The 61,983-nt window shown below is 36.1% G+C and overlaps 3 protein-coding genes across 3 annotated transcripts in view; 1 reads left to right on the forward strand and 2 right to left on the reverse strand.

Annotated features, from left to right (window-relative positions):
• The window catches only part of LOC113492027 (transmembrane protein 70 homolog, mitochondrial), a 3,317-nt gene extending 3,216 nt beyond the window's left edge, over positions 1-101 (reverse strand). Inside the window, exon 1 of the mRNA XM_026869302.1 lies at positions 1-101. This exon is cut by the window's left edge and continues 16 nt beyond it. The gene's annotated coding sequence lies outside the window, so the exon portion shown is untranslated.
• Positions 102-1,909: 1,808 nt separating this feature from the next.
• On the forward strand, positions 1,910-31,907 carry LOC113492029 (meteorin-like protein). Its single transcript, XM_026869305.1, has 5 exons — positions 1,910-2,192; positions 25,154-25,365; positions 25,588-25,875; positions 28,289-28,436; positions 30,150-31,907. Exons 1-5 carry the CDS (start codon positions 2,098-2,100, stop codon positions 30,403-30,405), a joined length of 999 nt encoding a protein of 332 aa, XP_026725106.1. The 5' UTR covers positions 1,910-2,097; the 3' UTR covers positions 30,406-31,907.
• Positions 31,908-32,688: 781 nt separating this feature from the next.
• LOC113492028 (testis-expressed protein 2-like) lies at positions 32,689-57,634 on the reverse strand. Its single transcript, XM_026869304.1, is given in 23 exon segments — positions 32,689-36,133; positions 36,495-36,634; positions 37,123-37,210; positions 37,875-37,999; positions 38,477-38,589; positions 39,072-39,261; positions 39,700-39,858; positions 40,768-40,860; positions 41,506-41,631; positions 42,157-42,328; positions 43,457-43,578; positions 44,460-44,686; positions 44,833-44,903; positions 44,978-45,022; positions 48,142-48,351; positions 52,655-52,808; positions 52,988-53,075; positions 53,169-53,686; positions 54,143-54,281; positions 55,279-55,385; positions 56,746-57,139; positions 57,141-57,202; positions 57,600-57,634. Coding segments are annotated over 23 exon segments (3,552 nt in total). The 5' UTR covers positions 57,619-57,634; the 3' UTR covers positions 32,689-35,943.
• Positions 57,635-61,983: the final 4,349 nt, after the last annotated feature.

Genomic DNA, 61,983 nt, shown 5'->3' on the forward strand with positions numbered 1-61,983 from the left:
CAAGCAAGTATGCTTCGTAGACCTCTCATAAGTTGATACTAAACTCAAGCCGAACATCAGAAACGTCCACTTGATCATAATGACTCGTTTTAACAGTTAATTGGATCTAACATTCTATTCTTTATATAAAGATGTAGATCATCCATCATTGTTTTCGCTGAAAATGTTTACAATCGCTTCATTTCGAACAATAATATTCTATTATTCTACAATGGGGCTTTGTCTAGCGACTATTTATCGTCTATAAACAAGTATTGAATTAGACGGGATGTTAATTATTTGTATGGATATTTAAAAATCTTTTATCAAAATAAATAAGAACGAGCTAAATCTATCAACGACTAAACTGCCTTTTGTTTTTTTATTGAAATAAGCGGAAAGTTATGTTGACTGTGCTTGATTGTTGGAGTTATATTTTTGCGTCAAAGCCAGATAAGGGACAATTCATCGGCCTAAACAAGCATGAGTGAATAGCCACAATGCGGCTATCTATCGGCCGAGCAAACATCGCCTATTGATTTAGTTTATCTGTTCGCAAACAACACACGCGCGCCCTCAAGCACGGACAACATGACGCGCACCAAATATTCCACCTTCAACAGGCCTATAGGCACATGACTTACGACCAAACCCCAAGATAAATCTTTAAATTTCTTGAAAGTCATATTTCGCGCTTATCTACGGCCAAACTCCCTCAAAAAGCGTGATTCCGGGTAACTGATAAGGATCTGCGTAATAACTTCATTTCAATTTTCTCCCAGTTTTAATACAAAAACTAACCATGTCAAAAAATTGCAAAGAATGCTCTTAATTGCTTACACTTTGTGTGCAGAATTTATCCCGAATGCTTAGAGACCCATAAAAAGTTTCGATGAAGATTAAAAGTTGCCAACTCATGGTCATAAAAAGGGCAGGTACCTACCTAATTATAACTTTCAAAATATTATTGAACCTTATACTTAGAACTATCAAATAATTGCTATATTTTTCTCAAACTACCTGTGATAATATACAAAAATGATAGTTTTATGATTTATTACACTTAATTACCGTAGCATACTGTGTGTCCACTTTTGTCGGTAAATCTACAATAGTTAAGAGATTTGATTTTGCAAATATATATTTTTTTATCTCCATATGACCAAACGGTCAGTTTTCACCGACCACGGCAGCATAGATTTGAACATTTAAAACCGGCAAATCCAATGAAACGATGACAAAAAAATATCTGGTGAGCTCACCTCGCACTGGAAAAGAATGCAAATCTTGGCAATTTCTTCCTCTATTTTATTAAACAATAGCTTTTCGCCCGCGGCTTCGCCCGAGTCGAGGTCGGTTATATCGCGTTTCCAAGAGAACTCTTCAAAAGTCCGGGATAAAAACTGTCCTAGGTTCTTTTTCAGAGTCAACACTATCTCTGTACCAAAATTCATTCAAATCAGATCAGTGGTTTAGACGTGAAAGCGTAACAGACAGACAGTTACCTTCGCATTTATAATATTAGTAGGGATTTCAATAATAATTATGTTGATCAATAGGATAAAGAAAAATATTGCGTTTGAAAAAGTTAGAAGAGATTATTGAGTCTTCGTATTTTATTCAATTCAACAAGATATATTAATTACAGCGATAATTGTAAACTGTTAATAGTTATTGCAATAACATAAAATTAAACTCGCAACTTAATAAACAAGCCTTTCCCGCCATTTCTAAGAGTGCTTAAAACTTTTTCCTTAATTCAGTTTCACTGACTTAAACTTTATAACCTTGTTTTTAGAGTTCATAATTGAATAATGTTTGAGATTGTAATCGACAAAGACGACAATATATTTCTGTTTCTACCAAATAAAGTGTTATTATAGCTGTCTCTTTTCCACACGCTACTTAATTAGCGTTGCCGAGATTCTATCTCTGTCGTCAGTTTAGTCAAGTTTCTGAGTTGGTAAAGGACTGTCGCTTGACGCGACCGCGGTAAAGTTTGTTTACTTCTGATAAAGTAGTGTAAAACTATGGAACTGACATGAAAGGATTGTTTTAAAGTGATGTGATAGTATTAGTGACATTATTGGCTATTATTAAAATACATTATTCGTAAATATGGAGCCGTGGCGATTATTTTGGACAATATTTTTGGGTGTTTTATGCAGAGCGGAGGCGGGGTTGATGGGCGATCAGTGCGACTGGACTGGCAGGTATGTTGATGTCGAAAGCTCTATGGTCTATTGTTTGGCATACTTTTTTCATCAATTTCAAATTTGAATGCAGAAAGTTTATCAGTAATTAGACATAATTGCACTGTTGTTCTCTAGCTTGACCTAATAGATGTTTTTATTGTTATTGTATTTTACGATGCTTAACTATTCACATGAATAAGTATTAATACAGTAATTATTTGTAATTTACTAGACGGTTGGCAATTATTGTTTTTTATTTTATTTCCAATAGGTATTTTAAGTAATTGCAAACATTAGTTATTGTTTGCGTGGAGTATTATAGCTTAGTCATTAAACCTGTAAACGGCCTTAAAACGTGCCTTAATTTAATCGCAATGATTTTTAATTTAATTTCCATATTATTTCTAAAAAACGCTTACAACACATACGTACGTATTGTTTCGACTAATTAGTATAGTTACCGTAAGAACTATTTCTATCTTCATTTCCATCCCAGTGACTCATCGATCCCTCAAAATTAAATCAACAACTCCTTAATGATCAGGCAAAAACGAATGTGTAAGATTCCAATAAGTATGGAGAATTCGCGCGGAATCTCATTTGGAAATAATCTGAATATAACAATCCTGTCCCGCGGCGATTCCCTCGAAGGGGTAATTTGGCTAATAAAGCCCAAATCTCCAAAACATTTGCCATCGCGTGTGCCACGTTATTAACAAGCTTTGATGTTAGTCAAATGATTAATTCACGAATACCTGATACGACATTTTTATCATATTTAATCTACCCTCATTTTTGTGTTCGAATTGATTAAAGAATTTAAATATTTATTATTTAAAAATACTTGTAATTATGTATGCCATTCACATTAGACTAAGCAGAACTATTTACATTACTCAAAATGCAATTTAAAGGACAGGTAAAATAAAAAGTTAATATCATAGCGTAAAAACATATACTTCCTACAACAAGACCACCGGCATTACTCAACGTGTATATTAAAAGGAGATAAAGATAAACTACGTCACAGTACTATGATTGATCGCAGCGCACTCGAGTCGAGCTCATTACTCTACCAACTCACCCCACTACATAGTTCATATGCCATTCGTAATCGATGTCCTGATGTCAACAGTGTCAACACGTACTAACATTAAAACAAAATAATTGTTATTGTTAATGGGGCCCGGAAATGTAGTCAAATGAGGGCTCGATTACGGAACAAAAATCAACAAGTGGGGTTTCCCTGTAGGGGCGGCGGCGTGGGAAACCGAAATGGAAACTGTTCTCGCCAACCGGGCAACCCTAGCTTATGTGACCCATCCGGCTAAAAGGGTGGCTCGCCCTCGACGTATCGATGTGCTATATTAATTTACAGAAATACAATAACACTAAAATATTTTAAACGTTATAGATTATTAAAATAGTTATAGTTGAAAAGTTTACTGTTTCAAACAATGTAGAAGTTAATGTATCTTCATTTTATTACAGACAACTTTTAAACATGTTAGTGTATAAAAACTATAGGTACTAAATGGCTTGAAAACTCGGTCTTATACTTATACCTACCATATGTATACCATCAGTTTTAGTAAACTACTAACTACCGGCCAGATCTTTACCAAACATTGCATAACCCGACATGTGATAGTAACACCTACTAACACTGTTACTTTAAATATAATGAGAAAGCTCACCCCATAACCAAGTAAAGTTCCCATCACAAAGTGTTTATTATTCTAATAAACAAACAGACCATCTTTACTATTTCCCAGATCAATGAATCACATGATCACGGCGTTTCAGAAATAACAAGTAATTATAAACATTTACATCACTATTAAACATACAAGCCTTTTTATGGTTCGTCTATTTCAATAAAGCTTTGACATAATTTGATCTCTTTATTGGCATGTAAAGGACACCGCACTGTATTTAGTACTGTGGAGGATAATAAAGTTTAGTTATCTCGGCTTAATTTCAAAGGCACGATAATATCTAAGTGCAAAAGGTACGCACAAATAACCGTGAAGATGATAATGTGCAGAGGCTGCAAAAAGCAAATTGAGTGTCAATGTACCAGCATCAGTGTGAACGTTGAGGAGCATTCAAGTTCATACATTAATATTTATTAGGGAGGGAAGAGTGAACCGAAGGGGACCGGGATCTGTTTATTATAATATCCTCCTATTATAACGCGTTCGCACGATATGCTCCAATCTGACTGATTGGTGTTCAGCGCCGATTGTATGAACCCTCCATATAATGTTTGTTGGGCATAAACATATTTTATTATACAAATGAATGATGGGGATAACATCCTTCTGATTTTCAACCTCAAGAGAATGTTAAACGATACTAACACTTTGAATAAATGGTAGCAAATCTCTAAGAGCAAAACATTAACTGGATGTAAATTGATTGACCCTCGTTCTGACGTCAAATATGCAGTGAATTATAATTGGCTAATTAAATTGCCCCACGCAAGTGCATCTTAGCGACGGATGTGCGTAATGACTGTGACAACTGAACGTCACGAAAAACAACTAACACGCGCAAAATGTACACTCAAAGAAACCAAAAGTATCATTTGTCAAAGTCACGGGTAATGGGAATTACAAGACTGACGCCGTCGGGCATGCAGCTCTTATCAAATTCCAGGGGTAAGAAACATATTATGAAGGTGTACTTTTTAAATATTTTTATCAAGCCCTTTGAGACAAAAAAGAACAATGTAATGCACGAAGATAAAAGTTAAACACCCATAAAATGCTTTTATCTAACTTTGAAACGTCTGGCGCCTTTGGACACAACGACTCCACAAGTGACTTGACTTCTAACAATGACCAAGTCACTAAGTAGATAAGTGGCCACTGCACAAAAAATTGGCATACAAATATGGCTTCGAAATTTCTATTATCTGTTTATGTCCTCGTAACCAGTCAACCGTTTATCCCCGACAGCATTTTGATGCGTCATTTTACACAAAATTTAATAACCATTAATACCGCGTATTTAAGCAATTATATAGCTATGGAAAGACATTAAATATAATTTAGCGATAAGTTAAAACTATTCTTAGACACATCTGAAATGCTAAGTCTATGAGATAACATGCGATCATGTGTGAGAACATTTATTAAGTAACGTCGAAAAAACAAACAGCAAAAAAGCAATTTAGTTTTGGGATACATCATTAGTTCGTTTGGTAATTATAAACTATTATAAGCTTATTTCAAATTATATGTCTAAACAGATCTAATACGGGGCTAGAATAAAATATACAAAAATAAAAACTGCAAACAAAACATTCTTCTATTGTGATTACATGTTACCTAGTTGTGGTATCAGTAACAAAACATACATTGTTATTTATGGGAAAATCATGTTTGCGGGTTTACTTCCTGAATTTGACCCATATATTGAACGTAACTAACCACGAAATGCGGATGTCACTATCTCAATATTTGTGTAATGGTTAGTCACGATAAAAACATCAGATGGTGTGGTGGACTGCGCAGCCGCGGGCTCTCACGCTCTCCATATGGTGAAGTTGCGAACGTCGCGTTACGCTGTTTTACGATTCCGCTTGTTCCTGGAAGAAGTTCCCGTTCCATATACCACAGAGGTTCATTGTCATTAGTGATTAACATTTGCGATTCCACTGCTCGGATCGACTAACCAGGACTTTTCACATGGGATGGTCATGGGAACTTGTGGGAATATGTTCGTTACGCTGAAAGAAAACAAGCATCACATGTTGCTGTATGAAATCACGGTTATTTTTAAGCGACGATTGTTTTTATTCGCTCGCCAATTGAGGGCAATCAGCGACACGTGTTCCGTTCGAGATGCTCGCCTTAGGCATCTATTGAGCTCGTTGATAGCACGTCTAGTCAAATAAATGATATAAAACTGACCGAGAGTGGTCCGCTCTTATTAAGAACAATTTATTTTTCGTTGTTGATGAACATGATATACGTCATGAAATGGTGAAAAGATTTTTCTGATTGGAATGATGAATTTATTAAAGTTCGTCTGTAGTCCGTATTGAAATCTTTTCCCAAGACACTTGAAATGGATACTAATTACCAGATACAATAATCTACAGTCCTCATATCTGTATGTAACTCTACTGACAGAGAATTTTTATTATGCTCTCAAGCTCAAATCACAGAGATAATGGGTGCACGTTAGTTGATCGCTGAAGCGTAATCCAATGCTTGTGCCATGTGTCCACTTATCTTTTTGTCGTGAAGTTTGAGAACATTCTTAACTGAATAATACCTACCCACCCAACATACACAAGTTTTTCGGCGTTGATTGTTGTAACGATTGTGACCTACTTCGATTGGTATTAGTCATACTCAGTACATATACTTGCTACTATTTTGAAAGTGTTTTAGAGTTGCTATTGCACAACTGCATTCTACAGTAGGGTTTCTTTCAAATAAGAATGTTTGGCGTGTTTAATAAGGTGGTAATTTCCCAAGTATAAAGCTAATTGTTTCGTTTACATTGAACACGGCGTTCTTTGAATGGAACAGAGCTAGGTAATTAACGACGGATTGTAGGACGGCATTGTGTTGTAGGTCAGATGAAGCCCCGCTTTGTGTCGCTACTGTTTATCTTTGAAATTTGTTCCCGGAGATTTTCTGTTTCTACACTAATTATACAGGTGATAACCGTAATGTACGCGGAGCAATCGCGGTACCATTTGATCAATATCTATTTTTATGACTTTCAACTAATAGACACCTACGTGTTGCTCTCACGGATACAATAGAGAATGTTGCGTTAACTCAATATATGATTTATGTAAGTAAACAGGTTTCCAGTTAATTACTATTCGAACAAACTAAACTCCGTTTGTAACACCAAATGGGCCGATTGTAAACAGTGTGATATTAAATTATATTTTTATTTCATGTCGAGTACCCACAAACCGGAGATCTCAACAGTTTAATACAACGTTAGCTTTGCTAAAAATATTGGAATTCGGGATCAACAGGACCTTTTGAATAATGCATTAGGCGCGTCTGGTCCATTATTAGTGACGGTGCGCAGGCGCAGCGCGGGCCTTGCCGCACGAGCTGCATATTAATGCGGCACAATTTCGTCGGCATGCTGTCAATATAATATTTCATTCGAATGTGTTTCCGAAAGATATTCATTTGATATATTCCTTGTCACATAAAAATCATGCTAAGAATAAATTATGCCTATTCACCTTTACCTCTTATCATCTTTTAAGATTACTTTCAAAACATAAAGCTGCTTACTGCCTACGCATGTTTAAAGAGACAACATTAAAATCGTATACTTTTAAGTTAATATATGCAGTGTATGTAATTATAATGCCTCGTTAACGACGGCACGGGCCGGTTTTGACGTAATTTGATGCTGATCATACGAGACGATGGGTCCAGGCGACCAAACTCCGGACGAGACTTGAAAGTCCTGTCATCTGTCAATCCATTGCACATGTGTTGCGCACGTACTTACACGATAGGACATACGGACATGCCACCCAGAGGAAGGAAGCTAACACCAATGGTTTCGGCGCGAAACATTTTCGGAAAACGAAATTATTTTTTCTTGAAACAACTAACCAGTGACTTCGGGATAATAGTATCATTTTTATTTGATTTTGCATTTACTGGTCCAGCATTTAGGACCATCATCGGTTTGCAGCAAAAAACAAGTGAGCGGAGACCAACCGATTATAATGTAAAAAGAGGTTCGCGGTCGTTCCATAACCGATTGCAAATGGCAACTGCCGCAGGCCCTGCTGCGCCATTTATAGCTCTTCGCAATCTCAACTGCTTAAAAAAACCATGCAACAATTTTCTTCGGTGGATCGCTCCCTATCTATCGTTCGTCCCAAGCTTATAATTAAATGAGATAAGTTGCCGAAAGACAATGAAAATTCGGTGTCACAAAAACACCCAAACGCCGCGGTCTGTCTTCAAAATGCCTGCGCGTAACATTCGATGGTGCCTCCTGTTTTTGTAATATAGATATCTTATATAGCAGAGACTCTTTTATATGGTTTCGTTGGGTATTCAAAATGTATGCAGAAACTCTACTATTAGTATTGTTTTATTATGGTTCGGAGGATATAACGAAAAGACTTTGAGGAGTTACGACCTAGCATACGTAGCCGCTTTTTAAATTAAGACTGGAATGCCATAAAGTGAGCTCAGCTCTCATATAATAACTCGTTTTGTTTACACAACGACCTGAGGCCCATAGCCGTGGCGACACAACAATGGCTGGCCACTGAGCTTATGCCGACGTCCGTTAAGATTTCGTCCGATAATGGACTAAATTGGCCTCAGTTTGCTTAATAAGGTGTATTAACTTTGTATCGGTGACAATCGTGTTTTACGTTTGCGGCGAGTTGAAGTTTTTTATCGTTATATTCTCTTACATTTAAGTATTGTATGGGCTATTGAAGCCGCTTTATGAATCCTTCTTGCATCCGCGGAGATACCTTCACTTCCTTTTATGATTTCATGTTAGCTTGCTTAATTCCGCCCGAATGCGCTTAGCTACGCTTGAAAAGTAGGTGTAACTTAATACATCGACACACGATACTACGAAAGGGACGACGCGATGCGACGGATTTTAACACGTTATTTTCTTTAAAAAATATTGAGTTCATGTACAGCAGCTACCTACGTAATGTTTTGTCAGCGCAATGAACATTGAAAGGCGCGTAGTCAGATATTACAAATGCAGCGACACTGGCACAGACTCTTATCAAATTGAGCACGACAGCGGCGGGTACACGAGTACCAATAATATTGTATAGCTATAAGGTATGGACAGCCGCTTGGATTTATGGGACTGGTCCGGTAAGCGGCTTAGCAGCTACCACAATAAGAACGCCACGATCACTGGGGCTTTTCACACCTCCTTGTTTGGGCCGCACGTTAGCGTTCACGCCTTGTGTGTATCTACCCTTAAAGTTCGCGCCTTACCTTTACATATCATGTATTCATTATGTAAAGGCTTTTTTATTTTTATTTGAGGTGGTCACCGCTGCCCTTTTACTCTTATGGAATCTCGGACGGCGGCATATATATTGTTGTGAGGTTTTGTAAAAAGTCTGTTAACTTCTTGGAAGTGAATTCTAAAATGAGGTATGTACGCAGGTTAAGTGACTACATTATAAATGTTGTTTTGTGACCAGTATTCGCAACGAAAGTCGACTCACATGACCTTAATGAGCAGTCAATTCACTTTTACCGAGCTTCTTTGCACTATTAGGGTAAATGCAATAAACCTAGTTGGTATGCCTGTTTACTTGCTATTCGTTACTGCCTTTTCTGTACACGTGATTAATTCATAAGCATTCGCAATCGACTATATTACTCACATTACATTTGTACACTCATTTACTTACACATAGGTACAAGTACCGCATAGCTGATAAGATGGAAAACTCAGCTATGCTAGTATTTGCTTGGCGTGGATCAAGTACTAAATAATAATGGCACAACGCAACTCTATGTATTACGTTAAATAGAGAGATCGATGTGTGAGAGTCTGAATGACCTTTCGACGAGTCATCAATCAGTTGGCAGTGGTCTGTATCACAATGAGAGTCGATGCTGCGTCCTGCGTGACTCAGGGTCGTGCTTGTTAATCGTGAGCCAGCCGCCATTGTTCAAGTGAAAGTTGACATTACGAGCGTTTTGCGTGTTACCAAAACATCATTATACGAGATGACAATAATTTGTACGTTTCCATTCGAATTAACGTCTAAAGAAACTGATACATTTGACTCCGAGATATAACATTGGTAGCTCTAAGTCTGTGTGTAATTGCACCGTTTTTTAATTTATTGGTACTACTTGGATAGCGAATAAAACAAGAATAATATAGAGCCCACTATCATTATATCTGCAAAATATTGCAGCAGAAAATAGATTTCGTTAATAAAATTAATTATTTTAATACCAAAATGAGAATGAAAATGGTTTCATCAATTAAATTTGTCTTAACATAGCTCGTTATCGACATTATAATTGTTAAGTCTTAATAATCTTAATAATACCCGGCTGATCATGTACCAAGTCTTCTTATGTCTGACAATGGTTATTATCGTAATGGACCTTCATAATATCAGAGATAAGTAATGTCTCCATTATAGTCGATGTAATTGCAAGAGGTTTTGTTGTCAGTTAATCAAAATTGCATTACGTATCATTTCGTCACGGGGACACGGGCCCACGCCGACAATCGCGAGCAAAAAAGTCGCATTCATTTGACATACCTGAGTATCGCTAGTGCGATTCTTTATGATTGATGGCACAATTTATTGAGACTGCAGTGATGATGAGGTGGATGCGTTTTTACCTCGCTTGTCACTGCTAATGTTAGGAAAGCTCTTATATTTCTTTACTTCTGTAATAGGTAATTATTGTTGATTTACGTCGTCTATTAGATGTGAAAGACGAAGCACCTTTAAAGCGTTTCATTTAAGAACATGCGATAGCTTGCAGTAGACTAGAAGCTGTGCTAGAAGTACAAGTATTGAGATGTTAGCTTCACTGTAATTATTACAGGTATGTTAGCGAGATAGTGCACCTGCGTGACATTACAATGGAGCATTATCGAGTGTTTACTGTTAATATTTAGATATAGCCAATGGCGAGGTTCGGACGTGGGCGGTGCGGGCTGGTGTCTAACGAGTTATGTAAACACGCCGCGAGAGGTGACCACTGCGCTATATGCGCACACGCCGACAGAATAACTCCAAGTAGCTAAGTTCTAGCGGTTAAGGGTGAGGTGTCATTTCTGAGATGTCTAGTCATTGTTTACTTATTTATACATGCGCCGACGTTATATACCGAAGTAATGTGTATGCATAATCTGGAGTATTTTATATTCAGTTCAATATCCCTACTTAATATTATAAATGCGAAATTAACTGTTTGTCTGTCTGTCTGTCTGTCTGTCTGTCTGTCACGCTTTCATGTCTAAACCACTGAACGGATTTTAATGAAATTAGGTACAGAGATAGAGTTGACCTTGAGAAAAAACATATGATAGTTTTTATCCCGGACTTTTGAAGAGTTCTCTTGGAAACGCGATATAACCGACCGACCGAAAGCTAGTAAGAAAATAAAAATAGTTGTGACACGCGGAAGGCAACGATAAAACATATCGAATTCACTAGACCAACATTCGATGTAAAATTTATTTGCGTTAGAATAACTGTAACTTAAAAACTTTGACAATAGATAAGGAAATAAAACAGGAATGTTTGCGTAGGATGTGGATTGTGGACGGTCGCGTTGGAGTTCGGTCTAAATATTTTATTTGCACGAGCTCCTCGGACAAAGGCCTGTTTGTGGTCCACCATTGTGTGGGGTTTAGTGGTTTCTAAACAACACCACGTACGTGCCAGCGCACAGAACGTTGAGCCGGACCATACAAGAAATATGCGATCGATACCACTTATATCTCTCTATTAATTGTTATTGGAACCTCATAAATAACACAAAATACTTTTTAAGCGCTATTAAATAAATGCTGCGCAAATGGATAGCAATTTAAATACAATCTTAGTAATATGCAATAAGATGAAATAAATATAATTATCAGGTCTTATTCTTAAATATCATTTGCATCGCAACTCAGTTGTTTTTCATCTAAAATTCCTGCTAAAATAAACGTTTTTCATCGAAGTTCATTTTACTCCGCTCGTGGTATTGTTGAATCAAGACTGTGAAATAAGATATTGTTTGCTGAACACTCGCAGAGACCACGCCACTACACTGGCTTTATGCCTAAATCATAATATTTTCCTTTCCGAGCCGATTCCAATAAAATAACTATTGGAATGGTACCATCTAAGGTGGACAGGGTACCGTATTTTACAACGAGTAAATCGAGAGCCGTATAAGCGTGCACTCGGATTCTGATACTCTTATAAAAATAAAGTCGATTGAATTTGAAAAGGGATCAAAATATCGTAAGCTCTTATTTGAATTCTGATGCTATGAATTCAAACGAGGAAGGTCAATAGGATCTTATTAGATTTAATAAAAATACTGCAGACAGATGGAATATAAATTTGTGAAATATTTAGCCTTCATAAATCACAAGTGGGATATAAATCACAATTAAAAACACATTGTGTAGCAAGAAAAGGATGCGAATATCTGTGTAGCCGTGCGGCTGCGGCGTCATCTTGCTTAATTTACGAAGGCGGCCTTTGGTATCACGCTAATTGGGTCCTAGTTCTGACTAAGCGGACACTCTGTTTCAATGTAACTCATTTGCATACCTCCAGCCATACGTACCGACCTAGAACAGTCCACGCAGAGCCGTACATAAATACATATTATACAAAGCTTTAAATCCAACAGACGAACACGTTTATCGACTAATCAACCTTTTATGATTTTATAACCGTTTAGTGTTACCTGCGCTTTGAGTTTATTGGACGTAAATTTTTAGGTTCGTCCAGTAAATGAAAATGTTCGGCTAGATATATTCGGATCGATGTCCAAATTATCTTCTTATTTATAGCTATCAATTAGTTTCGAGTGAGGCGGCGCGGCGGCGAGCGAGTCATTAGTGGTAATTAAGTACGTAGGCAAATAACAGAAATATGACAGTACACGTATATTATACCTCCATGTCTTATACAATATACTTACTTTTAAGATTGCGCCAGTAATTTATGTTCTCAGTTTCTGGACGTTGTAAAACTTTGTAGTGTAGCCGTTGCGACAATAACGTGAATTTAAATAAACGGCTCCAATCCGTTCGGGTTACGACATCGTTCCTTTCTATTCTCCTTGTTCCGACTAGCTGTCGATATTATCTTAGGTCTGATTTTATAGATATCCGATACCCCATTACGTGGGTGTAGTTAGAATTGTTGCAAACGTAGACATATTTTAATGAGGTCGGTAAATCAAATGGAATAATCCGAGTGGCTGTGCGGCGCGTGCCACAAGGCCGGTCAACTGAAGGAGTCAGATATCCTGGCGGTCTCGCTCGCGCGCTCCGCCGCTGTACGTCGCGCGCTCTATAAGGCCTGCCAACTATTATGATTACTCTTTAATGGTGATTTGACCTGTTTGGCAAGCGGTACGCGTTCGTCATTGCTGTCGTTACACCATATAGAAGCACGTGGCTGTGTACGGCAGTGCATACGACACCGGACACCGCTATGACTTTATTCAAATCGAGCTTCGTAAAAAATATCCTAGCCATATACAGATAAGTGGTTTCGCAATCTGAATGACGTATTTGGTAGGATGTCAGAGTTTGGTGTTCATTTACCTACATGTACACATCTCGATGTTATTTGGGCCAATTAAAATCAGCCAGTGTATGCAGTGTGCGAAGGATTTCGAGATTGCGTACACATGTCGATTTTAATTGGATATTTTGAGTGAAACATATATGCATACATAAACAAAATTCGCGGTTGTTGAACAAAAGTGTGCCGGCGCATTCGCATTCTTAGTCATAAAATAATACTTACAAGTTTAGCAGGATCGCATTGGCAATAGCCGGGGGCGTTCTGTCTTGGCTCGGGTCCACCGTTAAATAATAACAAGCATGTACGTAGTTCCACTGGGCTATAAATTGCCCGCTGCCGGCGGGCACGGGGCACGCAATACCAATGCGGAAAATATTATGGTGTTCTGTATAGGTAGAGCGGCTCTACGGGTTGCCAGCGGCCATGTAAAGCCTACTATTGTTGCTGCTCCGGAGTTGTCAAGCCAGTCGTTTGAACGGTTACGTAGTGAAATACTTAGAGCTGAGAGCTATTGTGCCTTTGTTCATGTACTTTATTTAACTATGTTCTTAGTATAAAGGCACTTAGTTGTTAGATTAGTGTTATAGCAGGGTATAACCCAATATTGATTTTTAAAGTATTAGAGGCATAGCTAAAGCTGTGATTAATATAATCTTATAAGTACAAGTTTTTTTTACTAAACTCAAGATAAGTAAAAAAGGCTTTCATCGTAAACGGAGCCAGAGTTGTGGCTTCCCTTCCAGGCGGTCGAGCATTTAGTCGCGGTACATTCCGCCCTATTGTGAGTGACCACGGAACGCGCCCGACCACACCGCATTACATAGCACTTATTAAACATCAGACACTTTGGACACGGGACAAAGTTTTTGTAGAGACACCACAGATTGGTGATCTATGAGCCTCGAAACAAGTTCTATCGTTAATCAACTAACTGGAAAGTGTCCACTTTTCTTTTTATTACTTAGAAGTTGGTCTTCCAACGGCGGCGGCTTTTTATACTACTGTATTTAGTTTCAAACTTTCTTCACGCACGCGATGGCATGTAATCTTTTCTCGTGTCAATTTAAGTAGCTATATTGTGGCTTCAAGGCTGTGGGCGTAGTATTTTTATTGAACAATATACTCATATAAAAGGTTCATGTATAAAAATGTAAGCACACAAATTAATAAAAAGAAATCTAAATTCATCCACATTTCACACTGAAGTGCGAGTCGTTGATGTCTTTTGTTCGGAGTGAAAGCTTTCATTAGAAATTATTATTAGCATCGCATAATTAAACAAACAAGTATGTACGCTAAATTAAATTAATTGCTTCTATACATAGAGGAAACAAACAATTAAAATAACCATTGAATTCGTTAATGATTGATGAGCTACAAAACAACTGAATGATGCGTGTGTTACACACACGTCATGACGTGTCGAAATAAAAAACAAATGAAAGTATTGTTGTTCTAAATCCTTGATTCAAAGTAGTTAAATGAGATGAATATTAAAACAATAGAAAGTGTAAAAATATTTAAATAGGGCATCGAAATAGTAAGTGAAGTTAGCAAACCGCACGATGGGTTCTCACGGCTGCTTGCGTATTCCGTTGTCGTGTGCGCGTGAGAATCCTGGCCTAAAACATGCGGGTTTGTGAACTCCCTAATATTTATGTATCGTACACTTCTCTTGTTTAATAGGGCAACTTATATAAGCGGCGTTAAGCTGTGCGGAGTAGTATTTATAGCAAACAATGTAGAAATAAAAAAATAAAAAAAATAAAATATTGCAATTTTAAACTTACTGTATAATACACATTCACAAAAATGATGTAAGTGGTAAACAGTAGTCAAATTCCGCTTTTTGTTCAAATTATTCAGGAGTTATTGCCGCGGTCTCATATTCTACTAACATAATTATATTTGTTTCTGTTACCCGACCCTAAATTACGCACGACTTATAATTGTAACAAATTTGATTGCATATAACCACAAATCGCACTATTTATTTGCTCTTTTCGCTATAATGACAATTTATTCTACTCTATCTGACTTATCCTAGAATATCGCTCTACTTTGATATTCACGAAGCCTTATACCAATGGACTAAGGTTCATTTTCGTAATTCATTATTTTTGATCGTACTATTCCTACCTTCTTATATAAGTATAACGCTTGCACGTAAACACGCTATTTTAGAAGACGTTTCCTAAGCCGGCCAGACAGCTATTATGGCTTAAACACATTTAGATAAAGCCACTTAGTTTATAGCTCCACAATCAAGACCGTTAGTATTTCTAGATTTGTTAAAGATATGCAATAACTAGACCAGTTTAAGTGTTCTCTATAAATATGGAGCTTTCCAACATTTACATAAGAACTACTTTTACAATCGATTCTATAATTACGTAATCGATTTTACTCGTTACACATGTTTTATTACTCGATAACGCTCGATATGTTAACACCAATATATCGAAAGTTGTGGAACTACAAGTTATCTCTACACCAATTATATGTTAGTAATTACGGGTAATATATTAATCTATTAGAAGTTTTATAATCATCGGCTTGTATGTCAATTGGTATTTAAAATAAGTGGTCAAGGGCGATAGGTACGTCCGTCGAACATTAACTAATAACCACTTTTTATACTTATTAATTCATCTACATAATTGTTATTAGACAACGTGATGTTTTGAGTTATTGTGTAATTTATACATTTTTTTTCAAACTATTTATGCGTTTATAACAGTTTCAGATTAAATTATTGTTCACTAACGTTTACCTTACAATGCAAAGAAAATTAATAATTTTTCTGTGTTTCAAGTGTCAAATTCTTTTGTCAAAAGTTACAGCATATTATACTCAAATGCTATTAAAACTATATGTGTATTTATAACAGCGAAAAACCCATAATCTTGAACATAACGTCACACATAAGAGTATAAATTATGACCGCTTAACTCAAAGTAATCGGATGAGACAAACATGTGGACAACACACCCAAACTCTTTGTTACACCCTCTTTGTACTCGCTATAAATCTCTGACGTAATTTAAAATTCTTATAATAAACAACAACTACGATTTATATGGACATTACTTAAACATATGTCGTCGAACAAGTAATCTTCAAACTGGTAGTCACTAGCGTATGTATCTGTTCGAGATAGCTATATTAATGATGCGTCTTTTAGAATTCCTTAAAATATTGGGTAAGGAAAATACAAGGTCGAGTTCTCCAATCTGTCATCGATTTGTAGTTGGAGCGACCGAACGTCGATAGGAATAAAAACACTATTTTGTTCGTGAGATGATTCAAAGATACTGATACAATAAGTACTTATCCTAAATGGGCCTAGCTAGGAAATATTTAGTACACTAGAGTAAGCACAATGTAAGAATGTGTCCACTTTATCAAACTTTTATGTGTTCTGTATATTTATTTACCACAAATCTCATAATCTTACAAACATTCGTAAGTAACAAAACTGGGTGATATATTGGCTCATAATTGACAGTCTGACAGGTAGACGTGTTGACTGACCATTCCAAACGTCACGCTGACAACTGTCCCAGCTGTCAGATAAAGCCGTGTGAACTAAGCTTATCTGCTCTGGAAACAGATCATGGATATAATCATTTTATGTGGGAAATTTATAAAATTATGCTTTTGGTAACTTTCGCTATTTATACTCGACAAAACTGTTGGAAGTTTGTAAACTAAAGAAAATACATATTCTAGCTACGGTCTTGAAGTTCCGTTTTGTAATGCAATAATTATTATAATAAAATGATTTGTTAATAAAATGAATAAGACGAGTAGTATTATCGTCCGTAAGGTATTAGTTGGCTAGCAACATATGCGTGTGTCCCTCCATTATTTACAGTTCACAGGTAATCAATCCTTATCAGAATTTTTACGACGAGCTATTTATAATGTCGGGATCGTTGATTTAGATCATCGCCAATCAATTCCCACGATTCGCATGCTCATGTGAAAGTATTAGTTTATTGGATATCTTGTTAAAAACTCCTATCACCTTATCAATACGTTTTCCCATGCCAGCTATTCTTTGCGAGACTTTTTTGACGTCTATTTGCATACAATATTATCTGTCTTTCGATTTATCTTGTGTGAGATATTTATTTGGGTAATATTTGGGACACTTTGATGAGAAAGATATCATGGTTGACAAGTGTTTGTGTACGTTGTACTTTTAACAATTTGAGGCAAGATAAAAATATTTTTTATTTTTAAAAGTTTTTTTAAAGATTGTCTTTACACGAAAATTAAGTTTCCTTGTTTCATAATTACCTAATGCAGTAAGACCTTATTTATTGCAAATATATAAAACTATTTGAAAATTGTTGACAAGATTTTACATCTCAATTTGAGCTCTAAGCTTAACTGACGTTGGTTGCCGTTTTCAATTTAACAACAAATGCAAAACGACTATAAAACTGTCAGTATTATGATATTGCTACACGATTTTTATACCATCTTCCTTGAAAAGTATTCATGAGACGTAGACGCAAATGGAGTCGTGTCCAATCAAAAATGATAAAGCGTCCCTTCGACACGAACAGCGGAGATTTAATATACTTAGTTATTTAAATGAGTGCTAGGAGTGCATGATCTTTGAGATATGCACAAGGAATGAGAAATGTCGCCCCTCAGGCTCCGCATAATTGCGTGCTTTCCAAATTACATGTAATTGGAGCTGTGTTTTACTGAGCTCGCGTGTTTTACCTTTTAAATTACTTTGTTTGTTTATTTGCCTAGTTATAAAATTATACAGCATTTTGATCACATTAAATGTCGAGCAAGAATAAAAGTAGAAGTCATGGAAATATTTTTTGCACTATTAGCGTTTAGAATAGTTACATTAAATGCCGACGGTTATGAATGGCAGCAACTATTTATGTTGCGCAGAGGTCAGCATGTTTTGAATAAAACAGATTATTTACGTTTGTCAGCATGTGTACATATGTGCTGCGCCGGCGTCGGCAGCGGTGGCGGCGGTGACGTCGCTGGCGCCGGCACATGCGCACTCAGCCCAATTCAGGGCCAAACTTCAAGCCTCAAGTATTATCCACAAAAAACATTTTCTACGCTCAAACCAATTTATAGGCGACACTTATCCTAATATAATCTAGAACGGATATGCCATATTATAAATTGCAGTTTCTTGCGCTTGCTCCTATATTGGTGTAGGTGGGACCCTGCCTGTGATATAAGAAATTCAATAAATTACATCTCCATACTTGAGTAATTTATACGTTTCATGTTTTTGTGCTTTTAAGTTTGGTAAGGCGGACATAACGCTTTTTTTATTTACATTTTTCTGTTTATGGAAAGAGAATTATTTTGAAGATTTTGCTTAAGATTGCCTCTTTTAGAAATTGAATGATAACGGAATTTTTAAAACAACTTTGATGAACCAAATTTTATGTAGACTTACCAGTCTAGACAGACATCCACTCAGTTTTTAGGTTATTAGAAAAAAAAAATGAATAGCTATGGATACGATTTCTAATTGCGTATAAATTATGCGTGTATGCCACTTATATCATTCGGGGTAAGTACGCAACACTCAACAAAGTTGACTGCAAATTCATGCCACTTACACATGTATTAATTTAACGAAATCAGGCACAACGACTGTTTTAGCTTTTTAAGTATCAGTAACATTGTGTTAATCTTTTCTCAGTAAGATAAGGGGCTCTACCACCACGTTTTAAGTAAAATTATTGTACATGTGGAAGAGAGATGAGACATACGCCATGTATTGAGTGGTAGAGCCTCAGATTTATTCAACGTTTTTTTCTACTTCGGTACATATTTACATGCAGTAGGTAATAGTGAACTTCCAGGTTTCTTTATGTACTTTGGTATGTAACACGTTTGTCGTGTCGTGCCTGTTTACAGAGCTAGTTAGCGCAATGATTGGATGAGATGACTTAGCACCTAGTATGGACATAGAAATGCCCGCTAGTACATATGTAATGCTAAAGCAAATAAGGTGACTGACTAAGTCCAAATTGTTAAACTTTATTCTAAGTCAGCGTCTTCAATTACATGTGACTAAGTTGTGCGGAGAAATCAAAATGTTTTTATTATTATATTGATATCATGAATCAGCCATAAATTCCTGCAATCCCTTACAGAACTACGGTTACAAGCATTGTTTCATTTATCAGATGCTGCTATTTGCTACTCGCTCCTTATTCACAAAATCGCGATAAATCCATAACAATTTTGTTTATAGCTATCAATTGATTTACAAGGTGCGGAATAGCAATTACCTCCGTATTTCTTAGCAGCTGACAGAGGGGCGCCCACGCGTCCCGCACGAGTTCTGCTCTATTATACAATCAGGACGAATCAGCACATGGGACGGCGCTCGGCGACGACTGCGACTCACCACGCACCGCCAGCCACGGAGGTCAACCTCACTGCGCTGTCCAAGGCTAGCTTAACATGGACCTAATTACGCCGTTATGAACTCAACCAACCATCTACACATTACAAACCTTATCAATCGATGTATACCCACGGCTACGTACTGCGCATCAAACAATTTTCTAGGCCTGCCCACGTCAATTACACTATTTTACACTAGATCGTGCCTGGCATGTCATTATTGTGATTGTTTCCTGGCAATTCTCGTTGTATGAGTCTATAGATGCCATAACTATAATTGACTTGAGTTATATTGTAAAAACCACGTAGCAAAATAATGGTAGCTTAAATGTTTGAAACCGATTCGAAGATAGAAAACGACTGTCGCGGACTGGACCGAAATGCTGTGTTCTCATTTTAACGTGCGTAGCCGAAGGCGAGGCGAGTTTCTCTCGATGATCAATAGAGTTGATCGCTGAGCATTATATCGAGTTGTATTGTCGGGCTGGTATCGGCATATGAATACAATAGCACGCACGTGCTGCGTCGTCGCCCGCGGCGTCCGCCCCTACCATTGTCCAGCCAGCCATTGTTTCACGGAAATCCTCCGTACATGTCTTGACACTCAGTTATATCCTATTTTGATAATATTATCATAAGCGCTTGCTTAGTCACCGCAGGTAATACAATAAGTTAATACAGGATAGTGTTGTATAAAAAGTAATTGTAATTATTAAACAGGCTGACACAGGTGGCCAATATAACTTAAATAAAACATTTACATTCAGATCATTAGTGATGGCGTACGTTTTATTACCGTATTTATTATACTACGCAAAGTTTTAAATTCAGTTCAGTCGATGATCATAATTTATAAAAGCAAACTTTCATGATTACGTCTTCAGGTAGGCAGTATCTGCGTGTCGTACCGTTATTATTGTAGTTCCTTATACAGTCCAACAAACATAATACAGCGGCTACTGTTTAGGCAAGTCACAAAGCGGTTAGACAACTAGATCACGGAACTGTTTTGCTTATGTAGCTGTTCCCCGCAAACCGCGCAGTTCTACTTTGACCTACAATCGAAAAAACCTACAGAGTGCCTGGCGAGGCCTTTGTGCGCGAGAGCATTCAATTCTTATAAGATAACCTTGTTTGTGTGGGTGAGCTTAAAAGCTTATAAATCTTGGTTGTAAAGGTGTGTATGTGTGCGTTCGGGGACTTGACAAGAGCAACTCGATAGCGACACAATGGTTGAACGGCATATTACCATATTGTAAGAGCCGGCAGTAAAACTTGTTTTATGTTAGTGCAACGAATATACTGCTTTATATACGGAATTATCGTCAATGCTTGTCCGCTGCAAATATTATATTTTTATGATCAAATAAAACAAACCAGAGCTTTACATTTTGCGATTACCATTATAATGAGAACGTTTTGAATGTTGATCTGTATGAGTCTTTAATTTATGCTACATTAAGTAACAAAAGTACAAAAAAGGAATTTATGCTTTTCATATACAATTTGTATATGGCAAGGAACAATACGCGGCGCGTGGGCAGCTCAGGCTGTGTAGTCGCCGTTAGGGCTACCACATCAACTGTTCTGATTTAAGAGGAAAAAAACACGTACGTTTTATTAGCCATACCAGTTAAAAACTATAAGTAATTACCTGGTAAATAATAACAATTTAAATAAGTACTGTTCTGCATACTATAAAATTACTGTAAATATAAAAAGTACCGATACCTTCTTAACCTGCCTTGCAACTTTTGCTGTTATTGCATTAATTAATCACTTTAAAACAGAGTAGTTGTAAATTGTGTATCACTCCAAATGAGGCATTTTGAATGTGATATTAATCTCAAGCATAATGTCCGCTTGTCTATGCCGACGCGCGACGGGACCAACGTGATACAATATCACAAAAATTGTTCTATCCTTTTTTTTAAGTCACAAAAAGTTAGTACAACCCTACAAGTGACGGGCTAGGGGCTACGATAGAAGTTGAACGCACGCGACATTGTTATCTCAGCCAGGTTTGGGCGAGAATAAATAAAACTCTTCGTAGAAAAACACACATTTATTTTATTATTCTGTCAAGCTGTTGTAATGTCGCGATAACGCTTTATGGGACCTGTTATCGTGCACTAACGAACTTTCTACGCAACCTCTTCTAAGATGAGTACAGGCTATAACTCATGACAATCAAAATATTCTTAAGAACTTTTGGATCTTTCCGTTACAAACTTAAATTCGACCAATTCCTGTAAATTAGAAGACAATATTAGATATTTTATTTACCTAGTCATAAACTTACGATTTACATAACCTGTCCGATTGTTAAGTTTTTTTCTAATGAGGTATCCTAATGGAATGGTAATTCTCATCGTATGTTTTTGTAGCTTTTGGCATATAAACACGAATACGTTAAAAATTAAATTTATTGCTTGGTAATAATATTTTATAGGAATGTCTAAAACGCAATTTTTATCAAAAGTGGAAAACACTGCTAATGTGCGACCGGCTATCATCTTGATATTCCGAGAGATATTCAAAGTTCAAAATACCGGTTCCCCGTCCATCAAATTATGCCTTTACGTACATAAATATGAATAATTTTAATTGATTTACAAATCAAATTTAATTGATCAAAAGCTATTACAACTGTTTCTAAATTTGATTAAATTTTCATATTGCTATGCACATATCACTCGTGCCTCGAATAAAATAATTTAGAGACTAATTGGACAGCGCGCGTGACTCCATTTTAGCCGTAAATCTTATGTTTTATGAGAGGGACAGATAGCTGTATGGTTATGGAGTAAGAGAGAGAGGTGTGTAAGGGTGACGTTAAGGTACATTAGCAGCTTTTAGTTCGGTATCGGCGCCCGCGTCATTTGCCTTGTAATGGCCCGGGATTGCCTCAATTTGAATCTGCCGACAATCATCTTTTTGTACACTTTGCTGGCTAATGGATCACGGTTGCTCTATTCTTTGTTGTTGCTTTATGCGTGCATTAGTTGGGAATATATTACTTATTAATGTCTGAAAATGAAGGACCCAAATTTACATTTCAATAATAAGAATGATTAAACTCGAAATCTTTTATTAAGTAACTTCTTTTCGCGCACAACAAATGTTTCAAATGTACAAAAACTGAAACAAAACGCTTAGCGGTTTTTAGCTACAAACGTCGTTTAATTTTGCACATTAAAATTTGGAAACAGCATTTGATTATGTTCCAATAGTTAAAGTTATGAAATATAAACCGTAGAATGTGGCAGTTAACACCCCTCGGCACAGATTTTTTGTAATTCTGTTTGGAAACAAGAAAAAGAAATCTATGCGCTTTTTGTGAGCATTGTTTTTGTGTGTTTGTCTTAGCGCGCCGATAGCGACGGCGACAGGGCTCCTAAACTTGCAAGTTTATACTTTTTATAAACTTCGGGTAGCTTCAGTAATTTAACTTGCGCAGATAACACTGCCCAGCGAATGTCTTCTAAATGATTTCGCTTCTACAGTGAAAAATACTGTGTAGTAAAAACGTTGAGTCAACTAATGTAGGGGAAAAAGTAATTTATATTTTCACTTTTATAGTAAGGTTACAAATAACCAAATAGATATTGGTCACCTTATTTTTTGAACGTTTCAAGATCAGGTAGTAACCCTTTTGTGTTAAAAGGTCGTCAACCCCTGTACAGGGGTAAACATCTACCTACCACCACGTGTGTTCGTATACGACCACATGAGCCCCACTTGTTGCTAATGCTATTAATTACTTATTTACAAAACATATTTTTCAACGTTCGCCCATTAGTAGGGATTAAGGAAGTCCCTCGATGACGTGAAAGTAGGATATGATGCGACAGAACACCGTCGCCGTAATAAAAGAAAATCGATGCGTCAGACAAGCCCAACGTTTGATTAATGCTCTGTGTTGTTGGGACACAGGGGACCTATTTAAACGATCTGTGTAGGTGTAACATGAGATGTATCGTCTCGGATTCATGAGTACGTCGTCTCGATATTGCTGAGCAAAGTATATTCAAGTTGTTTTTATAGCCTTAGGCCCAATGTTAGTGCCAATAAATGTACGCTTGTACTAGGTGCTCGTAAACAGAATAAATTTCGCTTCAGTGCTAGAGAAACTCTAGAAATTGAAATAGCTTTCAAAAGATCTTCTTCTTATAAGTTCTAATTGAGCATTGTATGGAATGCCATTGGTGATAGCTAGTAAATAAGTGATTGCAAAGATCTCATTCAAATGCATGAGTTGACGAGACAAGGCGAGGAAGTGTCGACATGTATTTGTCTGAGGCACGGCGAGACGTAGGCCACACAGACAATGCACTCTAACATAAAAGCAGCGTCGTGCTTTTATTGGCCGGCCATGTAAAATCTTTACGTGGCATCTTTTATAGTGCGGTGTGTCGTATAACTCGTATATTTTAGCTTTATGGCGTGTGGTTGAGTCGCCGTGGGCCGGGCGGCCGGTGCGGCGCGGCGGCGGCGTGGGCGCTACTCCAGAATCGAGGCCCACGTGCCTGATCGCAGATACAATTGTCCGCTCACGGCTTGTTTATGGGAGCACTTCGAGATACCGACGAGAAATGACACCTCGATCGCGTGCCTTAATCTACCACTCCCTCGCCCGCTACGAACTTTCATCTAGATTTTGCGTTGATCCAGTTTAATACATTTCAGACCGGTACACATTTTGCAGTACAGAACAAGTTTTGAACTTCATTGCCAAACTGATTCTGTGAAGTAAAAACTTTAATGTTTGTTTGCGTATCGGATTTCAGTAAAACAGTTAATAAGTAATTACCCATGCTTCTGTCAATGACAACCATAATACATTTCTTTGTGGTATATAATTTTCATACTATAAGGACCGGCGGTTGAGGCAGAATCGGCTCATAAAAGCGTAGTGGCACCAAGTGGTAGCAATTTGGTTGTGTTTTAATGCTTTTTATTGGATGAAATAAATGGAGTCGCTCGACAGTGTCGCGCTGGAAACGGAATACGTAATGAGCTTTCTGATAAATTAATGATACGGTAGCAGGGATCCAATCAAATCACCCAAATATGATAAAGACAACATTTTGATATTGCTATTTATAAACTACTAGGCTGTTGTAATACATTATATTGTTTTAGTTATGCACTTATGACAAATAATAATATTAAAAAATTGTAAATTGTATTTCTTCGCTGTTTTTTACTCAATAACTTAATTGTATTCTCATTGCAAAACGCAAAACACTAAATGTGTATTTCTTTTCAGTGGTCTGACCTCAACGACTGAACGCGCAGTAACTCCGGTGTACCTGCGCTGCCGCGAGGGGAGCATCTCTTGGGTGTATCCCCGCGGAGCCCTGCGCCTGCTGTTCAGGCCGCCGCTGCCGGCAGACGAGCGAGACTTCAGGGTCTGTGTCAGGGTGATACGCCGGCCCGACCCGCCCGACCTGTTCCATACGCTGCTGCTTAATGATACAGGTAACTTGAACTTTGCCTTTTATTAAACAAGTTGTTCAACACCATACCGATCACACCATACATCATAAAGACCTAACGAGTTTATCTAGTATTTTAGATATGAGAGCAGGCAGTATATTCGGCTGTTATAACGACATAAGTAAAAAAATGTCTTTTGATTAAGGGAACTGACTTCTCCATAGCTGTTTAATTCTTATCTAATAAGTAAACCATTTTTTACAGAAGTCCCGGAGCGGTTTCCTGCGAGACTGTTCGTGGAAGGCGCTCGCCGACTAGTTCCTCTGTATGCGCCTAACGACAATGACCCGAGGGAACTACGCTGCTTCCGAAGTCGACACGGTCGGGCCGCTCTCTACGTGGAGGCGGAACCTGAAGACGGTCCTCAAAGGAGAGAAGCCACCTTCAAGTACGAAGCGAGGCCGCTTGTGAGGAGACACGACCCTTCCACTGCGGACTGCAGGCCGTGCTCCGAGTCGGAGCTAGAGCTCGCCTTCTGCACCAGCGACCTCGGTGAGACCTCCCGCACTATCTCATTACTATTGTAGCTGTCCCTACACCGCAATAATGAGTTATCACAAAACCAGGAGCCCTGGCCGCTGAATGTTAATAAACCCGCGCCTACGCCGGCCGCACAGTAATTTGTCGCCATCACCGAGATTCCTCGCGCCTCAAATTATATTAAACGTTGTTACACTTGAATATAATTTTCTTCGCTTAACTACCACGAAGTATTTACTCAGCCAACGCATAATTCTGTTGGAATATTTTCGAACTTTAAACAATGTTGTATTTTTACGCAAATGTATGCAACCGAAAAAGGTTTACGCATTGTTTGTGAGGCCTTTTGCGTCGCCGCTAAGTGCAAGCCGCCGTTGTAAAGCTTAGATTGCATTTTATACCGGTTATGAGTCACGGAAGCTTTTGCATATTAGCGTCGCGTTGTGCGAGCCGGGATGAGCTGCTTAGATTCAATTTACGTCCGTAACGACGGCGTCCGACAACTGTATACCGGATAGACTGGTGCATGGGCACGCGACGCGGCGGGGAGTTAATGTTAATAGTTTTTTCTGGTTTGATAAATTATAATAGTTGAGGAGTTATGTCACTGCAGCGCATGCGTCCCGCCGCGCCGCCCGCGCACCCACGTTATTAGCCGCCTCCAACACGTATCATTGATTTTTTGTTTGTCATTCAACAACAAAAAAATACACGTATTTTTTACAAAACCAACGTACGTGTTAAGGTTCTTTGTCAAGTAGAAATGACAAGCTATTGTTAAATTGTCAAGAAAGGGAAAAATATTATCCGATTGTTTCTACGGACGTATTAGAATAAGTAATTTATGAATCTTTGGTTAAACGGAGAGAGAATTGTTTATGAAAGAATTGAAGCAATAAATAAGTTTCAACAAGCGAAGGTAGAATATAAGTGAACATTGTTTTTTATTTGATTTTAACACTAGCTTACAATTAACATAAGTTGTCTTGATAGCACGGCGTCAGATGATGGCTCGTTAGTGGACCTTCTATGTAATTATCGTCAGTCAGGCCGCGGGTTGATGACCGTTAACCAAAGACTTGGACTATTCACTTATCTATCTCAAACAAAAGCTGGCTTTGAAAAAATACGGCTACATTTTGCGCTTACTCATAGACGAAACAAAAAATGTACCGAACAATGGCGACATCGTGATTAATATCTGTAGCCCGTAATAAATAGCGAATCTCTGTCGCGAGTGGTGGTACAGTCGACCACACAATACCAACACTTTGACAAAAACAACGCTTTTATGTCAATTGTTTAAGGTCGATTTTCGTATGTTTCGAGTTACGTTCTTTTGGTTGATCTTACTTATAGTTAGTGAGCGAGTTGCATTGTGTTCTAGTTTTATTACTGTTAGTGTTCTGGCTACGGAGATACTTAAGAGATTGAGGAAAATGGTTTCGTGTAGAACAAAGCTTTAAGTTTTGTATAGCCATTCGTTAAAATAACATACATTGTCCTCCGAGTAATAGAACTTGCTTCTTGAAGTTACTTTATTCTAAGTGCGGTATTAAATTATTATTCTAAAATTGTTCTGTATACGTATGCGTTAATTAGAATCTTTATGACATCTGAACTTTAAATATGAATAATAAAAGGCCTTACTGACTCAATTGTGTTTTCAAAACACGCTTTTTAGATAGCCCAGTAATTAAACTTTACAACTCCCTAATTTGTTTGCGCCATAGCTATGACTATAATTAACAAAACTTTGAACACAAATGATGAACAAATATATGTATTGATAAATAATGAGAGATACATATTTTATCATATTTAAATAATTGTCTCATTAGTTTTTTATCTAGAATTTTGGTAAACCAGTATTAAAAAAAATAAGTTGGCATTAAAATATAAAGTAGTCCAATATAAATTAGAAATCTTGATTTGACTTTTATACGCAATGGAATGTAACGTGATATGAGAAATAAAATATTTATAGTGTTAACTGATTGTATCTGCATTAAACTTAGATATAAATAATGAATAATTTGTATACTAATACAAAACGTGAGATCGTGTGATGTGGAGCCAAATACCGACACTACGCAAACTTGTATCAAACGGATGTATGTTTTACAAATGTTTGTGCCAAATTTAAGCAACTATTTCGATTGACAACAAACTTTTGTGTGTTTTACATGTTTGGGTCATGTTTGTTACACTTTGATACGCATTCTAGGCCAAACTTTGCCGAATTTGCCGGCATGCCCTAATTGTCTTTACACCTGTACATTCCAATATTGCCGTCGATAACTTCGCCATATTTCTGCATAAGCTCTGAAGGTCATAAACCGAAATAGGGTCATAATATAATCCCAAGATAACCTATGAATGTAGTATGTACAGAGATATTAACAATTTTTTCCCATCTTTCCAGTGTCTCGAGGTGTGATAATTTCGAGCGAGTCTCGTGAGGATTTGGACACGACACAGTTGACTGTGCGACTGACCAAGCTCATCCGGGCGACCTCTGGTGGCGAAGCGAAAGACAAGCATGATTTAGAACAAGAGGATGATTACTATAGGTAAGGAACCTTATAAATTATCTTAGGATAAAGCTCATGTAGCAAATAAGTTAGATAAATTAAGTAGAAATACTCGTATTGCTAGCCGCCACTTTTCTCGGTAGCCACGCATTGGTCCTGAAAGTCTGAGGGGCACTTAGGAAGCGGGGTATGGCGGGCGAATCAGGGCGCTGATTAGTATCAAATATGACTTTCGAAAAATGTGACTTAGGAGCCTAATTTGGATAAATGATTTTTGATTTGATGGGTCAAGTCATCCTATTACGTTACGCTTTCCACACTTCCTTAATAACAAATTGGTAAAACTAGTGGTAAAAACTAATTTCAAAATCGATTGCTACGAAATATTTACTAAATGGTTTACTCAATTAAAAAATGATAGTTATATCAAAAGTTCATAACTAGATCTCTAAGCAATTAAGTGAAAGCTACATTAGACATAGTGTAGAAACATACCTATATGAACTAAAAATTTCTCTCTATACTTTTATATATGTAGGTATATTCGTATCCTCCATGTTTTATGAGTAAGGCATTAAAAAGTAGATAGCTGTGTAATTGCACTCCCCGCGTAGATAATTGCGAATAACCTCTTATGTAACCCATTAGTGAGCTGATTACGAAACCGTGTTGCAGCGACGACGTATTTCTAGTTTTTGTTAAGTGCTGTCGAAAAGTATTGTATTCGTAGCTTTTTATGAAGATTGTGGGAGTATGATTTAAAGTGCAAGACATTCGCAAGAGTCAATTGAAAAGGTTTTTCTTTCTTATTGTAGACGTCCTTAATATTTACCTTCAACAAATGACGATAGTATAGATATTATATTATTATAAAATGATGCAACGGTTTCCTCACGCGTATTTTCAGGATTGCCCGACTAGTTTCGGACCCAAACGAAATCCTGAATCATGAGCTAACGCGGCGGCAAGATCGCGATTATAGACTAGTCATTTTACAATAGGCATATTTTTTTATCGCCCATAATTGAGTAGATAACTTCTACTTGTAAATTCTACATATATATATTTCGCTTTTATACAGCTTACTAACAATTAACTTACGTAACGGATGAGAGCAATTTAACTGAGATTACTGCTATTAATTGTTACTACTTAATTTATCTTGCAAGGCACGGTTCAAGCTATAATATAAAGTTTGTAGGTATATACCTTAGTACTTGAAAAACTGCCAGATTGATTAGATAGGACCTGCCCACATTTAGAACGGCCTCAAAATGTGTTGTTAGATGTAATCTAGAACCTGTACTTCTACGCTGTGTTCATAAACTGTAGAAGCAGTAAAAAGTTTTTAATGTTTATCTGTGTAGCAATCTCCTTGAGGTAATTTGTGCGCGTAGAGTACGTATAAGTGTATATTCGCAGTAGATGCAGATTATACTATATTACTGGATAAGTTTAAAAAAATGGACATTTTGAATTCCCAAGTCAAAAATTGCGGTGTTTAATTATTATGAATTTAGAATTTTTTCCGCAAGCCACTTCTCAACACCTTTTCAATTTAAAATGTGTGTACTGCGACATTATTATTTGTAGGAAAAATGGCTTTGAGTTAATTTTGCTCGCTTAAGCCGTAATTTCATATATCTTCAATCATTTATTTGCTTTTGGAGTATTGATTTATCTGATGTTATCTAATGATCATACTGCTCACTTTACCAACTAACCTAACCAACAACAATAACTTGTCTGTAGGTACGACGTCGACAACAGCTTAGAGGCCAGTTCCCACCGCAGCCACAAGCGGCGGAGATCAGCCCAGCCCCTACACGCGCACGTGCACGTCCCGGCGGCGTGCGGCGCGGCGGCGGGCGCGGGGGAGTTCCTCGTCATGGCGCGCCGCCGCCTCGGCAGGTACGCGCTCGTGTGCGCGCCCCGCCTGCCCGACTGGCAGAGGGTCGTGGCCGCCAGGGACGCTGACGGGGCCGCGCATTGTACTCTGCAGCATTAGTGCGAAGCCAGTTCGATATCAAGAGAAAATCGATACCTGATACGACAGTGGTAGGATGCCGAAAAAAGTTTAATAAAGTTGATGGATGTGGAGTCAACCCTGTCCAGGGTGTTTGGAGTCTTTGACTTTGGTGTTTGCAAAAGGAACAGTCTGTCGTCAAGAAATACACTAATTGTTGCTCCTAACAGCGTTAACAATGAAGATTGCTACGCATTTAAGTCAGAACTCCATATCGTTTGAGCGCCAACTGAAGAACATCAAAATCAGTGAGAGGAAATCGTTTCCGAAGTAACACCTTTAACTGGCTTTCCCATGAAAAATCCGTCGTTCTACCAACTGTGTCGTGATCAGTGAAAAACGCTCAAGTGTATGTTGTCTCTGTGGACACTCAGTGTAGAGACAACAGCTGACATTTTGTTAAGTCGTACTCAACAGTGATACATTGTTGCTAGCTCCTATATTCGAAGAATTACCTTAAGATATATTATGTTACTGCTTGCCATAAAATAAGCTTGCGTATAAATGCAATATTGTACAAAAGTTCTATTCTTTATTTATGTATCAAATGTTTATATTTACATAATGTAAAATGTTTGTAGATTTTAATGAAATGTGGTCCAGAGTGCCAAAATATATAAGATCTTCAGTTAGACGTAAGGTTGATCTCAACTCTGTACATATTATTGTTAAGTGGGATGTGTTGAAAGCCATATTAATTAAGCACCATAATTATAGATAGTAATATATTGCAGATATTGTGTGATTTTGTTATATGCCTTGTTAGTGCCACTATTGTAAGTTTTGGTGTTCGTGAAGACACTAACATATTAAGTGAAAGTTTTTTGGAGATATTTGTAATTGATATTTTTCATATTTAACTAGCTGGCTGGAATTGTGAATTAAGGCCTCTATCAATTTTATAGCAACGTTTTGAAGTCTTTTTTTGACCAAGATTATAAAATATAATTCAGCGTCAAGATACTGTTGCAGAACTATTAATAGCAGAGCCAAAACTAAGCAGTGTTTATATTTTTCGGCTTTACTGTTACTATAGTAAAGTAACAATCATCAAAGTATATTTCAGATATTCCCACCCCTGGTGATTATTATCCGATTTTTTATTTGGGTCATTTTGGTTATTTCTTAACATTATTTTATCTTCCATGTCATCCACTATCATAGTCCAATAGGACCACAATCCATAACTTTACTTATAACTCGGTGCTTTTAATATATCAATGTCTTTAGAGCTTCCATACAGATTTATATTTAATATTCTTATATCTTAACAGATACCATACAGCCTATATTGTGAATAAGTAGTAATATATTTTGTACAAACATTACGATAGCTGTCAATTTGTGATATAGTTTACAACGAGTATGTTTAAATGTGCCTATTGTATATACGAGTATATATAGATATTGACAATACAGTGTTTATAAATATACACATATTATGTAAAAAGAAAACTGTTAAATAAAATAGTTACAAAACTTATTTATATTTTTTTTATCTTGAAGTCACACTTAGAATTACGAAATCAAAAGAGGACTTAGATAAATAAAATAGATACACATTAATATAAGCGGCAAAATTATTATGTCCGTGTATTAAATGGGCATGGTAAGAACGGAAAATGCGCATAAAATATAGCAATTCGTTTATTGAAAAAATCACAACTGATACCACATAGAAAAACTACTCGGCACGGTTTAACTCTTAACTATATATAATATCACATAAACACTTTATAATTTGATAGACTACATACATATACATTTATTCGTATTTGGTACACTTTGTGAAAATACCAATCACCACGTGATCGCAGCTACAATAAAACAAAACAAAAATATCCTTTTACATTCGAATGTTAAAAAAAAAGTCACCTACAAAAGAACCAACGAAAAAAAATATACATATTGAATAAATAAAATAAATGGACCGGATCGACGTTATCTTTAAATAAAATACATCAATAAATACTATTTTACAGTCACCGAGTCGAACCGCCACGAACCTTGACACGCACCTCGCATTCACTAAGCAATGAACACATCGGCTTGCTTCAGGCCGTATTACATAATTATAAACAAACCACAACTTAGTTCACCTCCTCAAAAACATCATGACATGAAACATATTGAAGACATTTCACTACAATCCGTTTGCCGCTACTACTGAATACTATTTCCATGTGAATCAAATTATGTTCAACTGCATATGAAAGGATAAACACACAGGTACGTAGTTCACAAATGTGATATGTATTCACTGTCTTTTCAAAATATACGTCTTCGTAAACTACTTGTCGGAGCAAATTGAGTATCTAAATCGGTAGAGTAACTAAAACTTACACAAACATTTACGTTTCACTATTGTTTTAGAACATCAATACAGTACAAGTTTAGAATTTATACTAAAACAATATATCCAATAGAGGATGTAGGCAACAATATTGATCCAAACATTCATAAGACTTACATTTACGTAATATATTATAAAGGTTGCAAAATAAGTCTTACAAAACGAGTGTCTATTATAAAACGGATTTTTGGCATTCTCTGTGAATATATTAATTATAGTAGCAATATAAAAAAAAGAATTAATACTAAGCAGCATAATAATTATAGATTAAATTACAGAATAGTTTTGCTATTTTTGTTTATATTTTTTCATTCTTTTCATTTTATTATTTATTCCGTAATTTAGTCTATAAGTCCAAACATTCAATTTAACATTAAATTCGTACTATTTAGCACACACACGCCGTCACCGCCAATTAATGAGCAAGTTACAATCAGCCTTCATGGTTCCTAACCTTCGCAACAGCACACGCCTGATTTTCACATTCAATAATACAAATCTTTTCCTAACATAGAAGCAAATACCAACAAAGATTCTTGTTTACGTCTACAACATATAATATTTAATCACCAGACATTTTAATGTCAAACGCACAATGAAAAATGCAATTTACGACACATCAAGAAAAAACGAAAAACTGTGCTACGTGCAAGCCAATCAAAAGACACTTGTGCGACGAATTTAGAAATAATGAAGAATTTAATAGCGAATTCGAAAAACAGGTGAAACACGATTACTAGAAGAAGCCAATAGAAAACACATTAGAAATGTTACCAACTACTAGAAAAATATGAATGATCATTAACATTTATACAGTTTAAGTCAATACTCTTCAAAATATTAATTTATTTTCATAGATATACAATATATTTTATATTTTTATAGTCTCGTTATTTATAAAATTTGATATTGCGATTACTAATAACAGGTTAAGACGGAATTATTGTCGAAAATATTTATTTGTAACGCGAGGAAGCTCGTTTGAGTAAAAGTGGTGGTGAAAAAACAAATTCTTCCTCAAAAATAATGAAATATTATGAAACACAAATAAAATTATTTATATGGCGACATTAAATTATTATGGAACATAATACCTAAAGCATAAACAAGAAGATAATCTACAGGTTAACTAATAGTTACATCACAGTTAAAATAAATAAAAATAATACACTAAAGATGAAAATAAACATTACCTCAATATACATAAATATTCTTAAACGTAAAGTATATTCCTTGTATTGTATGTGACACTAACAGCACTAACAGTACACCTTGTGCCAGAATGTATAATATTCAATTGGTTAAAAATACGTTAAATACATTTTCTAATGATCAGCAAGAAACTTGAGTAATGAAAGACTTTACCAGGGCGCCTATCAACACGTCCTACAGTAATATTGGTACAAATATTGCAGTTTTACGACACACTCATCATGAATGTTTGTTCCACAACTGCACACCAAATCACAATTCTACGTCTCTTGGCTAGAGGAAGAGTTATGTGTTGGCAGACCCCTGTCCATCAAAATCGCATTTGGCAACGTCATAATTCAATTAACTTGCCGAAAATTATACCACCACACAAAAAAAAAACTAAACATTAGAAAAACTATAATACTGCGTTTTAGGATATTAACGACGCATCTATTTATTTACTTCAGCACTGAATGGTGAGTACCTATCGATGTAACAGCAATGATTGCAGAGAACCTCGACTATCGTAAGATATATTTTTTTCAACGTGTATGTATATCATAAAATTGAATTTATTCTCAACAAGAAAGAAAAATAGTTACACAATAAGTTTTATATATTTTTAAATGCTAATTCTATTTTTTATTTCATAAATTTTACATCTTATTTTTATATTATAAATCTAATCATTGCACATACGCTTTTGCTGTAATTTTTATGTTACGTATGTTTTAGCTCATAAACGTTCTTTGTTAAGACAAAGTCAACAATTTCAAGTGCTCTTAACAATTTATGTGCGTTAACCTCTCAATTATTGCACAATTTTCTTGATCTAAGGCAAGATATTATCAAAATTAAAATTTAGAAATTTAATATCAAGTAATGTAATTTAAACATCGTCGGAATTCTTCAGAGCAAAATAAAGTTAATTTTTAAATCTTACGTTGTATCCAAATGTTTTGTAAAAGGTTAACAAACAATTTGTTATAATAAAAGTAAATCTTAAGTTAACACAATACTAAAAACGATGGCTGGATAAAATGCTTATTTTGTGGTTTAATCACACTTCTTAAAAGTCAAGTAAGAAACTAAGTAAAACTTTGATTCGATGTTTATTATCGCTGTTAACATAATGAAAGAACCAGAATACTTGCATCCTTTTACTATAGGTCTGTTGACATCAACTTAGGAAGTAAAATGATCTTTAATTCCATAGAAATAAAGGCGGTGTCAGTGGCATTCTATAGATCTACTTTGACTTACAAAAGCCAGGACTTTTTATAGCTTGTATTTATCTGGTTTTAAAGATTGATATTACTTTCATTGAATTCTATTGTTTCATCTTTCTATTGTTGAAAACTGTTGGCAACACGGCAGTTAGAACTCTGTGTCACTAACATAAATGTCTAATATACATATTTTTAACACTTTCAGATGACATACACACTAATCAATATTCCTGTGTTTGAGAATAATACCGTTTACGTTTTTTTTTGAACGCTGAATGTAATTTTTAATTACATAAAGCAAATTTATTTTACCCTCTTTTAACAAGTTTGGGAAACCGAGTTACAATACAGGGTTCTCAAGTTTTACAGATTAATTCACTCTACGAGTGTTTTTATAGACGAGAGCCCTCTATAAATCTGACATATCTACAAGCCAAAATGCTAATGAAATCGCTCAAATGAATGAAAACGACAAGTCTTAGTTTATGCACGAAACATATAGCTAAGTGCTTTGGAAATGTTTATGCAACTTCTAACGCAAAAGATAACGAAAATAATTGTCATTTTTAACATTTAAGCGATTACTAACAAGCTTAATTCTTGTAGAATTATCAATAAAACAGGGGCAGACTTTCTTTTTTTTCCTAACACACCATCGGCACATAAAAATGAGGTTATAGTACCAACTCAAAGTCACAATACTTGAACGCTTGGCGTACACTCATACAACACATATACGTACATTCACTCGAACTGCACGGGCGTGGGCGTCATGATGTCCACGATGATGTCCTCCATGTTTGGAAGTACTAGAACCTTCTCGAACTCCTTGCTGAGCTTCTGTTCGATCCAGTTGCTGATGTGGGCGAAGCGGAGAGTCCTCGCGCCGACAGCTGGCCGGGCTTTTAATACGAGTTGCGGGTTCGTTCTGAACCTGGGGGAGAGGTTTTGTTTATTGAGTATGTGGCCATTTGTTTCTATAAATTGAGCAGTAGTCTACTTTTGAATAGTTGGTAAAACGTCGGCCGTTTGCATTCTAATTACATATGAAAGCGATTCAATCTTTAGCGAAGTATATCTATTATCTAATAGTTAGTCAGTTTATCCTATTACATCCCGGGCACCATACATAAGATCTAGAATATAAGGGACAAATCCGAATCGTTGGAAATACATAGCCGGGTCAATAGGCATCTAGTCTTTATGTAGAACTTTATGAGGAATACTTCACAAAAAACCGCTATTTCGCACTATACACATCTGTCATACTAGACGTCTATTTTATTAGCACGTACCCGATCCAGAGTCTGTCGTGCGGCGGCGGCGGCAGGTTGAAGGCGAGGCGTCCCTCCAGCGCGTGCACTTCCAAGTGCAGCTTGATGTCCGTGTTGGACAGGCCTTCCATCGCGCGCTTCACGTACTTATAGTCCGTCACCTGTAGATATGAACATAGCATTCACTCAAAACACATTTTTTCCATTTTTTTGGGACTAGTCCCTCCTCAAAAACATTATGATTTCCGTAGACATGAATTTCAGAATAGATTATTCATTAGATTAGATTTCAGATAAGATATAAATTATTATTTATTAGCACCAGACGCAAAAAGCGTAGTTTTATAAATTGGATCGTTTTCGGTGTCTGTCTGTGGCACCGTAGCTTCTAAACGGATGAACCGATTTGGATGTGGAAATTTTTGTTGAAACAAATTACCTTACATAAACACAACCTTTTTTAATAACCTTAATTCTTAACGGTGGTTGTTAATTTTTATGAGCAGAACTGGCATTTCAAATATAACCTCAAACCCACACATTTTCATAATAGCTCTTTACGCATTTAAGCTTTCGGATTCATTCTCATTAATGGTTCTTATTTTGTCAAATAAATATTAAAAACACCTTAAATGTTTGTATTACTCACTTGTTGGAAATATTTATTTGTGGCTATTTTGTCGACCATACGTAAGAACTTCTTTTTGGAAGAACCTCCTTCCGTGGCCGTACTAGATCTGAAATGTACGTAATTTATAAGTCACAATGGTATGGTAGTGTAAAAAGTAATAGGAAGTCAACTTTATTGCGTTGAAATGAAAAGAAAGTGTCAGTTTATTTTTTAACATGGTCGTTCGTAATAATCTTTCACGAGTTGGTGACTGGGTATAAAAAGAAAAAATCTCATTAGTCCCTCAGTTAGATAATTGAAAAGTTTGAGACACGTATTTTTTTCTTTTTCAGAAAAACTAGAATTGGCAAAGATTAACTGCTTTAAAGTTTAGGAGAGGGGGCTTGTAACGTAACGATCGAGCAAAATTTATACTCAATCGTGACGTCACGCGTAAGTTTCATTCACTGTAATTTGGTCAATTTATGTTTGCGGGACAAACTAAAAAATACGTATCCATTATTATACAAAAAACTACAAGACGGACACTGCAAAAAAAAATTGTCATCATCCCTATTTAGTATCTAGATTTCCAATTTCCGAGTTATTTTTTTGTGCACACAACACTTAGACATTATTTACTATATTTCGTCTACTATACATTACTATGTATCATCGTATAATATGGCAGGAGTCACGACTCCTGTACATGTACAACGTGGTACACGTAGCACGTTGTACATGTATATTGTAATAGTGTACAGTCACATCAGCCGACGGTAGATACTTACATCACGGTATCAGTAGAGCCGATGGTCTCGTTGCTGTCGACGGGCTGCACGGGCGGGCTCTCGTCATCACTGCTGGACTCCGCCGAGTCTTCCACGTCCGAGTCGAATATCGCGGGCTTGCGAGTCTGTGGGGTGGGACACAATATATTAGGATATGATGTAATAATCATGTAGTATAATGGTGGACACAACATGGTTAAGCGTACACCAGGAATAATACGTGATGATATGTGAAATAACCATTATACGCGACGTGTTACAGGTTCGATCTTCCCGCAGGACAAGCATTTGCGTGTTTGCCCATGTAACTTGTCGTTTTATGAGTAAGAATCAATGTAACATACGATTATGTATACAGTTTTTTCGTTAAAGCTAGAACACTTAGGAAGCTGTGAAGAATATTCAGGGGAGGAGCCTAATTTGAATAAGCGGTTTAAGTTTTTTTACAAAACTAAACGTTAACTAACTACCTGTCCACAAAAAATACTTTAAATACATATCTATTCGCCAGAATAAAACATGCCTTGATGGAATAACCATAATTCCTACACACACTCCTATTCAATCCTATTTCAACAACAAGCTAAGGTATTATAACTCACCCGCAACGTTGTCCTAGAGAGCACGGGCCCGGAAAGGTTGGCGTCGATCTCGGCCGGATCCACGAGGTTATCGCACGGGGCTGGCTTCATCAGCTCCTCTTCCAACGTCACGTCTGTTGGATTGCAGTATGAGATTAGTTAATGAGTCGTTAATATTCGATATTACGTTTGATAATTAGGTACTAAACATCAGTTCACAAAAACTGTTTAACAAAATAGTTTTGCTATTTGTCGATATCTGATCGCTGCAATCTCAATTCTTTATTGCGATCTTGTAACATTGTCTTAGCATGTTATCAATTAAGCAAACATACGGTAATAATTCAAGACATCATAATTTATAACACGTGTGGGTGATCATTGTCCTAAGTCAATATTGCTAACGTAGTTTTTGATGTTTGTTCTGTTTTTACGTTGCTAAAACTTCACAAAGTGGTGAAGTGATTTAGTCCAGTGCAAGGATATTTTGAGAAAAGTTAATGGCAGGACCAGGGAGATACGCCAAATATAATTTACAACGTCGTGTTTTGTCAATGACATCCTCTCCCTTCTCACCATTCATATAGCTCTGGAAGTAAAAAAGACAATAACTTACTCTTTTCCTTAAGCTTCAGCAGGTTGATCTGCGTGAGTATGGCTATGTAGGCGCCGCCGTCGTAGCGCAGGTCTGCGTCCAGCCACACGCCGCGCGCGTCCCACGCGGGGGCCTGCACCCGCTCCACTAGCGGGCACGCCCCCGCTAGGGAGAGCTCTGTCACTACCAGCGGGGACATGAACGATGGTAGCTAAGGACAAATATAGTATGTAATTAATATTTACGTGTATGATTTTAAACCTGCCGTTTAATAATTCAAATATTGAAATAATTATGTAGAAATTTAATGGCTACATGGAACTAGCTTTGAGCGCTGCACTCAACCGAAGAAATAGTTCCAAACTGCCATAGAAATACAAAGAGACAGCTTGGAAGAGTCTTTGACAGGTCAATTGCCACACTTCTTCTGCAGGGGCGCCCCCACAGCTAGGAGTGGGATATTAACTGGCCTTTAATATTATAAGAACTTTACTCAGAAAGCAGTAATTCTTGACACAGTACGAATTGTTGTTGCCTTATTCACCTACAGACCCAGGCCTGGATGTTAGTCTAAGATTTTATGTCCAAAAAAAAAAATCTATTCTTCTCAATTATTTAAAAAAAGAAACATAAGCAACTTCAATAGTACCTTAAGCGTATTAAGTTTCCTCTGTATCCTATTCTGCAGACGCGCGATGGTGACAGGATCCCTCATCACGTCGTACATGAGCCGAGCCAGCATCGTGTTCACCCACGTCACTTCCGCCGGTAACATGCGGCACTGGCATTCCGGAGTCGGACTCTTGTTCTGAGAAAACGACATTGTTCATTATGTAGTCATTACCATGATAGACAAGACTTGGGAAAATGTTGGTAGGCATTTCTATACTAATAATATAAGTAGATATAATGTGGGTGAAAGTTTATAAACTAAACATTACATACTAATTTATCACTATTTATCCACTGTAATTTGAGCTAAGTGTGACGATACATAACTATAGGAAAACTAAGCTGAATGGTATTTTCTGTTAGCTTTACACATTTTGACTCAGGTATAAATTAGTTAATTAACCATAAAATACATTCAGTACCGTAAAACGGGGTGAATAGACCTGGTGAAATAAGTGAAGATAGATTTTGTAAAGGTTTCAAAATGATTATAATAATAATAATCATCTTACATAGGTCAAGATCAGTATAAATATTTATGATGACTCTCAGCTGTTTCACAAATTTAATAAATCTTTTTTCCATAAACAAAATTCGTCTCTATTTACCCCACCAGCTCTTTTCACCCTGTTTTACCGTACTTACCAATAGTATAATTTACGCCTGGTTTTATTTACCCTCCATTATTTACCTTCCTACAGAGTTTACAAGACTAATCTATCACTGACTATCTACTCGTTAGTACTAATTACTCATGGACTCATCATATGGAGTGTATAGACAAAATACTTTTTTTTAATTTTGATGAGAAACAATTCTTTCTATTAACCCTGACAGCCATTTTGCCGTTTTTCGCATTTTCCAATAGTACAATTAAATTTACAAAGGTTTTATTTAAACAGCTCCCGCGTTAAGGAATTTAATCCTTGTGTCGCGGGGGATTTACCTTTCATTATTTAATACCATGTTTACAACACTAATATATCAGACTATATACTCGTTAGTACTAATTACTCAAAGATTATAATATGTTGTATAGACAAACATCTTTCCTCTTCTTCTTGCGTTCTCGAGGCGACGGCTCTATCTGACAGAGGACGGCCACTTCCGTCGTTTGTTTTAACGTCATCTCGTGGGTCTGTGTTACATTTATGTCATGAATCTAACTAATCTTAAATTACATTAACTACCTTTTAAAATTAATTACCTATGTATTTTTTGCAAGGAATATCATTGTTTTTACATTATTAATCATCATAGCGGCAACAGAAATACATCAGCTGTAATAACTGTCTAGCTACAGCGGTTTATGTATGCGGGCGCTTAGTAATAGGACTCTATTTTTTACATTAACATTTTTAACCCTTTTCGTGCGGAACCCTAAAGAATTATAAAAGCATATTACAACCAATTAAAACTTCAATTATTAAAATAGCAAGTAAAAAAGGTAATATTCAGTAGGTTTTCCTTCATAAGAACTCTAAACCAAATGTATGCAAAATAATGCTAATAGACTTGAACTGTGACACCATCATGAGGTCATTGACTGGTAAACTTTTAAATAGACAATGGAGCTACTTCAACGAAATTTAAGAAAATGTATTCGGTCCAAACATGAGATAGTCTAAATTGAATCTTATCACCTGATGATAGAGTACAAATTTACATGCATAATTTTAAGGGAGTACATCCAAGTTTTATATAAAAAACTAAAAAGTTTTAAGTGCATTCGCTACCCAGTTTAATTTGGATCTTATCACGTTGTAATAAAGTAGACAATTACCTGTATGATCTTCAGTAGGTAGGGCCAGAAGGTTTTCTCGTAGTCCGTTTCTGGGGGCATTGGTTGTGATATCGAAGTTATCGTGACGCCGCCGCCGTCCGATATATTGGAGTCTAGAGTTTTGCTCTACAGGGAAAATATAAAAAGGTTGATTAGTTTGGTGTCAATCAGGAAATATTTTACTGAACTGGGATTACCAGCTGTGCAAGTCTGAGTCATCGAGTAAAAAAGGTTATTTTAGTTCATGACGCGATGTTGAGTTGTGCAATTAAATGCTTTGTACAGTGTATTACTTTATGTTTACATTCAGTTTAAACAGATCACCGTCATATTTTCAGTTAAGTCCCCAGACATATCAAAAAGGTCTTAAAGTAAAGAACATATTATTTTTAAACATTGTCTACACCTTTTCTTAAAACCATATGGTCTAAGAGCCCGTGGACCCCAGACTTACGTTATTTTATAAAAGCTGAAAGATTGTCAGCGGATGCTCCCAACATAGGTAAGAAAAATGGTCGATTATGGATTACGGGTCACGGTGGCTTTGGCAGATAAACGGTACGGTGCCAAAAATATCGATCTAACTAAGTCAAATTATAAAGCGCTAGTAAATAAAATAATTACGTCAATATGTACATTCGTTATACTTACGGAAGCTTTAGCGAAGGCTACGGTGTCTTTCTCGGTGACCTTGAAGACGGCCATTTCGATGTTGTCGCGGGTTTCGGGAGTCGTCGTCTCGGGCGCCGGCTTCTCGTCCGCCGCTGAAGTCTCCGCTGATGCCGCGTTACCCTCCGTTACGGCAATCATTAGGCGGCGGTACCTTGGAAGAAGAATTGTTTTTATAGAATAGAATACATCCTTACGTAGTCATGGTAGTTATAAGTTGTTTATAAACATAGTTTATATACTATATAAATATAGTCGGTACTTCAAATTAGTACAAGAATCTTTTTTGTTGGACATCTGTAACAGATACTCCGTTAAAATGAATAGTTGCATTGCGTTGAATAATAAAAAAGTAGGTATTTCGTATGGCCTGCAGTGGTATTATGTATTTTCTCGCGTGTTTCTCGTTGATATAACGAGATGAAAGAACAGTAAGCTTGTCGTCGTTTACGTCAATTTACATGAAATTCTACAGTGTTTCGTATTTCTTAGAAATCGTTATAGATATGCGTGGATACAATGTAGAAATAGAGAGTGGTTTTTATCAAGTTTACGAATTAAATTTAAAACAACATAGAGTAAAAAGTAACCCTTATGTCAAGTTCATTTTGTCATATCGCTTATGAAAGTGTCGTTCTGTAATAAGGTCGATATTTCAATAATTTCTGCTGCATCTTAATTAAATGATTAAATATTTCGTCACAAATCACAAAACCCTGATTGTGTTGTTTACTTTACTTACTTATACTATAGAATTTAGCTATTCGCTACAAAACAAGGAAAATGATTTCCGACTAGTTACCAGGCCGTTATCTGATATGGCGAGATAAATTATTAACACGAGGAAACTTCGTTCAATTATTACTATGAGTAGTGTATTCATAAATTATCAGCTGCCAAAATCCGAAAGCTCCACACAAACTCCCAACAGCTGGATAGGATAGGATATTGCATTGTTTAACGTTAGAAGTTGACAGTAGAGGGCGCTTATTTCGGCCCCTTTACTCGATCATTCCGACACTGATTGACATTAACTTTTGGAGCCGGGGTAAACTGAGGTTTAGCGAACGGAGATCATACATGGCCCTTGATTAGCCCTGTTCTCAACCTCCTCCTACCTCAAAAAGGTAGTTGATATACGAAAAGTTTTGAATTGTTAAAATATGTGTATAAAAGAGCGCTAGTATCGCCAACAAACTGTTTCAAAGTTGAGCGACTTTTATTTTTTGTATTTTTTTATGTGATTCCATAAATAAATAACAAGCAGTAGTAAGTAACTCACCACTCATGCTTATCCCTGCCGGTGCGCGCGAACAGGTACAGATGTGAATGCTTATCACTCGTGCGCTTGACGTGCACGCTCCACTCACCCTCGCCCGTGCCATCCGCTGCTATTTCCATCTCCTATACAACAATATATGAAGATATTTTAATAAAAGTATTTATTTAAACTAAAGACCGCATTTAAAGACCCAGTCAAGTGCGAGTTGGACTCGCGACATGGAGGTTTCCGTTCAAATAGGTTAAAGAAAACCAAATCGGTTGGTTGAAAAATAAATTGGTGGGTACCTTTCTATTTATTTCTTGTTATTTTAGCGAAAAAAAGCCTTATTTTTAGGAAAATTTTCAACTGTTAAGAAATCAAAGTTAATGAGATTCAGCCTTGTTACAGACAGACGGACCGATAGCTGTTCCGTTTTACCCTTTAGGTACAGAACCCCGAAAACGGTACCGAGTAATAAATCTCAATCAAGTGTAATGCTGACTTTGTCATTGTAACGGGAAAATAGAAAGCCAAGTTTACATTTAACATCGTCATTTACCGAAGTGTCGTTCTGCCAAACTGTTTTAAGTATTTCATTGTTTTTGTTATCACTTATCTGACAGTTACTACTGAGAAAGAATAGTATACAATGATCATGGAAATATGTTGATACTACTACATAGTATGAAAATTAGTACCAAAATAACATCCAACTGTATGTATCTATCCTCCATAACAGATATACATACCCTAGTTTTTACTAACTGTTGTCATCCCCTCAAGATCAGAATACGAAAAAAACCGCTATAAACATATTTTAAATAAACAATATTAAACCCATTCCAGAACAAAGTTTTATGTAAACTTTGACCCCCGTAAACCCCGTTACAAGCCAGGCTCGACTATCTGTGTACCAAGTTTCATTACAATCAGTTCAGTAGATTTAGCATAAAAGTGAGACAGACAAACAGAGATACTTTTGCATTTATAATTAGTATGGATATTCGTTATGCACACTCACAGTCTCCTCCAAAAAGTCTTTAAATTTGGACAATTCGCTATCATCAATGTCTTCAATATCATCGTCCTTAGTGCTAGTGGCCGAGGTGGAAGCCAGGTCTCGCTCGGACGGCTGCGGCAGGTCATGGAACGAATCATCCAAGAACACCCCCCGGTCTGTCTGCACATGAATCTGACTCTGGGTCTCGGACGGTTCCGTTGAAGTAGACACGCTATCCGTCTTCTTATCTGCAATGGCAACACTATTTAGACAAGGCTGAATACTAAATACCTTTGCTTGACTAGTAAATTAATACATTATCTTGTCAAGATTAATCTGTCAACTGGTCTATCCTTTGACAGTTGTGTGGTGTGATGAGCATATAATTCCTTACCTCTGTGCATTTTTCTAACAAGCCTATGTCTAAGCCCCTCTTTCCCCGTTTCGCCGTCGGAATGCGAAAGACTAAAACAAAGGGTAAGATTATTTCATAATCACAAAATAAGATACACATAGCCAAAGTAAAACAGAAATAATACCATTCGCATTTCATTCTTTCTCGAGCAAGGAGGTCCATAGATAATCTATGAAATGAAGAGAAACGTGTTTTAAAAATTAGAATGTAGCGTTTAACGAATTTATGTACGGAAAACTACATAATTACATAAAACTAAATTATGAATAAATAAATTCGATATATGATACAATCTAATTTTTAATGTTTATACTACATTTTATTCTACTACTATCTATATATATAAAAGAAAGTCGTGTTAGTTACACCACTTATAACTCAAGAACGGCAGAACAGATTTGGCTGAAAATTGGTAGGGAGGTAGCTTAGAGCCAGGAGACGGACATAGGATACTTTTTATCCCGTTCGACAGCGTTCCCGTGTGACTTGTCATGAAACGTCAGTCACTATAAAACGTGGTATAACAAAGCGCAAATGACAGCTATGTAATGACGTATAGATGACAATTTGATATTTGTAAGAAATCAATATTAAAACTACTTCTATCTATATATATATATAAGAAAGTTGTGTTTGTTACAACACTTATAACTCGAGAACGGCTGGACCGATTGCCATGGTTTTTGATTTGTTTCCGTCCCGAAAACAGAATACATCTTAAAAACAATGAAAACTCGATATGTGTAATGAATACTTTCATTTCAATAAATGCTGATTTGTTTATTACATGTAAAACTTTTGTTGTCCATAGGGTGATACCAGGAGATCAGATAGTAGTATTTCATGAGAGTTGTAGCTGGGGAGCACGAGGGCGGTACCAGGAGAGCACGTAGCCGTAGTTGATTAGGGTGATACCAGGAGATCAGATAGTAGTATTTCATGACCTTAGAGTAGGTAGCAGTCATGAAGGGATTACCAGTAGAGCAGTGAGGGTTATAGCTGGGTAGCAGGCACTGTACGCGTGAGAGTAGGGTGGGACCTTAGAGTAGGTAGCAGTCATGAGGGGATTATCAGTAGAGCAGGTAGCAGTAATACATGAAGGTGGTACCATTAAATCGGGGAATGGTAGTCAAAATCAAAAATAAACTAGATATCTATTGGCAGCACCCATGAGTTTGGCTCTAAGTTGCAGTAGATGTATATGAAGGTGGTTGCGATGTTGCTGAAGGGACGCGATTAGCATAAAAAACTAATTCAATCGGCAATATTAGTAAATCATGTGTTTCTTATTTACAACCTATATACAACTTAAAATGATTACTTAAAAACAATCAGCAATATTATCATCGACTCTAAGGCGGTACGAAGTCCGCCGGGAAAGCTAGTCTATATATATAAAAGAAAGTCGTGTTAGTTACACCACTTATAACTCAAGAACGGCAGAACAGATTTGGCTGAAAATTGGTAGGGACGTAGCTTAGAGCCAGGAACGGACATAGGATACTTTTTATCCCGTTCGACAGCGTTCCCGTGTGACTTGACATGAAACGTCAGTCACTATAAAACGTGGTATAACAAAAAAGAATCAGACTTGGAATAACAAAACGCAAATGAAAGCTATGTAATTGACGTAAAATGACAGCTATGTAATGACGTATAAATGACAATTTGATATTTGTAAGACATCAATATTAAAACTATTTCTATCTATCTATCTATATTATATAAAAGAAAGTCGTGTTTGTTACAACACTTATAACTCGAGAACGGCTGGACCGATTGCCATGGTTTTTGATTTGTTGGATTTGTTTCCGTCCCGAATAGCAGAATACATCTTAAAAACAATGAAAACTCGATATGTGTAATGAATACTTTCATTTCAATAAATGCTGATTTATTTATTACATGTCAAACTTTTGTTGTCCATAGGGTGATACCAGGAGATCAGATAGTAGTATTTCATGAGGGTTGTAGCTGGGGGCAACGAGGGCGGTACCAGGAGAGCACGTAGCCGTAGCTGATTAGGGTGATACCAGGAGATCACATAGGAGTATTTCATGAGGGTTGTAGCTGGGGAGCACGAGGGCGGTACCAGGAGAGCACGTAGCCGTAGCTGATTAGGGTGATACCAGGAGATCACATAGGAGTATTTCATGAGGGTTGTAGCTGGGGAGCACGAGGGTGGTACCAGGAGAGCACGTAGCCGTAGCTGATTAGGGTGATACCAGGAGATCACATAGGAGTATTTCATGAGGGTTGTAGCTGGGGAGCACGAGGGTGGTACCAGGAGAGCACGTAGCCGTAGCTGATTAGGGTGATACCAGGAGATCAGATAGGAGTATTTCATGAGGGTTGTAGCTGGGGAGCACGAGGGTGGTACCAGGAGAGCACGTAGCCGTAGCTGATTAGGATGGTACCAGGAGATCAGATAGGAGTATTTCATGAGGGTTGTAGCTGGGGAGCACGAGGGCGGTACCAGGAGAGCACGTAGCCGTAGCTGATTAGGGTGATACCAGGAGATCAGATAGGAGTATTTCATGAGGGTTGTAGCTGGGGAGCACGAGGGCGGTACCAGGAGAGCACGTAGCCGTAGCTGATTAGGGTGATACCAGGAGATCAGATAGGAGTATTTCATGAGGGTTGTAGCTGGGGAGCACGAGGGTGGTACCAGGAGAGCACGTAGCCGTAGCTGATTAGGGTGATACCAGGAGATCAGATAGGAGTATTTCATGAGGGTTGTAGCTGGGGAGCACGAGGGCGGTACCAGGAGAGCACGTAGCCGTAGCTGATTAGGATGGTACCAGGAGATCAGATAGTAGTATTTCATGAGGGTTGTAGCTGGGTAGCAGGCACTGTACGCGTGAGAGTAGGGTGGGACCTTAGAGTAGGTAGCAGTCATGAGGGGATTATCAGTAGAGCAGGTAGCAGTAATACATGAAGGTGGTACCATTAAATCGGGGAATGGTAGTCAAAATCAAAAATAAACTAGAAAGAAATAAACTAAACTTGGCAGCACCCATGAGGTTGGCTCTAAGTTGCAGTAGATGTATATGAAGGTGGTTGCGATCTTGCTGAAGAGACGCTATTAGCATAAAAAACTAATTCAATCGGCAATATTAGTAAATCATGTGTTTCTTATTTACAACCTATATACAACTTAAAATGATTACTTAAAAACAATCAGCAATATTATCATCGACTCTAAGGCGGTACGAAGTCTGCCGGGAAAGCTAGTTAATTAAGAAACTAAGCCACCATTACACAGACGCCTTAAGATAATTCTCATACCTTTTCTCCCTTCTTCTCCATACAAATTTCTTCTTCTTCTCCGGACTCACACTGGTCTCGGTCTCCATCTCATGCTGTTGCTGTTCCTTCTTCTTGTCCGCTTGAGACTCTGCCGCCTTCTTGTCCATAGCCGAGTTCTCCTTCTCTAGAACTTGAATCTTCTCTTTGTCGTTCAGTATTACGCAAATCGGATATTTTTTGCTCCATTGTCTGTAAACAATAATATTGAATGGAAAACAAACTCAATGTTTACTAATATTGTTAAGCCGAAGAGCAAGTTTAGTTGAAAGCGCTAATCTCTTGAATTGATATAATCTCTGCTGATTATGATAAATGTATTGTTATTTTATTTGGGAGTGTTCTATGACCAATGTGAGCGGAAAATACGAATATATAACTATTTTAATTGATTATTATTTTGTTATTACATTCCTATTTTGTTCTTTTTAAGTAACGTACGTCCTTTATATTTAAATGGCCGGCAGTTATTTTTTTAATATTTTTCCTTATGCATGAGCAATAAAGATAATAAGTCGGTCATTGATTATTATAAGTATACTTGCAAGGAGGTCAAATATATAAATCAAATTACTGAAAGCTAAGAACATCAAACGTGTATTTGTATTAAGTTGAAATAACCTTGACAATCTTCACGGCTGTTAGCAGAACATCCGATTTAAAAATTAAATAAAATATGACAGGTTTTTAATACTAAACAATTTGATGTTGAAGACACACACGTTTATTATTAGAACGCCGTTTTTGTCGTTCCGTTCATTTATATGTGCAATTTGCATAACAGCAAATGTCAATAACAGACAATGACCTTAATCAGATTCCCAAAGATAATAAGATGGCGAAAATGTAGTCTGTGCGATTATCACTTCTTATCACCAACGGCAAATACTATCTGTAGTATATTCTAATATGGGTGGTAAGGTGTTTGTTTATATGTATTCTGATTGTGTTCATAATTGTAGACGGTATCTAATAACTGATTGGCGATAAACTGCTAGTACGAGTTTTTTGGGGAAAAAGATATTGTTTTTCTTGAATCCATCTTATAAATTTATTCGTTTAGGACTTCTTGGGGCGTTTTTCGTTTGACGTTTTTGTAAATAAAGACTTTATGGTAATGAATCATAGATAATGAAGTTGTTGAGTAGGTCATTATTCATTGAGAGTTGGTTTTCCCGCGCTAAAATAATTCAAACCTAAAATACCGACGATACCGGATAAAAACATTTAACTCGCTTCTTAATTATAAAAAATAGTTATTTCACACGGTATAGACAGCTTCCAGTCACACCAGATTTGGGTAACAACGTTTTGGGTACTAGAATAAACTGGTTAACTTTTGGCGATGCGATGCACAAACACTACTCCAAAACAAAAACAGGATAGGTAACCATACAATGAAAAATACAACATAATTCCTTGAAATAAAGTTTAAATTCGCTTGATTTATTTATGCCTCATATTATGTAAAATACAACTTAAATCCTGATAATAGAGATCAAATTCTCATAACGAACAAGTCTAACTAGTCTAAGATAACATAATCTGTGCTTAAATGTGAGACGAACTCTGAATACAACTCTTTATGTTTAAGATTAGCCTTATCTATTACGCATTAATACATAATTAGAATGAACTTGTTCTACAAGTTAATAAACATTAGGATGATAAGAAAAAACGTGAATAGATCACGAGGAAATGAGATTGTTTTAATGTTTAAGACATTTGTGTTTTTGTTTTTATTTGTTTTAATTCTCTATTTTGTTACGATCGATGTTGATAATTCGTGCTTAGTGAAATAATTCCATAAAACCTGTTTGGACTTTCAAAGAACTAGGAATCAAGTAATTTTTTTAAAGATTTTTACAGAAATAATAAAAGTATCATTTCAGAAAAAAACACGCAAACTGTTCCATTCAATTTTTCATGATAAATTAATTTCTTAAGCACACATTTAAACTCTTTAGCTGTCGAATGGTGCAGCTTTTAATATTTATTACCTTCCTACAAACAAAATTCTTATATTTATAATACATTTTCCATTATTTCGGGGTACCAATACATATTATTTACGCTCACTGCTCTCGTTATTGGAACTGCAATACTAAGCACGCTGTTTATTTACATAAGCATTTCAAACCGGATTGTTGTACAAATAGTTTTAAGACCAGCCGTTCGACTATCTACACGTGCTTGTTTGAAAAGAGAATGGCAGAGATATTACGTAAACTACAAAAGCAAAATAACAGCGAAGATTTTGCGATAGCGCTGACAAAATCACAATGATTGTTCGATCAATGTTAATTGTAGCGTCTCTCTTGCGAATTAGATAATTGTGCCATCAAACAGATTGGATTCTGGTAAATCACTAACCAAATTCCTTAACAAGATTAGTGTTGCTTTGTGTACGTATAAACAAATTATATTATTGTTCGAGCAAAGTTTTGCGGGTCAGTTCATAATTTGATCTAATTTGTAACAACGCGCCACGTCCGTAGGTCATTAACCCAAATATTCGGACAGCTGCAGTCGTCTACACAAGGTCCGACTCGATTCCGTTCTTATCGATGCTTGTCAGTGACCTTTATCGATGTAATTTACTTTATTAGATACGTCAGTATCGTGTGTAAACTGTAGCTAGCATTACAAAGGTGGAACTCGTTCGCTTGCACCGACTTTGCACTTAAATCGAATCAATTATCGAGTGGTGTTACGAATTCCTACATTTGTTTTACGGTAACTTTTTACTCTGATGATTTTGACGTCTTTAAGTAAATGTCTTAAGGTTCATTTTAGGCCGTTTTTTCATTTTGTCCAACACAAGTTTGAATTAGACGTAATTGTATTGAAATGATGACCATTTTAATATAACAACGTACAACGTGTTAGAATATGGGTTTAACAACGAGGTAGTCATAGTTATGTTTATATTAATTTTTTGTGCGGATCGAAAACTTATACAATGTTGATTCTTTGCATTTGGCTGTAGGTATGTTCTGAGCATTTATAAGCCGCTTTAATGTTCTAAGTATGGTCCGAACTGTAAAAAACTGAGTAAAGGATGTTAGAGCAAACATGTAACATTGAAATAAATAAATATCTCTACACAAGTGAGAAAAAATTCTTCGCTATTGTGCGTAATCGTTAAGATGAATACACAGTGCCACAAAATAGGAAATTTAGCGAATTTCCTTTTCATTAATTCACTTATCGAACTCGACATTTATTATAATGAAGTCAAGTATTGCAGTGGTGATAAATAACAAGCGGAATAAATTATCCTAAAATAGAATTCCGCCAAGTACTATAGTTGATAATTCTAATAATAAATGAACATGTGTACTTTTAATATTAATGATAACGTTACCACGTCCAATACAGGTTGGTTTTGGATATAATTAAAATGATTTATCTATCTTTATCTATACATGGCTACAATATTTTGAACGTGCTAAAATATTTATTGGACGAAAGAGATGGAGTGACGAACTGGATTCATACTACAACAAATGGACAGAAAAAGCAATGGACCGGAGTATAGAATAGAGTGGATAAATTAAAGGGAGGTTTCGCTCTGCTACGGGGTAGTAACAGCTGATTTACAAACTTAATAAAGCTATTTATTATGAAAAGATTTCGACACAGATGATTCCTGATAACATTAATGAATGATTACATGGCATAATGGCAGAATGATGTTCTTAATTTGATTATTACCGCCTTATTATACATGCTTGTATTCTGAGCAAAATACTATACATTCTATTCTATTAACTTCACCCATTTCCTGAGTCGCCAAGTAACAAATAATAAAAAGCAATAGATACATGGATACAAATGAATATAAAAATCAACAAAAAAACTATTAGGCTGTAACACAACCGTGTGAATTTCGCATCATTGGTCGTTTTTGTACGTATTCTATTTTAGTTGTTTGTATTTTTTGTTTCGCGTCAGTTTTGACGAGTTCTCAATGAGTTCCCCCAAGGTTAAGGCACGGAGACACTCGGCCAAATGCGTATTACAAGTTGGGAATTAATATGACATTGTAAGAGTTATTTATATGTATCCTAAATAGCTAGTTATAATACGTTGCATCAACGATTTGATTCGATTTAACTAAAGGCTGATTAATTATATTTGTTTACGGTATGGGTAGAATGATGCGAACGTATAGGTACTAATAGACGTTTAATCCGAAAAATGATTGTTTTATGTTTGTCTAATCGTTTTTTAATCTAATTGATTTAGTTTCTTTTTTTCTCAAATGAGCTATGAATGCGGTTTTCCTCGTGTTCAAGTTATTTTTTTTTTAATATTACAATTCGCTTTTCTGTATTTGCATATCGTAAAAATCTTTTACGAAGTACTAGAAATCTGAAAGGAATACTGTATAGACATTCAACGGCATTAAACTCGAGGGTCTAAGTGAACACATATTTGGATTATACAACTGTTTATAAGTTGTGTCAAAAATAAGTTTCATTAATCTTACCTCCTCTTGACCAGTCCTTTCGGCATCAATATAATTCTCGCTCCAGTCAGGTTATATAACCTGTGCTGATAAAACGCTACCTTATCAAGCTTTTCGTCCCAAAGCGCTCTCTTCGGTATTTTCGTGCTTGTATATGATATTCTTAGATTACACCCTACAAAAGAAATAAAGGTTAATGACTTGACATATGATAACGAAACTACGGCACAATTAGTGAAAGATTAGATAAGATTGTTTGGTTAGTAGACTACTTGTTTTAATATGCTTTAAACTGCATTATAACTGTTTGCGAGGCACAGAGATATGGTTATAATCGATGATAGTATGACTCACCTTCAAGCTTCATAAACGCTGTCGTTGTTTTGTTAATGTGATATGTCCACGGATCATAGTCCGGGAATCTGTAGTGGTTTATCCAGCCCTAAAATATAAGTAAGTATCAGTAACAGTTTACAAAGAGGTAGATGATAGCGTGTCAAGAGTCGATTTTTTTTTAATAGGCTACGTTTTTTACCTCATACTTCTTGATAGGCCTATGTTCCTTCACCGAAGGTATCGTGTAAGTAGGTGGCATAGCGCTACTCCGCTTCAGCTGCAACAGCGTCGAGCTCTTCGGCTCTTCGCTGAAATACGTATCCAGCAACCAACTCTTCAAGTTGCTCGTAAAACAAAAGAACCACAAGCCCAGAACGAACCCATTCCAAATATTCGAGTTAGGGAATAGTAAATAGTTTATCAAAATAAGGAATGTCAGGAAGTACATTGAAAAATTGAAGAAGTATTTTTTTGGACTGTCTGGGGAGTATGGTATTTTGGAGTTGCTCTTGCTCGGGGGTGTACCGAAGGTGGTGTGAGCGTGTGGGGAGGACATGGGGTCTGTTTCCACGGGCTTGTTGCTCTGGAAGTGCGGGTCCACGTTGTGTATGTCGCCGAAACCGTCGATGTTGTCCTCCAACGCCTCGATACCAGACTCCACTTCCATAATGCTGCTGTCGCTGAGAATGTCTCGAGATTCTCCGGAGTCATTGAATACTGTTAATTAAAATATTGTTTACACAATATACACCAATATCTAAACATATAATATCTAATATAATAATATCCACTGCTGTCATGCACAAAGATAAACAAAACTTGTTTTGAGGATAACAACCACCAAAATGTACTTCAATAATCTTACGAACCATATTGCCGAACAGATTCCAGTCGTTTCTTGTATGCAAAGACTATCCTTGAGGATCGACCTCTCATTGGAAATGAGCAGCACAAACAATATTTATTTTTGGACGAAACGTGTTTACGATACGGTACACAGCTGATAACTAAATCCTATCTGTCTATCATTATGTACTATCTTTTTAATTGGCTTGTTTTGGATGGCCAATCGGAATAAGTAGTATATTATGTGTAATGTTTTGCAATAGGCCTAATCTCAAAAGATCTCGTAAACTGAACTAATAGCGTCCACACAGGTCAATGTATACTCACTTAAATTCTTATGTGTATCGTCGCTGGAATCCGAGTGATTCTTATCAACAGGAAGACTTGATTCCCGTTCAGTGGCCTTAGCCGTCAGTGGTTGCGTCATTTCCGATAAGTTCTGTATACTGCTGTCTAGTGAAGATACCTAGACGGAGAAATTCAAGTGTTCGTATCATTTAACAAACAAGATTAACCCATACACTAGCAATACGTGGGTTCAATAGTGCGCAACTTGCATTCACTTTAGATCAAATACGAGGTGATGCGATTGCAATAGGTCCCAATAGGGTCTCAAAGCAAAGCAAAAGGGAATACGGGACGTGACTGCGAATACAATCGAAATTAAGTTCTGCGTAACACGTATTACAGGGTATTATTCAATAACAATTACTTTGAGCATCACACAAATATACGTTAGCCTTTCCGTCATTCATAAGCACAACTTGACAAGCCAATCAACGGATTAATATAGGCATAACATTTTATATTTAGCGAAGCAATTGAACATTCATAATAGCTTTCGTACTGAATAATGCGAGATGCAGTGCACACAGGAAAATGTACTTATTTGTATACCTATACAATACATAGACACTGACAATGCTCGAATGCAGGTTACTTCACTTATCACTTACATGATCTTCAGCGTCATTTGTGGTGGGCTATGTCGGTGTCATCAATACAATGCTTTAGATTATATGTTACAGTGTGTGTGGTACGTAAGGCCTATACACGTCAGCCGACAAGTGATAGCCAATTGTTTCCCTAAGTAAATGTACCTATACTGGGGTGAATGAGTGGTGCTCGACTTGTCCAAAGTGTGATACGACTGAGAACTATCGTTCTCGACGATATTATATAGTTCCATACATCAATTTCCTGTCTTGCCGTTGCCCAATCCTCTTAGCTTCTCGTTAATAGTAAGAGGCGAGAACCCGAGGCGTAGATTAGATTCCCGCGTCAATTGGGCCGTGAATATCAATTTTCACGTTCACTTAGTTATTAGCGCATTACAAATAAATAGTGACACAAATTCTCTACTTTAATATACTTATTGTAATCTGGTTAGTTAACTAATGTAGTCTTTTGTTTTAGCTTGCTCGGCTAATGTGTTTAGGTAAGACTTTGGATGTGCGACTTACCTGGTTGTCTGTATCTCCAACACTTTGCTGGTCGGAGTCCTTAATGGCTGAATTTTCTTCAGAATCTGATGTTGAATTATCTCTTGGAAGTGATTTTTCCTTTCCCTCTAAAGGCGAATAAAAGGCTAAAGTTAGTTTAAGGACTTCGTTCAAAGTATATTGTTTATCTGATTCATATGAATAAATCAATATATGTTGTTGCATGTAAAGTTTATATCAATTGTATGCTCTGATAGCTAGCACCTTTTCAGAATGTTGCAAAATGGTATTCGTTTTTAAAGGCGTGTTTAAAAATGTATAGGGATAATGAGTAAACATGTCACTTATTTAATTGTGAAAATGTTCTATTTTGTTGTAGTTTTATATTATTGGAAATAAGTAATAAATATGCTCAGATAAGACATGTATAGTACAGACAAGAGCTATTGTTACACATTCATTGTGCAATAGATACATACTTCACAAAGGTAACCTTGGACCTTCATATTAATGTTGAGAAAAATGATCTTTGCTTAATTATCTTGTTTCCATTTGTTACACAAAGATTCTATGTGGAAATGTATGGTTCCCCGGTCTTTAAAAGTGATGATATACAACCTACATAAGGTTGGATGCGGCTGGTGGAAGACCAGCTGTTAATGAGGTACTTGGTAAAGTGACTTGATATTTGAGTTAGTTAAAAAATAATGTATAATCTAGTTTTATTTGGGTATTTACAAAGCATTGTATGGGAAACAATAATTACATATTATTATTCATTCCTAATTTAAGATAAATCTCTCTGTGTCAGAAGGAAAGTTATGTTTTTTAATTATTTGTGACAGGTTTTGCACCTTTCTATTGAATGTAATAAATATTTATAAGTCACAAGAATAGCAACTAATCATTCTTAGTGTTTGATGAATATATTAATGAATTATGCTTCTAATTCATATGCAAAGCACACATATCATAAAATGATTACTCTTGTTATAATTGTCATTAAATAAAGATAATGATACATCTATTATAATTAATTGTGTGATGTTTTACACTTATAAATTAGCAAAAATTCAACAGTAATTGTTAATTTATTCAGTATGTCAAGATCAAGTATGACTAACAGTCTAAGGTTAATAATTTTGATACAATTAGATGCCTTTGTGTTAATATGATTTACTTTCAACAGACAAGGTTTGTAGAAACAATGTTGCAATACAATGGAAATACATTGATCGGACCTCATTACTAATAATGATTCAAAATCATTATGAGATTTAATGAAATCCTTTATTTGTTATTTGGATAGAGAATAAAAAGCAATTAATTTTATCGATAGTTACTAAGAAGGTTATTCGTCTCTTCTTAAGGGTTCAGTGTAGAGGTTAGTTCAGGCTGAAAAGACAAGAGTAAAATGGGGAAACAGTGACCAAGCAGCAGGACATAGACATTAAACATGAAAAAATTAATTTGAACTTAAAAACTTACCCTCTAATGAGCGAGTTTTCATATCTTCAACTGCCTGAGCAATCTTAAATTTGAAATCATGGAATATCTTCCAAGTTTCATTTGTTCCTTCTTTAACATCGGGAGAAACCTCTGAAGTGCTTCTCTTACCCAAGCGGTTCAAATACTCCTTCATAGGAGACGAAGTAACTTCCTTAGGCACCACAACAGGTTTAGCTTCTTCTGCAGGTTTATTCTCAACAGGCTTTGCATCCTCAGGCTTTTCAACAGGTTTCTCAGCACGAATGGATTTAAAATATTTATCTATGATTGATGAAGACCTCTCTCCTCTCTTGGGGCTGGCGTTCTCTCCCGGCGTGGCGGGGGCGGGGTCGCACTGCGGCGTTGGAGGGTCGTCCTCACACACATGGTACAGGCTCCTCTAGTTCCTCATTGTTGGCATTGTATCTAAAAGACAGTGATGAGTTTGGTGATTTACCTGAAATGTACAAACGCTATAACACTACTACATCACTGGACATCCACCACACTTCGTACTTTATATTTACCCATTGCGATTCTTGACTTAATGAATTAACATTCTAAATAAAAACACTCTAAAAATATAAAAACAAAGAGTAAAACGCAGAATGGTAAAAACACGATAGTTGTTGTTGAATGGCAATGAATTTGTGAATGATTGTTTGTGTTATCGTCTTTGTTGTCAGAGAAACAACATACAATGAAAAGGTGCACGATAATCTTTACTCATAAACAACCGGTCTTCGTCAGATCCTGACGTAAAATTGTTTATTTAAGTAGAGTTTACTGCTATAGAATTTATCCATATGCTAAAACTATTAAATTAAAACTGTTGGCAAATATTCGATACATACCCACTCCTGAGATCTCCATATTAACCAATCACAACCAAATTTATAGAAGAATCATTGCTATTACTGTATTAGTCTTATCAGACCCTCAACATAAATAACAAGCGTCAAAGAGTATATTTTCCCTTTTCTGATTCGATTCTACAACACGGCTCTACTCGCCAAATCAAAAATATAAATCGTCTTCGTCTTGTCAAATGTCAGCAGTATAGATACTGTCAAGATGTCAAATTTTAAATGTCATTTCTTTTTCAATGGTACGCTCACTTCAATATTAGTCGATTTTATGAATCCTATGAAGTAAGCACTAGGCGAATACTTTTTTCGTACAAAGGATAACAGTACATTGTTTGGCATTACACAAAAAATAAAAGTTAAGTGGTAATGCGAGTATATGTGTAGGAGTAATTAAATTATTATTTTTTCATCAGTCTTTATTTCTCTCATATTACATGACACTAGCTGTTGCCCGCGACTTCGTCCCCGTGGGTAGAAGATATAAGTTATAATTTATATCTGCCCTGTTTTTTTCACATTTTTCATTGTATCTTCGCTCCTATTAGTCACAGCGTGATGGTTATAGCCTGAAGCCTTCCTCGATGAGTGGTCTATTTAACACAAAAAGAATTTTTCAATTTGGACCAGTAGTTCCTGAGATTAGGCGCGTTCAAACAAACAAACTCTTCAGCTTTATATATTAGTATAGATATAGATATAGATTACTAAATTACATGCCCCGGAAAACCGTTTACATGATTTGACTGCGAAATCTAGTCTCAAATTAAGCAAAACTTAAGAGAACTCATCACTCATAATACAAGTAACTGAGTAACATGCTTATATATTTCTAAATACATAAATAATTTATTACTCATAGGCACAAAACAAATTATCGTGCTCATTAAACAAAGTTTTGTACTGAATGGGAATCGAACCCCACTGGATCAACCAGCAAGTCATTGATATTGAGTTTCTACAGTGAAATAAATAAATACATACTTCAGTTTTATAAATAAAGTAGCTGCCCGAAAAATATGTGCAAACGAAAATACATTTTCTCTGTACAACATTCACTTTAACAAGATTATAAATAAGTTGGAAAAATAAAATTACACTGAAATTTTATAATCAATATTTGTCCAATAGTATCATTTCCAAAACCTAGTTCGACATCGATCGCTTTAATCTAACTATTATGAAGATTTCGGTTTTAGTCGATTTACAGTTCTAAGAGATTTTATACAATCTGTGAGTCAGACTGAGACCTCGACGTCTGTCGAATATATGTCAAAAACATCGTCATTCGTGATACCTGATGAGAGTTTTTTTGTAGTGTTTTTGTTTTGCGTAAATGCATTTAAAATAATGGAAATTACATACATGATCAAATACAAAGTGAACTAAGTTTAGTGACAAACATGAAGTACTTATTTGTGATATTATTCTTGTTTGGCCCTTTCGGTGCGGGCTCTGTTGTGGACAAAAGCGGCAAGGTGAGCGACGTGAGATTCGCACCGATTGCGCTGCATTTATTATTAAAAAGGCTATTGATATTGTAAACAGTGTTGGTAGCTAGATGTTGTATAGTGTTATTACTGTTGTAGGAAAGTACGGAGTTATCGCGTGCGTCTGATGACCGGCCTCTGTTGTTTGCCACGTTAGGCGGCGGCATGGTGGCTGTTGAGCCTTTGGCGGGCAATATTATATGGAAACTTAAAGATGGTAAGTAGTTATCTAATTACACCCAGTTTACTGGCATGTATTGGCAGAGTAGCAAAACATGCACATAACAATGTTTGAAACTTTATTTGTTTTGATTTAGGATTTCTAACTATATAATTCAGTGTTAGTAAACATTTCTGAACCATGAAATTTTGTGATGATATTATTTTTGTGTGTATCAATAGACTTCTAGAAATTTTTCCACCTTCGCAATATTGATACACCATTATCTAAATAAAATAAAACAATTTGCAAGAGATAAAATGTTAGACGTTGCCATAAAGCACACTTTATAAATGTTTTCCTATCCCTAAGATTTAAGGGCCAATGCATCAAAATATTATTTTAACTTAGCTATGACAAATAATTGAATGTAAATATTTACATCATATTTTTATCATATCAGCATAAATTGCATCATAATCATACATACAATGACTGATCAATAAGCAACATAAGTAATTCCTGAAATACCTAAACAGAGATTTTGTCATGATGAATGACAACGGCCTTGCATTTCCTTTGCAAAACTCCAATTGGTATGAAAAAAGTTTCTTTATCATATTCAAATGTTTAATCAAATACTAGAAAACCTGTTTTAGATGCCGTTGCATTCAACATTCTTGTTTCCAAAACAGTGCTTGGTTTAATCATAATGATTTTACAAGAATTATTATCGAATTTTAAATTAATTAATTTTCACAATAAGACTAGCCTACTTTTTTGTAATAAATAAGGATGTGATAAACAGATTAAGATAAAATCAATGTTATATGAAGTAAATATATAAATAAATAAATCTTAGATAACTGATTCACTTTGGAATAACCATTTTTTGGTCAGGAAATATGTAAGTATACCTGATTGATATTTATACAGTTCTTGCTAGAATTGTGTCTTCTAGATCAGTTATACTTCACCTACTCATCGCATTATGTGCCCTTGACACCAACAATGAGAATGTTTGTGGCACTTGTTGAAAAAGGATTAAGTATTGCTGCTCTAGTATGACAAACCACACTCGCAAATTACAATAGTATGGGTTTGATTAGACTTTTAAAATTCAAAATCTATGCAGTAGTGGATATTTTTATCCTTAAACTGTAAATTAAACTATCCTTCATTTAATACTGAGACTGTTAGAAGTAATTAAATGTAATCACTATTGATTGATTAAGTCTCTTATCATTCAGAGTTTGTGGGGATTTTCAATACAAATTCATATCTACTATAATTATGTTATTGTACAGCCTAATCGGAAACATCTAGATTGGATATTTCAGTTTTGTTACCAACCTTGCATATAAAAAAAACCAAAACAACAATAACACAATCCATTTGATGAATTAAAAAATACTGGTATATAGGCAATTAGTTTGTTCAAATGTGTATCAGTGACATTTAGTTTTCATATCTTCCTGTTCTATCTCAGTCTGACTGTGACCTTGCTTTTAAAATTTACTTTTTTATCTATAAAAAAACATCTGTATTATGATATTTGCAATTAATAAGTATACAAAAACATATTTTTCAATATTACTTTGAATGTACACATATGGTGTTTTAATAACAGTTACTATGCATAAAGGTTATTTCATGAATATTCTGTAATACAAATATTAACGATTAAACAGATTAAAAAGTTCGAATATGTATTAATAGGTCATAGATAAGGATTTTTATCACCTTGCGTGTGTGCCAGACATGTATACATATCATATACATTGTACTTTGTTTTATTTATCATTTATATGCATATATATGAATATGGAATGATCTAGATATAGTTAGACTAGTTTTTTTCTTTTAAGTGTTGATTGGACAATATTAATCAGTAATGAGTGTGTAGTGTTACTTGCCAGTATTCAAAGATAATTCTTTTTAATCTTCGTGAATGGCCTATTGTTTAAATGTAACCTTACCTTATGAAAATTATATTTTTTAATGAAGAAGTGCAACAGATTGGGTATGATATTGTAATATGCTTCGCTATTAAAAAACAAGTTCATTCTTTCATAACTGGTTTTGCATTCGAGTTTTATTTATAGATTTGTAGTATTTACACTGTGCAGTCTGTGCAACGTTACCTTTCGCGCGCAAACCCGCTTGTGTGCGGAAGATAGCTAAACCTCTTCAACTCCTTACAGTTTTCATCAAATTTAAAGTAAATGGAAGAGAAAAGTGGAAGACACTTTTGCTTTTGTTATATTAATACAGATACTATTGCGTCAAACATAATTATTCTGGCAGACCCTCTTGAGAATCGTGACTCTGCAATTTACGTTAAATTTAGAGAATTACTTCCTATTGTTTCTGCATATTCATAATATTAAGCTACCATATTAGTAATATGAAATGAGATGAACTGCCAGAGCAGTGTAATTTCTCAGTACAATGTCTTCAAGAATGTTTAGTAGGTAGGTACTAGGTCTCAGTTGAAACTGTACTTGAAATTTACATATCGTGTAAGTGCCGCATACAAAAGTATTTATAAACCATTACTAAAACATCGCGTCTTTTGTTAAGGTAATGTGGAAGATATAGTAAGTTAGTAGATATTAAATTCCTCTCTTTAGATTTTTAGACGATCTAGCTTCACACGCGTATTTGATTCAAATCTATTGAAGTTCATTTGTATGTAAAGCGATCTTCAATCACGAGTTTC

The sequence above is a fragment of the Trichoplusia ni genome, chromosome 3, assembly GCF_003590095.1.
Source record: "Trichoplusia ni isolate ovarian cell line Hi5 chromosome 3, tn1, whole genome shotgun sequence".
NCBI lineage: Eukaryota > Metazoa > Arthropoda > Insecta > Lepidoptera > Noctuidae > Trichoplusia > Trichoplusia ni.

Excerpts from the sequence above, each read along its gene's own strand:
- LOC113492029 (XM_026869305.1), top strand. The coding sequence starts at position 2,098 with ATGGAGCCGTGGCGATTATTTTGGACAATATTTTTGGGTGTTTTATGC. Across the intron at positions 25,366-25,587 it reads GCTGCTGCTTAATGATACAG|AAGTCCCGGAGCGGTTTCCT; the intron begins GTAACTTGAACT and ends CATTTTTTACAG. Across the intron at positions 28,437-30,149 it reads CAAGAGGATGATTACTATAG|GTACGACGTCGACAACAGCT; the intron begins GTAAGGAACCTT and ends ACTTGTCTGTAG.